Genomic DNA, 65,937 nt, shown 5'->3' with positions numbered 1-65,937 from the left:
GGGATTTGGGTGCTCAGTCAGCCAGCTTTTCTGCTTGAGGGGGAAGTCACTTCTCTTTGCCTTAAAGGGCAAGTTACGCCTCCTTGGCCTATGAAATAATAATGCAATAACCTATGACAATGCATCTGAAGGTTAGAGAGATTAGGAGAATATTTTTCGGTTTTTTCTTGGGCACCTAGTTGCCTCTGCCATATTCAACCACTCCTTGGTCCCAGTGTGCACTACTGCAGTTTGCTTCAGATCTGTCTGGCTGGAAGTGGCATCACTGATAAATCCCACTGCATTTCTTGAGACAAACAGCAGCTTTAAAAAAGGAGAATCTCTTTTTTGCTGTTTTTTTTAGGGTAATGACTTTGGGTACCCACATTAACAATATTCCTCTAAATCATCTTGACCGGTGAGTCTGTTTTAAAAAAACATCCCTTTTTGTTATATTGAGCCACATTGGTGCCATCTTTCCATGCTGCCATTGTCTTGGCACATAGGAGTGCTAGCACAATGGATTTGGTTAAGGAATGCTATGGACATGGCCCAAGGAAACCTGCTTACCAACTATCACTAGGGCGAGGTGGCCACCCCACATTAGTGCAATTTGATTATCCATATATGTTGACAAATTGTATAAATATCAGCCATAATAATTAGTTACTAAATCTGGAAAAAAGTTAATAAATATAGTTTGGTAGTTCCTTCCCGGGCGTCCCTCTCTCTTTCATCCTTCTCTCTTCCTTTCTAGCATGACCCCATTTCTGGGTTTCACTATTCCAGAAGTGCAGAATACAAGTGCGTATATGCCTTGCATTGTATACAGGACAGTGACCGGCTCCATGTTGTACTTCCTATCATTCCCAGCTCCAGTCAGGTGATCCCAATAGTGGCCAACTAAAGGGCAAGCATTTGGATGTTTTAACTTTGAAAGTAAACAAGTTTTATTGTGAATTTGTTGCCATTTATTGTGCCATACATCATCTAAATTTTTTTTGTGGTCCTTTTACTTCAAAGTTTTCATATTAAGTTTATGATTTGAGGTATTCGGGGTTATTTTAATGCATTTTAGCATGCGTGTTTTGTTTTGTTTTTTTGCTGTTTTTAATAAGGAACTATTTGTGCAGAAGTCATTAGGAGCTGTCATATGCAAACTGTAACAATCTTTATTTAATTCATGCTTTTAGAGGTTTTTCATGTTTTTTTTTCATTTGTAAAACAAAAACCACGAAAAAAAAAATTTAATTTTCGTTATGCATTTTAATTCTGTCATGCTTTTTCAATCGGAATCTTTTAACAAATGGCTAGACATGCTTTTTCAATTCAAATCTTTTAATAAATGGACATTTCTGGTTTAAGTGGAAATGAGTTTATTTGTGGTTACAAAAAAGCACTAAAATCAGAATGCTGACATTTACTAAAGGTTGGATTTTTTTCCTCGACTTGGATATTTTAGTGAAAAAAAGTTGCGACTTTTCCAAGATTTACTATGTGAAAAAAACTGACAGTTCTGAAATCTGAAAATACTTGTCGAGATCACTTAGATGTCAAAAGCAGATGTCTCTTCCCTTTCCTAGAATACATTTCTTTGCTTCAAATTATTAGAGGTTTTTGGATTTTTTATGCTTTTGTTCAACAATTTGAAAAAATCACAGTTATTGCGATTATTCAAAAAAAAAAATTTCTGCAACTTTTTCTGCACATGCTTTTTCAGTTCAGATTTTTTGCTGAATGTCAGGCATTGGTGGAAATGAGTTTTTTTTTTTTTTTTAAAAAAGAGAAAAAAATAAGGTTTAGTAAATCTGCCTCCAAGTGTATAGTTAAAAAATAAGAAATATACATTTACATTTTTGTTTGTTTAGTTTATGACGATTTGGTACGAATTATGAAAACTGTATAGCACTCTCACAGAGGAAAACAAGGGTGCTCCCATGTATTAGAGGTGATCGCTAATGTTTCATGGAAAAAGGCATTGAAAACACAAGTAATGAACAGAACATGCTTTAATGCACAAATTCATATTTTGATGAAAAAACATTTGGCTATTTAGACCCCGACTACCACTTAACACCCAGAACTGGATGCTAAGGTCAGTATTATTGCAAAGCTATTGTGGACTAAGCATCAGGACAATGATAAAGCCCAGGTAACATATCTGTCACATATCAATGCTGATTGTACTAACCTACCCCAGGCACCTTGGTTTCTCCCATTCATCCCAACCAATTCTGCACTGTTAGTCCCAGAAACTACGCATTTGCTCAATAACAACAATCTCCTACAGGTATGGGATCCCTTATCCGGAAAGCCGTTATTCAGAAAGCTCTGAATTACGGAATGCCAATGTCCCATAGACTCCATTTTAATCAAACAATTCAGAATTTTAAAACTGATTTTCTTTTTCTCTGTAGTAATAAAACAGTACCTTTAATTGATCCCAACTAAGATATAAATAATCCTTATTGGATGCAAAACAGTCTTATTGAGTTTAATGAATGTTTAATTGATTTTTTAGTAGACTGAAGGTATGGAGATCCAAATTACAGAAAGACCCCTTATCCGGAATACCCTTGGTCCCGAGCATTTGGATAACGGGTCCTATACCTGTATTTGGATTTAATTATACTAGTGCATAAAGATCTCACACATGAGGAAGTTCATTAAAGTAGTACTGAATATTCAAGTACCCAATTACAGTATATTGACTGTTTTGGTTTATAATCCAGTGTACAAAACCCTACCACCTGCTAAATGTTTCTTTGCCTTAGCCGCCACTGTTCAGATTGTAATTTTTTTATGTTCTCTTGGCAATACAAATTTCCAGTTGCTGTTTAGGACGTCTTTTCACCATGGCCATTTAAATCCTGTCTTTCACAACTCCTGGACAAACAGTGCGGATCATGTTATGCTTTATTTATCTTTCATTACCTTTCATTTTGTATTTTTGATAATGTCTCCCAACTGTTTATGAGCGTTGGGGTGGAGCATCCACTGCATCTATATGCAGTCTTTGCTGGGCTGCTGTTGTAGGGCTCAGGAGTTTAGAAACTCAGTGGAAACAAATATAATATAATAGAAATTATATTTAATAATTAGCAGAACAAGTACCGTATATACTCGAGTATAAGCCGAGTTTTCCAGCTCTCAAAATGTGCTAAAAAAGGAATCCTCGGCTTATACTCGAGTCAACTAGTAAGGGCACTGCAGGACTACTTGTCCTACCGGCGGATCCGGATCATGCATTTTTTTCCTAAAAAGAAAAAATTATAGGATTAAAAAAATGTAGCAATTAAATTGAGGTATTAACCTGTACAACCTTGCATGTGGTTGTCTTATGTTGGATGCGCCTCATTTACCAGCCCATACCTTGTGTTTATTAATGTAGTAGTCATGTAAGCACTTGTGAGTGTCCTTTTATTAAAGGAGAAGGAAAGGCTAATAAAGAGTTAATCTCAAGCTGCAGGCATACCTTCAGTTGTCTCAATAGTGCCCTTAAGTCTCCCCATATTTCACCTGTTCAGAAGATCTGAAGCCAAACCAGAAGAAAAAACGATGAGCTGGGTGGGTGCGAGGGGGGTGAGAGCGGTGGGGCGGTGTTGTTAGATCACGGGGGTGCGAGTGGGGAATCCAAGATGGCGGCCGTGACAGGTTGCAAATAAACTTAACTTACAAGCAAATTTTTTGGAGATGTGAGCATTATTTTAAAAAACAAATTTGGCGATTTACTTTGGGCAAGGGAGCTCTACACTATATTAAGGGCTACAGTCGTAGCCTTTCCTTGCTCTTTAATTAATTTGATTATTGAAACTTAGCAGTAGTGGCTGCATTTCCCACCTCGGCTTATATTTGGATTGGCTTAAACTCGAGTATATACGGTATTTGCTTAAAGGGCCACTAAACACTGTTTGCTGCAGACCTGCAGTTTATTAAGGGAGCTGGTAATACATGGGTTTACATGCTGTTTTTCTGTACAGGCTATGAGCCACCATAGTAGCTGTAGTATTGGCTGTTAAAAAATATTAACTATTTTCTGCTGGCCATAACCCTACTTATGTCAAACCGTATAATGAGTCTATGGCATATGATAAGAAGTGCAGTTGTTAGTACCATTGCCTTGATGTGTTGGGGTCCAGAAGTTGGACAATAACACTGTCCTTTTCCTGTGCTTTGTAAAACAGGAATACTTCATAATCAGAAGCACTTGTTGCACAGGATATTTCTATTATGTATGTATGTATGTATGTATAACTTTATTTATAAAGCGCTACTTATGTACGCAGCGCTGTACAGTAGAATACATTAATACAAACAGGGGGATTAAAATAGATAAATACAAAGTATTACAATAAGCACAAATAAATACAAGATACAGTTGTAATAAGTTAAGAGTCAAAGACACAAGAGGATGGAGGTCCCTGCCCCGTAGAGCTTACAATCTATATAGGTCCTGCCAGTAATAGGGATTCGACAAATTACCTAACTCATGATGAAAGATTCTGTATTTCAGATAATACAGATAAAAGGGGAACTCCACCCAAACACAACTTAAGATTTTTGAAAAGTAATCATAATTTCAGGCAACTTTGCCATATATCAGTTAAAAAATATGCAGCCTTTTAATGTAATAATATTGTTTAGAACAGTTACCTAAGCCTGCCCCCCCCCCCCCCCACCCCGTTCTCCTGCTCATTTGGCTGGGAAAAAAAAATGTAACAGTAGTCGGCTGTCCTCAGCCTGCCTTCAGCCTGCATCCTCCCAATCCCACAATCCCCTGCACACGTGATGTCAATAAGGAAAGGAACCTCACATTGCAATGCATTGAGGATTATGCACCTGCATACTGACTGTAATCTGTGGAGACGTTTTAACAATTTGTAACATCAATGTTTTAGTCCTTCCTCCCCTGCCAGGATTTAAAATGATGCAGAAAAGAGAAGAACTGTTTTGCATCTGGATTTCAGCATATAAATATGGTATTTATTCATACTTTTTAAAGGAACTGATTACAGTGATCGGTATATTAGGAGTTTCTGTATTGCGTGCGGCTCTTAAACAAATTTTGGTTTGGAAGCCGTAGTTCCCCTTTAAGGAAAAAAAAAATATATAGAAAGAATGCCACTTTAAAGAAATAAAATATAGAAAGAATATATTTAAAATGCATTTTTCTCACGTGCTGCTCTTATTTCTGAGCTGTAAGGCAAAGAGGATTTGATCGAGTGCCACACAGGAGGCTGTTCACTAATATCAGGAAATTCAATATAGGGAAAAACAGTTGCAAGTGAAATGAGAGTTAGTTGAAAGATATGGAGGGGCGAGATGTTGTATACAGAATGCTGCCAAATTCAATTAGGGCCAATAGAGTGGAGAGTATCAAGATTCACTTCTAAATCCAACTGCTTTTTATTAATGACCTTGAAGTGTTTTTGTAAAACGATTGTCCTTTTTTGGCATTTTTAATATTCTCTGTAAGGATGATGGCATGCAGAACGTTGTCTCATCAGGCCAAAAAGCACCTGAAATCACCCCCACACCTCCCGTTCATGTAAAAGAGAAATGCCTGACATTGCCGGAACTGGAGCACTCCAGCCAGAGGATGACTTAGTGAGCTTTTTTTTTTCTGTAAGGACAGGGCAGCATTATGTGCTTCTGTGCATGTCTGGGCCTCACTCACACACCAGAACAGTTCATCCTATTGGCTATTGGGCAGTTACGCAGGGATTCATTCATTTCAAAAATGAGCATCTACTTTGAGGCCACTGGGAGCAACATGTTGCCCCCGAGCCACTGGTTGGGGATCACTGTCGTACATGATCCCAATTAAGATATAATGAAACCTTATTGGGGGCAAAACAGTCCTATTTTGTGTAATAATTGTTTAAATGATTTTTAAGGTATGGAGATCCAAATTATGGAAAGACCCATTATCCAGAATCTCCATGCATCAAGCATTCTGTATAATAGATCCCATAACTGTACTAGGCTACTGGCCTAATCTAAGTAGTGAAATGTGAAACAATTCCTTAAAGGTTCAGCTCCCTTTCTGTGCTTTATGAAATTATGACGCTCTGAAAGCGTAAATGTATGTTGAATGTCTCTAAAATAAATACCTATAACTAGCAAATAATACCAACACCAGTGTGTATATATCTGGCCAGTGTAGCTACAACAAGCACAGACTGGCCAACAAATAAAGCCCAACAACCAATTATAATAAAGAAACAAATTGAACAAAAGAAAATAAATAAATAAATACCAAATGGTTGGTCTGACTCGGGTGTAAAAACCCCGAGTCAGTCTCTTGAGGTCTGCATGTAATAATAGGCAAATGGTTCCAAGGCAGAGAATCAACAAATGCTCACCAAAGTTCCTTGATGGTCCGGGTGCTTGCAGCCCCGAACCCGCAGCTGAAGGGAGTTATCTCGTAAATGTTGAAAATGGACGACAAGCAATCCGGACTCAAAGGGATCTGTTTAAAACTTGAACTTTATTCCAACATGTTTAAAAACAGCAGATGCCTGACGCGTTTCGTGCATAGGGAGCACTTAGTCATAGGCTAAGTCAGCCTATGACTAAGTGCTCCCTATGCACGAAACGTGGGTTTATTTAATATTTAAATTATTTTTAGCAGAAGTTATGGAGATCCAAATTACGGAAAGATCACTTATCCGGAAAACCACAGGTCCCAAGCATTCTGGATAACAGGTCCCATACCTGTATATGTAATAAAAATGTACTACTGAAAATGTTGTTACGTTAGTGCTGGAAACAGATGTGAACAGTGTCCTTACCCCCTTCTCTATGGCAGGGGAAGGGATGGCCTGTGCCCTTTGCTGTGCTCTGCACCTTGTGCCAGATTTACACCAGGCCTGGGTTGGGATGCAAAATAGGCCTTAGTATTTCAGGTACACTGAGGCCCAGTAAACCCCCTCACAGGCCCAATAAATAATGACAGGCCCTTCAGAAATTGCTGAATCCATTTTGAAATGCAGAGCTGAGGCCACCCCAGTTAACACAGTGCTGCCTGGGTTCAGCAACACTATATTTATGAGCGCAGTTTTAGAGAGGCCCCCTACCTGGAGCGTCAGAGCACCCAGGTCATAAGGAGGAAGCCAGTAAGGACAGGGCTGGCCGAACCCCCACCCCGATGCTGTGTTCTGCTTTTTGCACCCTGCACATTATGTAGGATTTTTATACTTGCAGTAAGGCGCAGAAGGCAGACAGTTGAGGGAGGTTATAAATTGAGGCAGAAGTGCTCTATATATGAGCAAGAAGTAGCATGCATTATACAGCAAATCGCCACACATATTTAGTACTGTTGACTTAATTGTAAAGAAAAATATTTGTGATCCATTATGTGAATGCTTTTCTGCATCGGACCGTTATGTTATTTTATAGGGAAATGGGGACCTCTGCTGGTTATTTCTACTAACTGGACTCAAGAAATGAGTATCTAGCTTTCTTATTAGTGAGCTGTGAGTATTTCCCCAAAATTCCAGTGTAATGACAGGCTTGTGTGCAATGTGTTTATACTGTGTTTCATTTGCAGGTTGCAGCACATGCAGTGTTGGACTGGGGTACCGTGGGCCAACCAGGTACCACAGTCAAGGGCCCACCACCTGCCTGGTACCTTATATACTGCTATATCACATCTCCTACCCCTGCCCCCTTCAGAGAATGTATCAACAGCCAGTAGCCCACCCTACCCAGCACACCAGTTGAAACACAGGTAGCCAGGCATCATACGCCCACCCAGATACACAGCCGCTCCCTCACTCGCCTCTTTCTGATTCTCCCAACCAGTGACATCATCAGGGGCATGCAGGGCTGCTGGAATATACATGGAGGGACTGGAGCAGTGTGGGACAGAAGGAACAGTGGGTGCTAGAGCAGCCAGAGGGAGTAGAGACAGTAGGGCCCAATAGGACCGGGAAGGGGGCCCATAGAGCTGTGTAAAATAAGTATGTATATGCACACCACTGGAGAGGTAGGTAGTGGGTGGGCTCGTGGCCACAGGGGCTCAAAAAAACTGGGGCCCATTGGGTTTTTTCCCGGTGTCCAAGTGGGCCACGAGCACACGTTCAGAGTGGGTATACCGTTATATTTAGTGTGCCAATGTGCATGGAGTCAATAATGGAATTCGTATCTTATTCTCATGGCACAATTTAGTTGTGCTGGGTTGATTATTGGGGGTGGAGTTAATTTCTTTGAGTTGCAGCAGGTCAGGTCACCTGGTGTTTTTTCCTTTCCCTTCCTCCAACTGACTCTTGCGCTTAAAGTAATACTTCAGTTTAAATAAATGAAACTGGGTAAAATAGATAGACTGCACAAAATAAAAAATGTTTTCAGTATAGTTAAATTATTATATTATATAATATATAATATTGTATTAGATAATATATATTGGTAATACCCGCTTCAGAGGAATGGCTTCCCAGTCCTCCTCCCAAGTTGAGTCCTCAGAGGGTACATCTGTTACACTTGGAATAATACTAACACTACTACTACTGCTACTACAGTGCAGCTCCTTGAATATAATAGGGCTGAAGTGATGAGAGGCAGCTGCAGTGGTAGGGATCTCTTCCCTGTTAGTTGGAATCTGGTTACACTCAATGGGTAGGTAATGGTATTTCTATACCGCTGTTCATAGGAGATACTACAAGACCACTGGCTCTTGTGCCTGAGACTTCTGTAGTTCCAGCATAGGTGCCCAGGGTGTAGCATCTCCCTTTATGTTTAACAGGTCAAATAACTTTGATCTTGCAAGAGATCGGTTACTCTGATCATCCAGAATTGTATACAGTCTTACAGCCTTTTCAGGTTGACCCTTGGGGTACACATGAACCAAGCATATTTTTGTCATGGAGTCCTTCTCCACAGACTAGAGTACATGTAGTTGATACTGGGTCAGGAGGTGCCGTTTTGTCCGTTTCCGCCCCGCCTTGCTTTGCTGCAGGAGGGTTATCTGTGGACATAGAGGGACTGCATTGAAATGGATGAAATGCTTTTATGTGGTCATTACTTAACGGTAGCCTTACAGTCTTTAGCAAGGTGCTCTGTGGAGACACAGCATTTGAAGCAGACCACAAATTTTCTTAAGAGTTCCTTGCACTCCTGCACGGGTTTTTTCCTGAAGCCAATACATTTCCTGAGCGGGTGTGGTTTGTTATGTAAGGGGCATTCACAATTTGGGTTTTCAATTTTGTTGCCTTGATCGGTCCTTTTAGGGACTGTAGTAGGTACAGTCCTTTTTACTGACACTGGATATCTGTGGTCTCTGTGTGTAATGCATGGGCTTGTGAGCTTTGGAGCAGGTGGACCAACAGGGTTTAATTCACCAGAGGCAAAACTCGGGTCATTCTTAGGGGCTGATTTACTAACCCACGAATCCGACCCGAATTGGAAAAGTTCCGACTTGAAAACGAACATTTTGCGACTTTTTCGTATGTTTTGCGATTTTTTCGGATTCTGTACGAATTTTTCGTTACCAATACGATTTTTGCGTAAAAACGCGAGTTTTTCGTATCCATTACGAAAGTTGCGTAAAAAGTTGCGCATTTTTCGTAGCGTTAAAACTTGCGCGAAAAGTTGCGCATTTTTCGTAGCGTTAAAACTTAACGCTGCGAAAAATGTGCAACTTTTCGCGTAAGTTTTAACGCTACGCAAAATGCGCAACTTTTTACGCAACTTTCGTAATGGATAGGAAAACTCGCGTTTTTATGCAAAAATCGTATTGGTAACGAAAAATTCGTAAAGAATCCGAAAAAATCGCAAAACATACGAAAAAATCGCAAAGTACCGATCATTACGAAAAAAACGCAATCGGACTCCATTCGACCCGTTCGTGGGTAAGTAAATCAGCCCCTTAGTGTCTGCAATTTTCCTGATAAACTTACAGAAGTAGGAAAAGGGAAGAAATGAAACCTGATTCTCTTCCTTGTACTTTGATCCAAGCGATACCCACCTTTCCTGAATACTGTTGACTCCACAGGCGGTGTCGAGGTAACTAAGGGCAGGGAGATGTATTTCAGCCTTGGCGAGTTGGAGCTCCAAAAGCTCTTGGAACTTTAAGTTGTCCTTGCCAGATATCTTTGGGAAATCTTGCAACCTTTTGAATAAGGCATCTTCAATTGCTTCTGGACTGCCAAAGCTAGGCTCAAGTCTGTTCCAAGCAGCGCTAAGTCCTGCAGCAGGGTTGTCAATATGCACTGCTTTGAGTCTCTTAATACATTCAGTGGACTGGGGACCTAGCCACCTGATAAGCAGGTCAAGTTCTTCTGTAGCTGTGATGTCTAGTTCACTCATTGTGGCCTTGAAGGTGGATTTCCAAACTCTATAATTTTCTGGTTTGTCATCAAACTTAGTGAGGCCTGTCTTGGTTAAGTTCTCTGTGGAGCATGTATTTAGCAAACGACAAATCTATGTTTTCAGACCTTGCATTTATGGCTTCGGGTGGAACAGAGTTGGAAACAAAGGCTGGTGCATAAGCATTTAACCTTGACACTGGTTTAGATTCCATAGATGTGTTGGGTTGCAGCTGTGAAGCAGTGGCTGGATGTACTGGAGCATAAATAGGTAGATTGTCTTGAGATGCAGCCATAGTCTTGATTGATGCAGCCATTGTGACTGGGAGCTGTAGTTTTGGAGAAGTATCTGAGCCAGTCGTGTCAGATGCAACTGAATGTCTGCTACTTTGGTTTAAGATGTAGTTGGTAATGTTTTACAGATAACCCTTTGTGTCTGTTAGACTGCCACGATCTCTTTCACTCTCATTAGCCTCTTGTTCTAAAACCTTCAGCCTTGCCAGAGCTGTGGCGTGCTCACACTGCTTTTCCAAAGTCTCCATTTTTGCTTTCTTGCGTGCCGCTTCTGCTTCCATTTCTGCTTCTGGCATGCATCTTCTACTTCCATTTCTGCTTTCTGGCATGCAGCTTCTACTTCCATTTCTGCTTTCTTGCGTGCCGCTTCTGCTTCCATTTCTGCTTTCTTGCGTGCCGCTTCTGCTTCCATTTCTACCTTCTTTTGGGCGAAAGCCGCCTGAACCGTAGCAGCTTCTGAGTCAGTGCGTGTCTTAGTAAGCTGTTGGCTGAGAATGGAAGATCTTGATTGTAGGGATTTGGAGGATCTCGTGGAGTGTCTCCCAGATACAGAACGCTGAGATCTGGACTCATGAAGTTGTGTGATTCTCACTTCTGCCTTTGTCTTTGTTTAAAATACTACGCGGTCTCTGTTTAGATTCAACTTATCAAATTCCTTTGCTACTTTCTGTGACTCTGAAGTGTTGTACCACTTTAAGAAGTGGGTATATTTAAAACACAATTGCTGGTAACTCTCATAGGTAGCAATTCATTGTTTAAGAGTGCCTTCAAGTTGCAGTGGATCAAAGGCAGGTTGGGAAACAGCAGACATACAGTTAACAGTCTTAGAAAGTACTAAGAAAGTACTAGAAAGCAAAGCTTCTTTATCAGTCTCAAACATTTGTTGAGCTTTCCAAGTCAATTTGGTTGTGCGCTTTGGTTTTGCACTGGGTTCAGGTTTTAATTCCTGATCTGAAAGGCCTGGCAGAGAAGGAGTTAATGCTAAATTCCTTAAGCAGCAGAGAAATGTATCAATTTAGCTGAGGTTTGCAGGGCCTGTGTGCAAGGCAATGCAGGCAGGTTTCACTGTCACTTACTTTACAGGACTGCAGGCAGGAGGCAATACCATGTGCTGATGCAAACAGCTATACTATGCATGTATGATGTGCAAGCAGATTTGTATGATAAAATTCCAATAAGCAGTCACTGCAGTGTTGATGGAAGCTGCCGTGTGCTGTGCTGGCATATACAGACTTGTGTGACAATGGCTGTGATGCTGCACTGTCTTTAAGTTGCTGTATTCCTAGTATCCTAGTATAACATCTCACATTATATTCCAGAGTTATCAATAGATCTTTTGACTGTTCTGCCTCTCCAATCTAAAGGTGGCCATACACGAGCAGATCCGCTCGCTTGGCGATGTCGGCAAGCGAGCGGATCTTCCCCCGATATCCCCACCTACGGGTGGGCGATATCGGGGAGCATTTAGGTAAAAAAAAAATAATCCGATCGTTTGGCCCTGGGGCCAAACGATCGGATTATGTGGGCAGCAATGGGGCAGTCTGCTCGGGGACCGCATCAACAAGCCGATGCGGTCCCCGATCCGACCGGATTTTCTAACCTGGCCGATCAATATCTGGCCAATTTCAGGCCAGATATCGGTCGGCCAGGCCGCTCTGCTCTCCCCATACACGGGCCGATTAGCTGCCGAATCGGTCCAAGGGACCGATATCGGCAGCTATAGTCGGCCCGTGTATGGGGACCTTAAGTATTGCAAGTGTAATCTCTATAACTTATCAAGTTGTCTTGAGATAGCAATAACTTACAACCTCAGTAGTGTTGGCAGACAGTTGACTCAATCAGAATGGCACCTTGGAGATCATTGAGAAGTTTATTCCAAACTGTCAAGATCTTGACAACAGTGAACACTCAAGATAGGTCAAAAGATCATAATATGTTCCACTACAGCAAATATATGTGTGTATATAAAATGGAGTCTCGAGATACTGCTGGGGGTGGAGTTTACCATACAGACAGAAAAATGTGGAATATATGGGGTGAGAGATGGGAACAAATGAATAGATAGGCAAAGCATGAAACAACAATGCATGTGTAACATGACATCACTCTTTTGTGCCCAGTTGTGATATCCCCTTCCGATTGCCAATCTTCTTACAGACCCCCTTGGGTTTACATGGCATCCAATTGGTTCGCTTGTAGCTCACGACTCTCTGCTTTCCACCTCTTAATTTCAGGCAGTATTAGGAACCACTTCACATAGGTACATTTCCAACTTAAGCAACTTTAGGTTAATTCCACGACTTTTCCGTTTCCCTTCTCCTTCTGTGCACTTAAAACAGAGTATAGAATGCGCTTATCAAGAGTCACTGGTATGGATCAGGTGGCTGCTCCTTTTTTTTCCCTGTTTGCTACCTGCAGTGTCTCTCCAGGGTTCAGCAGTCCTGCCCTGTATAGTGCTCCTCTCCACGTCCTCTCTCACCACTGACGCGTTTTGCCACTTCCGGCTTCCTCCTGAGTGGCTATCCTCCTTCTAAGCCATCCCAATCCGTCTGTCAATATACAAATTTAGAAACCATATAATATATATGATATATTAGTGGCTGGCCAGCCACTGGCTGTTATTAGTTTCAGCTTGGATAGACAAATAATTGACTGCTTAGGGTCAATTGTTTTCAAATAGATTTTTTTACCTATTTTATGTTATGTACAGTGTAGCACATTCTCATGATTTATACTCCTTACTTAAAAGTTTTGTGTGACTTTATGGGCTTTGCCAATAAATTAATTTCCTACAAACTTATTGTAGTGTCTCCGATGATGTTCTTTCAGATTGTGAGGTTTGTACTACTCACAGTAACACAGGAGACATTCTTGCTATAAGAGATCTGTATTAGTCAGCAAGTTTCACTTTACATGTATAGCATTATTCTGTTAAAAACAGGTTGTTTTTGATTGTTAACTTTGCCACCCCCATATTTAAAATTTTGACTTTTGTACAGCTAAGTTCCATTTTCCACCGGAGAACTGATATGCACTCTGGAAGGACTTTTGTTGATGAAAATAGTAAAGTAATTAATTACATCGTAATTCATTTTCCATCGCATTTTGACACCTAGGGGTTGCACCTAATTATACTTCATTATACCCACTCACTATTGTTACATTCCTGAGTCAGACAGGAGGATCTAGGAATAGCAGTAACGTTAAAGCATTCAACAGGCAGGTGCTTCTCTTTTTCTTTAGATTATATTTTCTATTCTCTGCATATTTCATGTTTCAGTTACATTGTTAGTGTTCTGATTGTTAGTTTATATATGCAAGGATGTTATGGTCTGTTCTTAATGGCTATTATAAGACCTATGATCTGGGGTTGTATTATGAAAAAAAGGGAAACCTGGTGACAACCTTAAAGCAGGGAAATTGGCAATTATAGATTAAAGGTTACTGAATATCCAAATAATATGAAAATTACAAAGAAAGAATGGAAAATGTTTGATTGTCAAATATCTAATGAACCAACTAGCACTGGACGATATATGGCTCTGAAACATAGCTTTTAAACTAAACAATATTTAGTGAATGGCATAGGATAATGAGAATAAAATTAAATATAAAGATAGAATTGCCCATAATGTGGAATGTTTAAAACAGTATTACATTTTGTATTGTAATCAGATCATGAAGAGGAACCAGTTTTTAGTGGCCTGTGTACAATCTAATGTAACTACAACATTTTGATCTGATTAATGGCATTTAACTGCCATTAGATAAGCCACAATAGTGCAAGCTAGAACACTATATTTTCCAAAAAAGCTTTACCTTACCCGAGTAAACAGCCCTAGAAGCTCCCTCTGTTTGTTTAAGATAGCAGCTGCCATATTAGCTTGGTCTCAGTAGCTTCTGTGCTGCAGCTCTAGCTGCTGGTAGCTAAGATTACACAGCACAGTTGGGAGGGGGATTGAATTCTGCTGGGAGGGGGAGCAAATTCTGATGTGAGGTGGAGTGGGGCAGGAGAAGGGAGGAGCAAACTGAGCAGACTCGTGTCCTGAAGGATTTTTCCAAGAGCAGGAAGTCTGATACCGAAGAACTTTAACAAAAAGAAGAAAATAAATTCTGTGTTTCTTTTGATTGTGGACTCAGTGCAGCGTTCATGTGAGTGCTTATGGCTGTAGTTTGGCTGTGCTTTTCTGATAAAGCTTACTTAGTTTTTACCTTTCCTTATCCTTTAATCTTTTTATCCTTTTATCAGAAAAAGATTGCCTGCTCTTTGTGTGCACTCAGTAGGGTGCTGCTATTGTTTCCCCCATCCAGAGTGCAGTCTGTGTTAGCTACACCCCTGGGGGGATAAAAAATCTAAAATCTGCTGGTTTAATTTCCTGCCGCTTGTTACTAACATTTGTCCAGCTGCTGTCTCTTCCACTTTCCAGCTAAGCCCACACTCCCCCTCTTTCCTCTGCAACTTCTGAAATTCTTTATATAGAACAAGGAAGTTTTCACTCATCTAATTTTCACTAGTTTACCTTTTACAATAAGCTGCATAGTTTATAAATATACACACTACTATACCAAAAAGAGGCTCCCAACCTATCTTAGGTTTATATATATATATACAGTATATAAATAAAGGAACTTGTTGGCTACCAGTTAAAATTTTAAACAATTTATAAATATGGAGACAAGCTCACCAGATTAAATAGAGGGCTTGGGTGCCCATGCCCCAAGCCTTTCACTAGAAATGTTTACTCCGTTCAATTAACCTCACAACTCAGAAAACCTATAAAAAATCTTTAAAAGAGTCAGGTCACTCACTGCTCCTTATGGGTGGTCCGGGTGCAATGCCCCAGACTCGCAGCACAGGGAGAAACGCCGAATCAAAGCACCATGTGGCACGCATTCAATTGAACACCAGGGCAGCGGATGTATTTATGAATAAGGCTGTTTAACCTCCACCACTGCCGTGGTGTTCGATTGAGTGTGTGCCACATGGTGCTTTGATTCGGTGTTTCTCCCTGTGCTGCGAGTCTGGGGCATTGCACCAGACTTGATTGAGTGTGTTCCACATGGTGCTTTGATAGTGTTTGGGGGAAGTGTAGCATATGAAAGGATGGTGCAGATGTGTAAAGCACATAAAAAGGGATTACAGTCGGATAAAGGACATCATTACTTGCTCCTGTATGTTACGTTCCCAATTAGATTGTAAGCTCTACAGGGAAGGGACCTCCTTCTTGTATCTCTTAAAATTTAGCACTTAATCTATAAGATTCTTACTTATGTTCTGTTATTACAGTGTACAGTGTACAGTGTTGCAGATAAGCACTATATTACCAAATTTTACAAGGTCCCTTCTAATTATTGGTATTGGCTATTTAAGCCACAGCCATTTTTGCCATTATAGATGACACTTGCAAAATTATCGGATATGTCCAACAAGTCACCACAAGGAGAAGAGAGGTTCAGGTGCACTGCCAGAGCCTTCAGCTAGGGGAGCAGATTTGACTGTTTTTTTGAAGAGCAGGCACTCATTGAGCAAATCTTCAGGCAGATTCAAAAGTAGCTTTATTGCAGTACCATAATCATTTTACATATTTTTTGTTCACAGACACTTAATTACAGGCCTTATAGATTATTGATGCCACTACATTTTACATTACAATCTTGACAATGCCATGCTGTGAGATACACTTCTTCAGTTGGAACATCAGTTTCCTTCCTCTTAGGTATGAATAGAAGAAGATAGACCAACATCTAAAGCGCAAAATGTTTGAAAACTGTCTGGCACCAAATTTCTGAAAGTGACCAAATTGGCTGGCAGTAAAAGGATTAAACCTCCACAGCACTTGTTATGTGGAATGTTAGAGTAGAACAGTGGTTCCCAAACTTTGGGGCTGCTGCTAGAGCACTGGCAGGAGTTTATCTTAAAGGCTAGTGTGTGAGATCTGGGTAGAATATCTGTTTGGTCACCTTTATACACCAGAAAGCCCAGCCCTGAGGTCAGTGTTTGGGGTAAATGCTTATATCTTTGTTTTGTTGTGTTTCAGATGTAATACATACTAAAAACAATACATTTTTTAATGATTAAAATAATGTTGTTGTCACATATTCTCAGGTTGGGAACATCAGAATACTGTGCGTTATGAAATGAGAACAACGAAACAAAACTAAAAGCAGAACAGGAATAAGCCCAACGATATACTCCAGTCGTTCGACTGTGATCTCTTTATAGAGAACTGGTGGGCAGCAGAACGTATTACTGAAAAGTGATATTCTGACTAAAGCAGCCGTATACTAACATTTTGTTCCTGCTTTTAGTTTAAGTAGTTAGAACAGCGAAGAGAGAGGTTGCAATCATTTCCGCCACTGAGCTCATCTTTCAAGGTAAGGAATCCTCAAGTGGGTTTTACAAGTTTCCGGATCATAACTGGTGTTAGAGGACTAAAAATGACCCATTCCGTATATATAGCAAAACAAAGTATTAGAGTCTTATTTGTGCTGCAGACAAGGCATTTATGTTTGAAATTGGTGTAATATATGATTTAAGCAATTTACAGGGCAGATCCCTCATTTTAGTGAAACAAGAGCAGCATTTCTTTTCATAAAAAGGTGATATAAGCCACTTAATAAAATGTAACTAATATAGCATGGCTGTATATAATGCTACATCCTGGATTCCGCTGCCATTAGTGGTTTAAAACCCTGTCGCCTTAATAGCCTCTGAATTATTCTTTGTGATACACTGTACTAGAGTACATGTAGACATTTATCTCTACAACTTACACAAGTGAGAAAGGCACTAGACCATCATATGTGTCCTTAGAAAGCCTCTTCCTGGATGTAGGTTCTTGTTACCCACCCTTGTCACTACATCCAAGTAAAGGAAGTCAATGCCAGGAGGCAATAAAAGCAGACTAATGCCTGGGTGGTATATTACCATTGTAGTAATGGCTGTCACTTCAGTTATTAGGAAGTCTGGGACCTGGGGTTTTCTGGATAAGGAATATTTTCATAATTGAAATGACCATACCTTAAATCTGCTAATAATCATTTAAACCCAAAAGGATTGTTTTGCCACCATTATGGATTCATGCAGGTTAGTTGCCATCAAATGAAAGGTATTGTTTTATTATTACAGGGACAATAGAAATAATTTTAGTACAATGTGTGTGGCAGGAGCCATACTTAGTTTATATTTATGCTCCCTAGCACTTCTTTGCATCATGTATATAGATATTTCCACAAATCATTCCAGAGATTATACATCATTCACATTAGCCCCTGCACTAGTGGAGCTTATAATCAAAGGTCCCTATCACACACTAGGGCTATTTTTATCAGGAGCCAATTAACTGTGGGCAAATTTGCTAATATTATGGTCATATTTTAGAAAACAGTCTATGGATCCCATGGGCAGGCATATGGATTTAAATATATCTTGGAGGGCCACAGTTGGACAGCACTGTCTTAGATAATAAATGGGGGGTTGTGATGTGGTTATCTAACACACAGAATATTGTCTATAAATGCAGGTTTGGATTGCATAGTATGCCAGTGGTAACCATTGCTAATTATGGGTTCATAGTTAAAACTCCATCCAGGGCTCAGTCAGCAAGAAGTTTGTATGTAGTGCTTGCATGGATTTCACCCCTCACTCCAAGATCATAAAGGCAGGATAACAGGCTCCTAATGACACTCACCATTGTGCTTGTATGATAGGGACACTAGATTGTAAGCATCACTGGGGCAGCGACTGATGTGAATGGTGAATAATGTTTGGAAAACAATGTGAAATATCTTGGTGATGTATATATTTAGGCTAATAATAATAATTATAATAATAAAGGCCATTTGCTCTATTTTCCTGCATACAAAGACTTACTTGTCTGCTTATATTTTCCAGATGGGCCAAAAGCCATAAAGGTTAATTCTGTGGGTACAAACCTTACTCTTGAAACATGTGCTGATCCAATAAAAATTATTTTGTTGACTGATCTTAAACCATGAACAATAAGGGCTATGGCACACACGCCATTTTTAACATTGTTATTTGAGGTGGCAAATCCATACATGCCTGATTGCCACAGGTCATCCAGAAGCAGTGTGTGTTTAAGCAACCCATGCCTCTTCCCTTTTAAGTGAATGAAAAAATATCAAGGGAAAGTACCAGCAATTTGATCACTGCCACAAGAAAACAATCATGAAAACTTGCATGTTCCATAGCCAAAAATCCATGTGTTAATAGAAGATTTGGCCATTTATTGTAACAGTTATTTTCCATTTACAGTGCATTCTTTATGATATTATCTTATTCTGATTTTAGGAAAATCGAGTGGACCATGGATTTGTGTTTCAAACGAAAGCATTGGAAGACCTGCTACTATTTAATTGGCTGCATTCTTTTATTCTTGCCATCCATTAGTTTTGGGTGGACTGTAAAAAAATGCAACGTTGCAGATAGATCTATGCTACTTCGTGATCCCATGTTTGCCACTCGCTGTTCTTTATATAAAAATGCAACTTCCCTGGCTTTGTGTGGCAATATTACAAATATAACTGCTGACATATCAGATGTTCCTTCTACAATTAATATCCTCTGTCTTTCTGGCAGCAACACATTCATTCCAGGAGGCACCTTTGCTAACTTCAAGAGGATCAAATATTTGTTCATGAAGATGCCTTTGGTGAGAATTTACCCAAATGCCTTCAAAGGACTGGAAAGTCTAGAATCTCTCGCAATCTCATTTCTCGGGCATTCAAAGTGCAATAATCTCTCTATACCCACAGATGCCTTTAGCAATTTATACTATTTGAGAGATCTCAGCATAGAAGGATTTAAACTGGTCAAAAGCATGCTCATACATCTTCCTTTCTCTACATCCCTCTATTCACTTTCACTTCCTACAAACTGCATCACTGACTTGTTTCATGTGTTTCATATCTTCCAAAACCTCATCTTTATACATAACTTAGATGTGGGTTCTAACAAAATAGAGCGTGTCAGTCTTCAGCACGATCTAAATATAAGTCTGCCAAACATAACAGAGCTTGTTTTGGAAAAAAATCCCTTAATTCTCATCCAGCAAAACGCCTTAGCGAGATTTGGTATACATCTTTTAAATCTTGGTTTTACAAAGTTAAATTTGGAAGACATATTGAACGCTGGAGTAGAGAACTTAAAAAGTTTGAGTCTTACATCTGCATGTAGACGTGCAATTAACAAAACACATACGTTGTGCTCGATAGCTCAAAGATTTCAGCTTAAATCACTCAGTGCACCAGTCAACCGATTCTCTGGAATCTACACAAAAGACTTTTTAGGTTGCTCTTCTCTTGAATTCCTTAACTTAAACCATAATCATATACATATTGTTGACCCTGACCTACTCTACACATTACCAAAGTTAAAAGAATTGCATTTGTCTTATAGCCTGCTTCATATGAATCTATGCCCTTTATCATATCAAGATAATTTTACATCAAGTGTAGAAGCACTGTATTTCATTGGCAATAGAATCACTGTTTTGAAAAACAAGCAATTCTTTTGTATGACTAAGCTTACAGATTTACTTCTCGCTAGGAATGGCATTGAACACATTGAAGAATCAGCATTTTGGGGGCTGAATGATTTGCGAGTGTTAGATCTAAGAAATAACAGACTTACCTCTTTACAAATTAGCTCTCTATCAGGGCTTTCTAATTTAATGGAACTCTATTTACAAAACAATGTGATGGAAAGTATGCAAAGATACTCTTTAAAATGGCAAACCAAACTCCGCCTAGTGAAAATTGGCTTTGTGTCCGTTTCTGTTAGTTTTGAATTGTTTCCAAACACAGAGACATTAGACATCCAAACAACTGGTAAATATATAACTGTGTTTATGAATGAAACTGCAGCTTCCTCTCTGAAATCACTGAGCGTGAATGGAAGTCATGTCGAATTAGATATTAAGTGCGGCCATCAATTTTTTTCCACTTTAAGAGAATTGAAAGTAATTAACAACAATGGATTAATTTCATGCTCACATTATGGTTACCAGCTGGAGCACTTTGAGAATCTGGAGAATATACAGTACCATTTTAGCGGTGCCCCTTTGACTAGAAATGTCAATTTTTCAAATATTGCTAATCTGAGAAGTCTAGAAGTAGAAAACCTTGCAACAGCCCTTGACCCGAATGTTCCCCCAAATGATCTTTTCCATAAGCTGCACAAACTGGAAGTTCTCAAGCTTTTCAACTGTGGATTTAAATACATGACCACCGCGCTTCTCAAGGACATGAGATCCCTGAGAGTTCTTGTAATGAAGAATCAAATGATTCTAGCAGTCGACCCAGGATTACAGAATACACTGAGTCCATTGGAATTCATCTATTTTATTGATGTTACGTTCCAATGCGATTGTGATAATTCTTGGTTTGTTACCTGGGCACTAGAAGACAAACACACATTTGTATCAGGGATCTGTTCTTTATTTTGCCTTCAGCTTAATAAGAAGTTTAACCTGGTGAATTTCAGTGAAAGTAGCTGCAGACAGGAAATAGATTTTATGCTGTTTGTAATAACATTTACTTCACTGCTCCTGTTTATTGTGCTAACTATGCTCTGCAATATTTTTAATTCAGATATCATCCAACTTTTTTACGTATTTCAGATATGGTTGAAGAAACTTCGGGGTAAAACAAACAATCCCATTGCATATGAATACGATGCCTTTGTGTCTTACTGCAGCAGGGATCAAGGCTGGGTGGTAAACTACCTTGTCCCTAATTTGGAAGAAAAAGGGAGAAATACTATAAAACTGTGTTTGCACAATAGGGATTTTCTGGTTGGAAAAGATATTGTGGATAACATAATGGATAGTATCTACAAGAGCAGGAAGACCATCTGCTTAATTAGTTACAATTATTTGCAGAGTGACTGGTGCTCTTTAGAAATGAGGATGGCCACCTATAAGTTACTTGCAGAGAAAAACGATGATCTGATTTTAGTTTTTTTGGAAAGCATTTCTGGTTACCATTTGTCAGCATATCACAGATTGGCAAGGATCGTGAGAAAGAAAACATACATAGATTGGCCTCAGGAAGAGAATGAGCAAGCTGAATTCTGGGAGAGGCTGAGAATGACAGTTCTGGAAACTAAGGAAGATTAAGTGAGCTGTATAGGGAATTGTAGTCATAGCACCGGAATGGACAACGGTTGTACATCTATGGCCCATATAGCTTTTTTTCTTATATTACAGGCCGAGCTAACTGCTCTATTGTAACCCATGTCCTGCTGAACAAGATAGTAATATATAATTAATACAGACCTGTACAATGATAAAGATTGATGTTTACCCTGTTCTGTTTGTTGTCTACTATTGTCAGAGTGGTCAGACAGCCAGGGTCCACAGATGTAAAGTCTCTTGTGCCCATAGGCTTAAAGGAACAGTAACACTAAAAAAATAAAAATGTTTTAAAATAATTAAAATATAATGTACTGTTGCCCTGCACTTGTAAAAATTGTGTGTTTGCTTCAGAAAGACTACTATAGTTAATAGAAATAGCTGTTGTGTAGCCATGGGGGCAGCCATTTAAATTGAAAAAAGGAGAAAAGGCACAGGTTACATAAGAAGATAACAGATAACTGTGAAGAATACAATGGGAATCTATGCTACTTATCTGTTATCTGCTTAGTAACCTGTGCCTTTTCTCCTTTTTTCAATTTAAATGTCTGCCCCCGTTGCTACACAGCAGGGTATTTATATAAACTGCAGTAGTGTTTATGAAGCAAACTCACAACTTTTACCAGTGCAGGGCAATAGTACATAATATATTAATTATTTTTATACACTTTCATTTTTTGGTGTTACTGTTCCTTTAAGAGCTGTGGCACACGGGGAGATTAGTCACCGTGCAACAAATCTCCCTTGTTGCGGACGACTAATCTCCCGAAATGCCATCCCACCAGCTAAAATGTAAATCGCCGGTGGGATGGCATACGCGGTGCGGCTATTTGCCGAGATCGCAGAGCTGCGTATGCCATCCTGACGGTGATTTACATTTTAGCTGGTTGGATGGCATTTCGGGGAGATTAGCCGCCCGCGACAAGGAAGATTTGTCGCGTGTTGACTAATCTCCCCGTGTGCCACAGCCCTAAGGGTTTTCTTTTCTGGAACCAGCAGGCTTTCACTAAAAAAAAAGATAGCAACCCTAACCAGTAGCAACCAAGTTATTTTTAAACAGCAGACCAGTAAATGCTTCCTGCTAATGTACATTATTACATTATCACCTTTTGTGCTTGACTAAAAAGAATATATATGCATATTGGTTGCCAAAATAATAAAGAATTATCAAGTGAATGCACAGCTTTTTTGAACTTTTTACATATGAAGGACAACTGTGGTGCAGCCCCAGGTAGTGCTTGGTACAGTATATACTGTATACTCCTATATTTACTTTTATGCTGCTGATATTGCTGTTTATTCTTTAAAAAAAAGTGTAATTATTTCCTTCCTAGGTACTAAGCGCTCCAAAGTGACCCTGGCCTGACAGTGCCAGTGTGTGCCATGACCAACGTCATTTCTAGTCATTTAAATGGAAATAGATAGTGGATAGGAAGGTGAAGTGACTGCCACATTTCTACATGAGACGTGATGAATCTAAAGGGGGATGTTAATACAAATTGCAAGCACTGTATAAAATGGCATTTTTGCAAATGTTTAGTGCTGTTTCAATGTAATACTGTTCACTAAACATTTATTAAATTGCAAATGTTTAACACTTGCTTGAAGACGATTGCAAGCCTTCTGTTTGTTAAACAAACTCAAAATTTGTCGCAAAGCACCATTTTGTCCCATTCCGACCGTTTTCCTGTTAGCGATACATATTACATTCCCCATTTAGGATTCTGCTTGACTGCATATATAAACAACCGCAAAAAATCCTCTGCACTCACCCATTATCAATATGTAGAAATAGGACATTAGGACATTTCTGTGCATTCAGCTACTAAGAAATGCCTTCCCTCCCCACCCCAAAAAGAGGGATTGTTTGTCCGTACATTGCAATATACTTCAAGATGGCCAACTACGTCAAAGTCATCCCTTCTGGCCAGTCCTACACTGACTGACCTATATAAGTAATTTAAGATTAGTACTGAGCAAAGGGACTAAGTTTTACCTGCAACATGCTTGCTTATAAGGTTAAAACTCCCATATGGTTGCCCTTTTATTGGCTCCATTGGGATCACCTGACTGTAGCTGGGAATAGTGGGGGCTACAACATGGAGCTGGCCACTGCTCCTGTATAAACAATAACACAAGAAAAAGGGAAAGTTGTGCTCAACCACTAAATTATAAACCATTAGGCGGGGGTGCAATGAGGCTGTGACCACAAAATACATATAAACAACAGCAAAAAAATCCTCTGCACTCACCCATCACTCTTTTTTGGGGTGGGGAGGGAAGGCATTTCTTAGTAGCTGAATGCACAGAAATGTCCTAATGTCCTATTTCTACATATTGATAATGGGTGAGTGCAGAGGATTTTTTTGCGGTTGTTTATATGTATTTTGTGGTCACAGCCTCATTGCACAACTTTCCCTTTTTCTTGACTGCATATATAGGCTGATGTTCCGTCAGTTTTGGCCACAATGTATTGTAGCTTGTGCCACCATTTTCACTATTTACTGAAGCAAATGTTAAAGAACTAAAGCTAAACTAAAGAAGTAGGGCAAAACTGTTGCATATGTTTTAGGCTTCTGTACCAGCCCAAAGCAACCACAGCCCTTTAGCAGGGAAGATCTGTGCCTCTAAAGATGCCCCAGTAGCTCCTCATCTTCTTTTCTGCTGACCTTAGGGACCAATGTACAATATACTTTATATTTAGAACATATAAATATATATATATATTGTATGAATAAATACATATGTATGCACTTTATATGGTGGGTGTGACTCTAAGCTCAGGTAAGTGACAGCAGCACAGAGCATGTACAGTGAATCAGCAGAACAGAAGATGGGGGGCTACTGATGGCCGACAACCTGGCCTTCACTGCTCGCGGCACTTAGAGAAATAAATAACGCAGAGAGATACTAGCCACACACCCTCTATCCCCGATTCTGAATGCAGCAGGAATGCAAACAAGGAGGGAGAACAAGACAGGCTGAAAATCCTCTGTAAAGCTGGAACTACTAACTTAAGTTTTTAAAAATCATGTCAGCTAGTTTGAGATTGGAGCGTGCATGTATAATATATAATAATAATATTATTAAAAACCAACTGCAAATTGTTTTAGAATATCATTTTCTGCATCATACTAAAAGTTCATTTAAAGGTGAACTACCACTCTAATATTTTTCATTGTCTCTTTTTTTTCTTAATTTTTTCTGCCTGTACCTTTTATGGGGCTTAAGTGATTACTGACTTTGTGACCTTGATGTAATGGGGGCCTCTTTTGCAACTGCAAGCCATACATAAGCTATTAGAGCAAATGCAGTGCAGAGAACAAATGACTAAGCTAGTGTTTAGGGATAGTGCTTAATAGGGGATGTTCAGCTCAGTAAATCTGCCTTATGTCAGAGTACCAGTGGAATTAGTAGTTAAGAGTACAAATGTTCTAGGAACCAACTACATACTATAAAGGAGCTGTTGAAGCAAATGAAGTGCAATCATAGCGCTGTCATGGAAACAGGGATAAAGGAATTAGAGGGTGCTTAGGAATTCTTGTTCCCTGACTTCTGTGTAGGGTGAGTATGCAGTAAAGCAATCCTGAAATGTAAATATGTAATGTAACCCCACTATTATTATTATTTTACAGATACCACATTTATACCACTGGTTCTTATATAACAATTAGCATTGAGCTGCTCTCAGTGACTCAGCAGTTGCTTCTCAGCACGTTTGTTCTGTGTATGATGATAGGGTAGGGTTCTGTGTATGATGATAGGGTGGGGTTCTGTGTATGATGATAGGGTGGGGTTCTGTGTATGATGATATGGTAGGGTTCTGTGTATGACGATATGGTAGGGTTCTGTGTATGACGATATGGTAGGGTTCTGTGTATGATGATAGGGTAGGGTTCTGTGTATGATGATAGGGAAGGGTTCTTTGTATGATGATTGGGTAGGGTTCTGTGTATGATGATAGGGTGGGGTTCTGTGTATGATGATATGGTAGGGTTCTGTGTATGACGATATGGTAGGGTTCTGTGTATGACGATATGGTAGGGTTCTGTGTATGATGATAGGGTAGGGTTCTGTGTATGATGATAGGGAAGGGTTCTTTGTATGATGATTGGGTAGGGTTCTGTGTATGATGATAGGGAAGGGTTCTGTGTATGATGATAGGGTAGGGTTCTGTGTATGATGATAGGGAAGGGTTCTGTGTATGATGATAGGGTAGGGTTCTGTGTATGATGATAGGGTAGGGTTCTTTGTATGATGATTGGGTAGGGTTCTGTGTATGATGATAGGGTAGGGTTCTGTGTATGATGATAGGGAAGGGTTCTGTGTATGATGATAGGGTAGGGTTCTTTGTATGATGATTGGGTAGGGTTCTGTGTATGATGATAGGGTAGGAGTCTGTTCTGTGTGTGATGATAGGGTAGGGTTCTGTTCTGTATGATGATTGGGTAGGGTTCTGTTCTGTGTATAATGATAGGGTAGGGTTCTGTTCTGTGTATAATGATAGGGTAGGGTTCTGTTCTGTGTATGATGACAGGAACCTTGTTCTTATATAAAGCTGTTGACTCCAGACCACATGGGGAGGTTATTGGTCCATGCATGGGGCCCAATGATGGTCCTACTAACCTGTTTGCCAAGCATCTGGCACCATAGATTCTATGTGGCCCCTATACCCTAATGATTTTAATAGATGAGAAGGGTGGCGGCGGTTAGACATCTCTAAATTGAGGCATGTTTTTTAAGGGGACTGAGCGATATGGCCAGCTGCTTCTCTCTGAAGACTTTCCCAAGGCAATGCCTGTCTGTGCAGATACTAGCTGTAGGTAAATAACATGATTCCTCTGGCAGAATTCAACTTTAGATAATCATATGATCCCACAGGCCTGCAGCTTTCAACTTTAGGTAATCATATGAGCCCTTCGGCTTGCAGCATTCAATTGTAGGTAATCATATGACCCCTATGGCTTGCAGCATTCACTTGTAGGTAATCATATGATCCCTATGGCTTGCAGCATTCACTTGTAGGTAATCATATGATCCTTATGGCTTGCAGCATTCACTTGTAGGTAATCATATGATCCTTATGGCTTGCAGCATACAAATGTAGATAATAAGAAGGTTCTCCTTCCAATATCTTCCTTAGCAGCTCAGAAAGATACTTATAAGGTAAGTGAGTATCAGGTAAGGCTTTCTATGCTAAACTGATGGTCTGTTGGAGAATGTAGGGCACTTGGTTCTTCAGCAGAGTGTTCTCAGACTTGCGTAACGTAACAACCAAATCTGATTGTGCAGATAAACAGCTAAACATTTCACTGGATCTAGTGCCAGGTAATGTAACATGCAAAAACATTTTGGTGTTGGCTAAGGCAACAACAAAAAGGAAAGGTTTGTTTTAAACATGCATGTATGTGGCGCACACTTCACTGATCTGAAGGCCCTGGGTCATGTTTAAGCAATGCTCAAATTAAAGGCATAGATTACTCATGGAACAGACTGTGTATTGTGCACTTGCTTAAATGCAACAGCCAAGCTATACATTTTACATTCGATTATGGGGGAGTGCCTAACATTTGACACCCATTTGGCATCCCAGTGAAACATTTATTGGCGTTTGTGCATTGACTAGTGGAAGTTTCCTTCTTGTTGGGATTTATATGGAAGGTGGTTGCATTATGTTATCCATACATCATTTTTAGGAACGTTTAACCTTCCCATTTTGAGCTGTTAGCTTTCTTCGTCCTAGTAAGTGTCGACATGGAGTTGGACAGGGAAAAAGGAACCTTGCATTATACTTGCCTTTCCTGTACCACTCCATGTCAGCAGATTCATATTCCCTTTTTGGTAGTTTGGTGACTAGACACCAGATTTGGGGTGGCTTTGGGCTTCTAAAGCTTTGGAGAGGGTCCTTCTGATTGGAGCAGTGGGTAGGGGCTAAGCCCAGTAGGTGCTGATCATGGAGCTGCACATGAAGGGAAAATCACAGTAAGTATGATACAATTTTTCTTAAAGGTAAACTCCCTATAGATCTACAGATGAAATTCAGCTTTGCTCTACTTTAGGATTAGTCAGCAAGTCCAGTTGCTTTAGACTACTAGGTACTGTATATAATGAACTGGAGGAAGAAAATCTTCACAGACACATGGAAAAAGCTCCATTATACATCTACAGTTAAGACTGGGATTCTTACTTTGGAGAGATGGTATTGGAGTTTTAAGTTTGGCTTATGTCCCTATAAATAGGATGGATACACTCTCGCTCAACCACTAAGCAAATGTTCATATACTCCAACATATTATAGTAACACCAATCAATAAATTATTTTTATTGCTCAATGCTTAAAGGCAAAGTTTAGATGGGAGCATCAATTTGTATTTTTAACTGAAGAGTACAAAATCTTTTTGCACCCCCCCTTGTGCTCTATATATAATTGTACAAACTGAAGTGGAGCTAATGTACCAGTCTTAAGACCTAGTCCGAACTCACGGACAATACATATAGAAAGAAAGAAACCAAAAGGTCCAGACTCATTTAAATCAAAAAAGAAAAAAATCTTTACTGCATTGAGCAGAACATGCGCAAGATACATCAAATTATCAATAAGGATTGGCCACTTTTACAAAGGGCATACCCTGATGTCGAGTAATTTAAGGTACCACCTTTGTTATCTTATAGGCGCCCCCGTAATCTGCGTGACAGATTGGTGAGAGCTGATCTGGGTACCAAATGTAATGCCCCTAAAGAATGGGATGTACCCTTGTGGTAGGTGTAACCAGTGCTCAAGTGTAATACGCACAGATTCTTTCACTCATCCCTACTCTGGTCGCATGTTTGCTATAGCGATGTAGCGAACCTCAAAAAAAAAGTTTGCGAACCCGTTCACGAACTTATGCCAAAAAGTGCGAATATTCGCGAACTTTGCGAACCCCATAGACTTCAATGGGAAGGCGTACTTAAAAACCTAGAAAAGCCATTTCTGGCCAGAAAACTGATTTTAAAGTTGTTTAAAGGGTGCCACGACCTGGACAGTGGCATGCAGGAGAGGGATCAAGGGCAAAAATTTCTCTGAAAAATACTTTGTTGACAATTAGCACCATGGAAACGAGATTTGCTGAAAAACGCCATGTGTGGCTTGTGCAGCGTTTTTAGGCCGAGAAAAAACGCAGCGGAAAAACGCCACGAACACCCGATGTTCGCGCGAATTAGTTCACCGGCGAACAGTTCGCTACATCTCTAGTTTGCTATTAAAGGTCACTATACATGTGACTCTGAATATGTAGTATATATGCTCAGGTGCCCATGCGGTCTGGCGTACGTAGGAGAGACGATCCAACCTGTTCGTGATCGGATCAGTCAGCACAAACCCACTATCACGAAGGAAGTGGTTAAGTGACATTTTTGCACAGCTCACCATACAGCGGCTGCACTGAGGTTTCTTGCGATAGAGTATGTTGCCCACGCATGTCGGAGGGGCAACAGACTCTTACAACTCCAGAAACGAGAGAAGTTATGGATTCACAATTTGCAGACATTACATCCACGGGGGCTTAATAGAGAATATGACCTGTATGCATTTATCTAAAAGGAAGCATTGTTTAAAGAAAGTATTTCCACTAGATCGATTCCAACACATCTCAGGTTATAAAATAAATCCAACAAAGTCACACGTACTCCCCCTAAAAATGTCTGGACTGAAAATGCATAATTGGGTGTTTATAGCACTAATTCCCAGGGAACTGTACACTAGGGGGCTGATTTACTAATCCACGAATCCGAATCCCGAATGGGAAAAAATCGGATTGGAAACGAACAGTTTGCGACTTTTTCGTATTTTTTCCTCACCGTCGCGACTTTTTCGTAGCCATTACGACTTTCGCGAATTGTTGCGACTTTTTCGTATTGAGCGCTCGAAAAATTAGCGACAATTCGCAAAAAAGTCGCAAAATACAGATCATTACGAAAAAACGCATTCGGACGCTTTTCGGACGTTCGTGGATTAGTAAATGTGCCCTTAGGACTCAATGACTTCGCACTTTACAGCAGCTGCTTCTCAGCATTACTTCTGCAGAGTTTTACAATGTAGTTTGCAATTAAACAATCCCAGTCATCACCACAGTCATAACACTAACACTTAGGGGCACATTTACTAACCCACGAACGGGCCGAATGCGTCCAATTGCGTTTTTTTCGTAATGATCGGTAATTTTGCGATTTTTTCGTATTTTTTGCGATTTTTTCGGTGTCTTTACGATTTTTGCGAAAACTTTCGTAATGGCTACGAAAAACTTGCGTTTTTTCGCAAAAATCGTACAGACGCCGGAAAAATCGCAAATAATACGAAAAAGTCGCAAAATGTTCGTTTCCAATCTGAATTTTTCCAATTCGGATTCGAAATCGTGTCTTAGTAAATCAGCCCCTTAGTGGATAACAGTATGTGAAGAACTATTCAAAGAGCTTCTCTCAGTGACACAGCACATTCTAGTTTCAGCCAGTGGCATAAATACAGCTGCACCCGCCATATAGAATTATAATGACTATAAAGGTTTTCATCCACCCAAGTCATTGTATATCTAGTAGAAGTAAATATAAAGCAACTGGACTTGCTGAGTAATTATTTAATTAAGATATTTTACTACTCATCCGAGCATCTTCTTCTGGTGAGGGAAAGTCCTCGGTACATAAACTAATCCAATCACAATGACATTGTAATTCTGCAGAGTGGTGACAACTGGAACTCCCAGAGGTGTGAATGCTGTGGGCTGTGATAGGAAAGACTGAGGAACGTACACTGCAATAACCAGTTAATCTCGATAGTGATACCGTTTTAAAGCTTACACATGGCAAGCATTTGCAGAAGCCAAACTTAAAAGGAAATTATACCCCAGAATGAAAACGTAACCAACAGATAGTAAATATTATAAGTGGCCTATTAAAGAATTTTACTAAAATGAAATATATATCTATCAGTAAATATTGTCCTTTTTTTAAACTTTGCCCTTGTGACACCATTTTTTGATGGCCTGTGTGCTCCCTCAGACAGGGGAGGAAATAATCACCATAGATGTGGGTCACCAGTTGGACAGCACCGCCCCAGGGGATTAAATGAGTATTTGCTCCATTACTGGTATCTAGATAATACAGTTGCTGTAAGTGCATATTCTACCTTTATTTTTATTTTGTAGGTATTAGATATGGCACATTTTCAAGTATAATCTTTGCATTCTGTATAAAACTTTATCACACGTTTTTCATGATTTTATGATATTTTTATATTTACATACTTGCTAAATTACTTTACTGGTTTTTAGATTGTCTTTAAGTGGGACCGCTGAGTGTCTACTTGAACTGACTTTAACACACTCTTGAAAAATGGGAGTGACTTGGTGGTGGATCACTGGAGGGTGAGTCTATAAAATGTTTTTACTATTCCTATTCTAGTATCTTGATAAAAGACTGAAACACTGATCTAGTAAAATAAAGTGTTTTTTTATAGTTCCAGGTATGCAAAAAATCAGAATTATTATTGTGTTTGCACCCAGGCTTTTGACTAAGTAACAGTGTGGCTAAGCCATCGACTACATATAAAACAAAGCCACATATATGAGCAGTTCTTTATTCTATGGTAAAGCTTCTATAAAAGCACATAAGGAAAGCAGTTTGCAAAATGTCGTTTAAGACTTGCTTTTTGAATATGCTTTAGTATAAGCTTTCCACAAAATAAAGGAATGCTGGTATGTTTGGTTATGTTTTACCAATAGCAATGATCTCTTGTGGAACCCACATGTTCTGTTGCTATGTATTTATTCAATAAGTGCCTGCCAAAACATTTTTTTCCATTCTTCAATAAAAATGAAGGGGTCACTGGCACACTTAAAACTTATTTCCTTGTGCTACAATAAGTTTTCTACTATAGATTACTCTCACTATTAGCTTCAGTTGTAACCAGAATCTAGACAGGCACGTTTTGGTTGAATAAAAAGTAAGTGCACTGCCAAACTGCCTACTGTAGGCTTCCAGCCCATATAGGGGCTATGAAATACCCAATCACAGCATGTTTTGGCTCCCTATTATCTTCATACCTGTACTGCTCCCCAAATCTTTTTATATTTGAATGTGGTTCATAATAAAGTTTGGGGATCTCTGGTCTCGGATTTAATGTATTGTGGGGAACACCTGCAGACAGTGATGCTCTGTAGAGTCCAAGGGGAAGCAGTGCTGTACCACATGGGTATCTATGGATTTCTGGGGAAGCAGTGCTGTACCACATGGGTATCTATGGATTTCTGGGGAAGCAGTGCTGTACCACATGGGTATCTATGGATTTCTGGGGAAGCAGTGCTGTACCACATGGGTATCTATGGATTTCTGTGTATATCAATGAAAAGGCATTACTATGGGAAACCACTAGTGGGACTGGTGTATATATCAATACACATCTCTGCTGGTTACCCCTGCTGATATTCCATGCAGTTAAGTAAATGTCTCACCAAACTGCACAATCATCCATGGCTTTGTGGCCTCCAAAAATAATTAACTAGGCCATTATACCATGTGTTTGCCTGGCTAGTAATACACACATATAGGCTACTCTTTAGAGTTCTAATGTAAAGGAAAATATTACATTACACAGTGGGTGGTGTAGGGTGGGAAAAGGCAGGGCAAACACACATAAGGGCTCCATAGGAGCTGCTCAGTCAATAAAGTCTTGTGCATTGCTGGAAGGTTGTTAGAGAGCTGGGTGGGCAGTGCATGCTTAATGCCAATCTAACCCCCATACTTCCCTTTCCCTGCAGGGTGATCTTACATCTAACTGCCTACACTGCCCATCAGTCTCCTATAATGGCCGGATCCACAAAGAGCTTGGCTAAAGGTAATTCATAACCCGCACTGCAAAGCGCTAGGTCATCAGAGATATTTGTTAGTGGGACATATGAACTAGATTCTCCAGCTGTGCAGGACTACAACTCTGAGAATTCTACCATTAGGTGATAAAGTGGAGAGATGTTGTAAATTTTTCCACAGCTGTTGTGCCATAAGTTGGTTATACAGGTATAGGATCCCTTATCCGGAAACCCGTTATCCCGAAAGTTCCAAATTACGGGAAGGCCATCTCCCATAGACTCCATTATAAGCAACTAATTATAATAATAAAAATGATTTCCTTTTTCTCTGTAATAATAAAACAGTACCTTGTACTTGATCCTAACTAAGATATAATTAATCCTTATTGAAGGCAAAACCCCTATTGGGTTTAAATGATGTTTAAATTATTTTTTAAGAGACTTAAGGTATGAAGATCCAAATTACGGAAAGGGGTTATTTAACTTTTAGTATGTCATAGAATGACCTTTTCTTTGCACCTTTTCAGTTGGTTTGATTTTTTTTATAGTTTTTGAATTATTTGCCTTCTTCTTTCTATTTCCAGCTTTCAAATGGGGGTCACCGACCCCAGCATCCAAAAAACGATTGCGCTGGGAGGCTACAATTTTATTGTTACTTCCTAAACTTTTGTTCAGAGCCTCTACTGTTCATCTTCCAGAATCTCATTCAAACCACTGTCTGGTTGCTAAGGTTAATAAGACCCTAGAATTCGGATAGCTGCTGAAATGTCACATTAGGGAGCTGTTGAACAAAAAAGCTAAATAATTAAAAAAACACAAAATATAAGAAAAGACCAATTGCAAATTGTGTCAGAATATCATTGTCTACATCATGCAAAAAAAGTTCAATAACAGGGCTGCTGTATAGAAGATTGAAAGGCAGATGTGCCATTATGCTTCTGTATAAACACTTGGAACATAAACATTTACATTTAATTTGATATTTTTAATGTTTAACCCCATTTTGTGTGGGGAGACACATTAACCCCCTTTTAGCCCAGCTGTAATATGGCAGAGCACTGTTACATTGCCATTGCCTTACTCAGCTGGAGACCTACACGGAGGTGTTGGAGGCAGTGTTTTTCAAGCTGAACTACAACACTCAGACTTGTTTCTTCATAAAAGGAAATGTAGACCTGAGTGGTTAAAGCTTTCTATGCCAAACTTGACCTTATCCATGGGGCCCCCAAATTCACCAAAGTAATTGATTACCTCAAAAGCTCAAAGCTTGATACTGGAGCCCCTGGTACTCCCTTTTCTCCCTCCAATTATATAAACTAAGGCCACAAACCAGTCCACTACCCCTGGGCAGCTGGGACAACTGCCCTCCCACAGGGCATAGGTTACACACCAGGGGCTTCCTGAGCTGCAGGGGAACTATTAACTCTTAGGATCCCCTACATGTACAATGGGAAGGGAAGATGCCATACTTTATATGCTACTTTTCTAATTTATCAGGGATGCCCACGTCACTATTTCTGTGCTTTAGTAACCTTAAAGCTTGTCCTGCTTGGATGAAGGATACAATTTGTTTGAATATAAATAAGGCAGAATTAGTCAGGCAGTTTGGTTGGTCTCAGTCATACTGCCTCATCATCTGGACATGTACAGTATGTCACTATGAGATGGATTTTACAGTCCATCCTGCAATCCCATTGGTTTGCAGTTGGTCTGCCCAAGCTGGCTAAAGCACTATCCACTCAGTACATGGGCTGATCATTCACATTCCTGGCCTGCCAGCACATAACGCCTTTAATACTAATAAAACAAAACCGTGAACTTATACAGACCCTCAGTTGTCTACATGAATTCTACTGAGAATCAGATCTGGCACCTCCTAAAGGCAGCTATTATTATTATTTAGTTGAAGACCAATGTGATTTCTTGAGTGTTACTGCATAAAAATATACAAACCTGCCTCTAACAACCTAATCTACTATTAATACAATGCCCAGGGAGGCCAATTATTACTATTTTTTGTTTACTAACTTATTTAATTTATTTTTTTAGGCAGCCCTGCTCCAGGCCCAGTGCCTGATGGATTAATTCGTGCCTACCTGATGAGGTTTTGCCCATTTGCACAGAGGGCACAACTTGTCTTAATTGCCAGAGAAATCAAGTAAGAGTGCAAAACCATGTAGCTAATTGTATTCGTAGGGAATTCTCCAGTATTATTGTAGTTAGGAGTATGAACAAGCCAGTGCAAGTGGGCTTATTGCATGCTATGGGGCATAATTATCAAAAGTGAAAAACCTTCATGTTATTGGGTAATGAATATGCTTCAAAGTTGAACGTAGAACATCAAGCACTCCGGACTCATGAAAACTGCTAAAATCCAAAGTTTATTCCTTCATGTTTAAAACAATGAACGCCTGACGCGTTTCGTGCCCTTTAGGGCACTTAATCATAGGCCAATGAATATGCTTGCTTCTTATTGGTTCAGTAATTTTACAGTAAAAATACAGTGTTGTTTCATAGAATTGATATTTTATTAGTTGTGTGAAAACGAGTATTCATGTTTTTGTGCTATAGAATATTTATACTTTTTTTCTTTTAAGCTATGAAGTGGTTTATGTCAATACACTGAACAAACCTGACTGGTTCTTTGAGAAAAGTCCATTCGGCCTGGTACCAGCTATTGAGACCAGCGAGGGGCAGCTGATCTACGAGTCTCTAATTGTATGTGATTATCTGGATGAGGTGTCTCCTGGGAAGAAACTGACTCCAGAGGACCCATTCCAAAAAGCCCAACAGAGGATGTTGCTGGAACATTTTTTCAAGGTGTGGAACACTTATATGTGCAAATATTGTTAAATATATTTACCAACAGGTTAACATTTCCTTTGGTTTTACTAAACAGTAATTGTAGCATTATGTTTACCTGGGACTGATATTGGTAGGAGACACTTGGAAACCAGGGCTAACCTACACAGGAGCAGGTCCAGACTGGGACTCAAAATGGGCCCTGGAGTTCCAAGTACTGTCAAAACAGCCCCCTTGCAGCCCACTAAATAGTCAGATTTTACCTGACCTACAAAATCTTTTCACGCAACAGCATGAGATTTTGCACAATACAGGTATGGGATCCCTTATACGGAAACCCGTTATCCAGAAAGCTCAGAATTACAGAAAGCCTGTCTTTTATAGACTCCATTTTATCCAAATAATTCAGAATTTGAAAACTGATTCCCCTTTTCTCTGTAGTAATAAATCAGTTCCTTGTAATTGATCCCAACTAAGATGTAAATAATCCTTATTGGATGCAAAACAACTCTATTTGGTTTAATTAAGGTTTTATTGATTTTTTAGTAGACTTATGGTATGGAGATCCAAATTACGGAAAAAACCCTTATCAGGAATACCCTTGGTCCCGAGCATTCTGGATAACGGGTCCCATACCTGTACTACAAAATCTGATCCCCACACCTGTTAATGTACCACTGATTATATCCCCTTTGTATTACAAATGGGTGTCTTTTTTTCTGGATTTTTTATGCAGTCATTTTAGGTCATTATGGGATATTGTTGCTTCCAGTCTTTGCCAAAAATTCACACTTCCAACCTACATATTAGTAATAAGAGCTCCCACTGCGGTTCTTGCCTAATCTCACTCTTCTTTTCAGGTTGAGAATCTGGTGTTTAAAATTCTGGGGGCATTAAAAAATAATGCAGATACATCAGCACTAAAGGCAGAGTTCCTGAAGAAACTGATTCTGTTTGATGAGGTAACTTTACTACCTTGTATCATTTTTAATATTAATATTTTCAGAATTTATCATTGTTAATATACCTTGGTATGCAAATGTCGTAACATTGGGAGCACGCACAGGGCTATGCCAGGGATGGCTGAAGAAGGCCAATCTTTTTGCCGGACTCATTTGCTAAATTACCACTCAATTAACCCCGTACTGCACTAAAAACAGAAGCAGATATTGGATAGAAGGAAGCACCCCAGGCCAATGCAGTTTTCTGCTAACAGGGTAAGCGATTCTAGTCCCTCAGGGGCGAATAGGACTTTTCTTCTTCTTTAAGAGGGACAAGGGCAGGTGTAAAATACAGGGTTCCCCTATGCCTGAGTTTTCTGCACTGTGACTTCTATTATCCTGCGCCAATATAGAGCAAGATATACAGTATAGACACAAGCGCTTTTATTATTCTGTTTTTGTCCTCCTTTCATTTTCTTTTATATCTCATGATTTTATTGGTGGACTACTTCACACCAATACACATGCTCCAAGGAAAAGGGAATATATGGCATTTAGAATGATATGAGGCAAAGGGAACACTTTGCTAGGCTGCTTATTTATGCACAGATTTATTTATCCACAACAAATGGGAGCTATTCCAGAAACCAGCCAAGCATCCCCCATGTAGAAATCATTATACAGAGTTCTGCTAGAACTTTATTTGCTGGACTGTTGATGAATGGCAAGCTACAATTAATGACTGCCTTGGTAAAATTATAATATAAATTTAATTTTTTCACCTTTTCTGTTTTAAAGAAATGAAATACTTGTAAAAGAACCTATACTATAGATCAGTGATCCCCAAAATGTTGCTCCCCAACCCCTTGGATGTTGCTCCCAGTTTGGGGATCCCTGCTGTATGCAGTGGTTACTTTACACAAAATAATGATGGGGGTCAGGATTATGGGGCAAGTGTTAGTACAGGTATGGGATCCCTTATCAGGAAACCCATTATCCAGAAAGTTCAGAATTACGGAAAGGCCATCTCCCATAGACTCCATTATAAGCAAATAATTCACATTTTTAAAAATGATTCCCTTTTTCTCTGTAATAATAAAACAGTACCTTGTACTTGATCCCAACTAAGATATAATTACTCCTTATTGGAGACAAAACAATCCTATTCGGTTTATTTAATATTTAAGTGATTTTTTGCAGACTTCAGTTATGGAGATCCAAATTACGGAAAGACCCCATAGCCGGAAAACCCCATGTCCCGAGCATTCTGGATAACAGGTCCCATACCTGTACTGATGATTATTTCCTTATCTATTCCTAGATTGTGTCTAAACTGAACACTCCTTACGTTGGCGGAAGCAGCGTCTCTATGGCTGACTACATGATGTGGCCCATTTTTGAGCGATTTAGCATATTTGGAGTGAAAGAGTAAGAGAAATAACATTAAAATTTTCTTTTGTATTATATAGTGTTTTTTTCGATTGCACTTAATGAATAAAATAATTTGTATAGTGGATACATAGAGAGTGCTGAATTAAGGCTCAATTTGGGCTCTGTGTTTCTCTTTGAGAATTTAGCCTTAGCACTGTCCTAAATAGAGATTTTCCAGGCACTATTTGGAATATGAGCAGTGCATCCAGTCGCCCTTTGATTTAAGTGCTCATATGAAACAATAGCAGAGTAGGGCATCCGGGTGTCAGGATATCTGAACTGCATTTATCTCATTTTCAATGCAGCAGCACTAGGATAAAGGTAAATACTATATATAGGAATTACCGTTATATATATATATATATATATATATATATATACACCTAAATAAAGGTATATATATATATAGAGAGAGAGAGACAATAATATTTGGATCCTTAGAGCAAAGACTTTTACTAAGGAGAAAATAGTGTTATCAGTTCCAAGTCACAATGCACTCATTTCTGCTTTCTGCTTGCCTCCCACAGCTGTTTGGAGAAAACCCCCCACCTCCACCAGTGGTACCAGCTCATGTTGCAGGACCCAGCAGTCAAGGCCACATTTACTAAGCCAGAGGTTCAAGAAGGTTTCTTTAAACTTTACCTCCAGGGAATTCCAGAAGCAGTTGACTATGGCATTTAATAATAGTGGCCTTCTAAACTGAATGCAAAGGTATTCACTGAATACAATTCCAATAATGTATTCTAATAAATACTTCTCGTATGACTTGTGCAATATTTTTCTGTCGTTATCATTCACCCTGAGATAAAATGAGCAAAGTCCAGAATGTAGACTTGCATCTTTACTACTATAGAGACACCTAGAGCAACTCATCAGTGGCTTCTTCTAGGCAGGGGCACAATAAATGGATTCTTTCATGGGAAGCACATATTGTAATTCATTAAGGTTCTTGCATCCAAACACACTCCTGCACTTTCAAGGTTGCCATTATGATCACCCGCCTCATCTGATAAAGCTAGGGGAACCCTGGAGCTACTGTAACCCTGGACCTGCAACTAAGTGCATGGAAGCAATTACGTTGGATTTATGGGGTAAATGCAGCAATATAGATTAAAGAACATTGTGGTTTGCATCCAAAATTGCACAATGCACTTGTGTTCGGAAGTATCCCTTTATGTTAGTTGTGTCAGTCTTTCAAACATAGTGCAATTACCTTGCAATTTTTGCTTACTAATACAATACTGTAACCAAACATGAAGAAGGAACTTAACACTTTAAGAAAAGCAGTGATTCATTCAAATATAGTTGGACTACAATTCACAATATTCTCTAACAATTTTTCAAGTCTTAAAGCCCACTGATGGCTGTAGTCCAGCAAGAGATGACTCCAAACGCACCAGACAACAAGGATAGCCACTTTAAAAATCGGTTTTATTAACCATTGAGAACAACATGCCTGACGCATTTCGTAGGCAGTGTATATCCTTGCTGTCCGGTACGTTTGGAGTCGTATTTTGATACATGGTTTATCTCCTCTAGCTACGGGTTTGGGGCTTCAAGCACCTGGACCACCTTTGGAAGACGTTGAGCTTTTTGACTCGAGCTAGCATTGACCTCGCTGGGGTTTACTGACCCTGTGCACTTGGTGATAGACCCGGGGTTTATACACCCGGGTCTCTTTTTCCACTTGGTACAAAACAAAACAATTAACCTAGCATTAGTAGCTGTCTCTGTTTATTCATTTTGTTTGATATAATTTTTGATTTATACTTATGTGTTTTTTCTTTTTCGAATTCTTTGTAGTCCAGCAAGACTATGCAACACGCTGTCTTCTTAAAGAATAAGACACTTTTCTAAAGTACTCCAGTGTCAGCAATGGCACCAGTTCAGTCACTGGTAACTAAAAGGCATGTATAAAAAAGGAAGAGTTCTCTATCCAAAAAAAACAAATAGTACATAGTGTGTTCAATCCATTGACAACTGACTTTCGATACACTCCTTACATATCATATATTACAACATATAATTTGTGTCAACATCCATATATTGCATTGAGGCATATAATCATTGCAATTCTTCAGTGACCATAAATATTCTGCCATTATAGCATATATAGAATACCTAAAATAATCTATCCTGTGAATTCTCTCTCCCTTACTTTCTCAGTCTCCTTACACACCCACTCCTGGAAACAAGAATCTCATATTGGATCCTAAGTTGCTTTAGGTTTCTATGCATCCTGACTTATGTCTTTGTGCATTTTACCTTTTAACTTTATAATTTGCAACTACCGTAATCTTAGCTTCTGAACAGCTGCCCAGAACACACAGCATGATTCCAGTATGGTGACCCCCCCCCCCATATATAAGAAACAACAGACTTACCTCTTTACAAATTAGCTCTATATCAGGGCTTTCTAATAAATTTAATGGAACTCTATTTACAAAACAATGTGATGGAAAGTATGCAATGATACGCAAGGATACTTCTGGCAAACCAAACTCTGCCTAGTGAAAATTGGCTATATAAAACTGTGTTTGCACAATAGGGATTTTCTGGTTGGAAAAGATATTGTGGATAACATAATGGATAGTATCTACAAGAGCAGGAAGACCATTCGCTTAGTTAGTTAAAATTATTTGCAGAGTGACTGGTGCTCTTTAGAAATGAGGATGGCCGCCTATAAGTTACTTGCAGAGAAAAACAATCATCTGATTTTAGTTTTTTTGGAAAGCATTTCTGGTTACCATTTGTCAGCATATCACAGATTGGCAAGGTTCATGAGAAAGAAAATACATAGATTGGCCTCAGGAAGAGAATGAGCAAGCTGAATTCTGGGAGAGGCTGAGAATGACAGTTCTGGAAACTAAGGAAGATTAAGTGATCTGTATAGGGAATTGTAGTCCTGGCACTGGCAAGGGCACTGGCAAAGTTGTACATCTATGGCCCATATAGCTTTTTTATTAAGTTACAGACATTTATATAATTAATATAGATCTGGGCAGAGATTAAAATTGATGTTTATCCTTTACTGTTTGTTGTCTACTAAAAGTTTAATTGTGCTGTCAGTGAACCTTACATGGGTTACTGTCAAGTGTAGGAAATGTCGTAGCCCTCTGGCATAAAGGAATTTGTTGATAGGTTTAGATTAATTAATCTGCTCATCGCAGATACTGGTAATATGAAGTGTGAGCTGCTTGGGACATTAACGTCAGTGTGGTCAGACAGCCAGGATCCACTGAGGTCAAAATGTCTCTTGTGACTTAGGCTTAAGAGTTTAGGCTTTTATCTATCTTGCTTATGGTGACAGCAGTCTTTCGTTAAAAACAGAGAAAGAGAAACCCTAACCCACAGCAACTAAGCTGTTTACAAACAACTGACCATGCTCCCTGCTGATTTGTAGCTATTGGTTACTAGAGTAAACTTAAAGGACATGTCAAACCCCCAAAATAACGTATTGCCTAATAAAGGAAAGCATAATTCCAAGCAACTTTCCAATGTGAATATATTGAAAATTTTTAGTGCTTTAAAAGTTATTTGTAAATGTAATTGCTATTGAAAGCAGCATTTGCTGAACTCCTGGTTGTTACTTTTTAAACAATGTTGCAAAGGTCAGTCTCCTCCAGCGAGTCAGGTCTGTCAGTCTGCTGGTTTGTGTTACATTGCTTCAAATGCCAGAGCCACCAGGGCAGGGAATAGAAAAGGACAGGCAAACACTACTTCTAATAGCTATTATATATACAAATAAGTCAGAAACCATTGCAAATTTTTAACAAATGTATATTGCAAAGTTGCTTAGAATTAGGTTTATATCTTAGTTAGGATGAAGTACAAGCTACTTTTATATTAATACAGGGAAAAATGAAAACATTTTTTACAATTTGAATTATGATTAAATTTATGTCTATGAGAGATAGACTAGTAATATACATAGAAAGATAGATAGATTACAGAAAGCATAGCACTCAGCATCCTGGAAGGGAAGAATCTAATATGCAGGGGGGCATATTGCCAATGTTTTGATAGAGGTTTTAGATTCTAACTGAAATGGTTGATTGCCAAAATCAAAAAATTATCAAATGAGTATGCACCTTTTTTCACTTCTGGTATATGAAGCACCCTGTAATACTTGGGAATGTTTTTGAAGGAAAGTGCGGACCTTCTAGACAAGATATATATTTATATCTATACAGTGTAGAAGCACATGTGTGTGTATATATACAGTGGCTTGCAAAATTATTCGGCCCCCTTGAACTTTTCCACATTTTGTCCCATTACAGCCACAAACATGAATCAATTTTATTGGAATTCCACGTGAAAGACCAATACAAAGTGGTGTACACGTGAGAAGTGGAATGAAAATCATACATGATTCCAAACATTTTTTTTACAAATAAATAACTGCAAAGTGGGGTGTGCGTAATTATTCAGCCCCCTGAGTCAATACTTTGTAGAACCACCTTTTGCTGCAATTACAGCTGCCAGTCTTTTAGGGTATGTTTCTACCAGCTTTGCACATCTAGAGACTGAAATCCTTGCCCATTCTTCTTTGCAAAACAGCTCCAGCTCAGTCAGATTAGATGGACAGCATTTGTGAACAGCAGTTTTCAGATCTTGCCACAGATTCTCCATTGGATTTAGATCTGGACTTTGACTGGGCCATTCTAACACATGGATATGTTTTGTTTTAAACCATTCCATTGTTGCCCTGGCTTTATGTTTAGGGTCGTTGTCCTGCTGGAAGGTGAACCTCCGCCCCAGTCTCAAGTCTTTTGCAGACTCCAAGAGGTTTTCTTCCAAGATTGCCCTGTATTTGGCTCCATCCATCTTCCTATCAACTCTGACCAGCTTCCCTGTCCCTGCTGAAGAGAAGCCCCCCCAGAGCATGATGCTGCCACCACCATATGTGACAGTGGGGATGGTGGGTTCAGAGTGATGTGCAGTGTTAGTTTTCCGCCACACATAGCGTTTTGCATTTTGGCCAAAAAGTTCCATTTTGGTCTCATCTGACCAGAGCACCTTCTTCCACATGTTTGCTGTGTCCCCCACATGGCTTGTGGCAAACTGCAAACGGGACTTCTTATGGTTTTCTGTTAACAATGGCTTTCTTCTTGCCACTCTTCCATAAAGGCCAACTTTGTGCAGTGGACACATGGTGTTGTTGCTCCCAATATTTTCTTAGACAACCTCTGAGGCCATCACAGAGCAGCTGTATTTGTACTGACATTAGATTGCACACAGGTGCACTCTATTTAGTCATTAGCACTCATCAGGCAATGTCTATGGGCAACTGACTGCACTCAGACCAAAGGGGGCTGAATAATTACGCACACCCCACTTTGCAGTTATTTATTTGTAAAAAATGTTTGGAATCATGTATGATTTTCGTTCCACTTCTCACATGTACACCACTTTGTATTGGTCTTTCACGTGGAATTCCAATAAAATTGATTCATGTTTGTGGCTGTAATGTGACAAAATGTGGAAAAGTTCAAGGGGGCCGAATACTTTTGCAAATTCATTAAACTGACCGTTCAATCCCAAAGTTTATAAAACAAAATGGAATAAGACTTCAAATTCAGTTTACTGTAGTTTCCCCTCAACTGATGGAGGCTACATGTGGCATTAGCCTTAGCCCTTTTTTGTTTTATGTACTAACTGTAGCCTAATATTGCTTCTAGAACTCTTTACAGATGTACCTTAAGTTTCTGGAGTTTCCCTGCTTTTTTCACTACTGCTCCTGATTAAAGTGTAAGTACAGCCTGGTCTTACAACTCAGTTACACTGTTTACTTTGGGTAATGATTTTTAAATGCACTATAGATTTAGTACACCAATAAGCCTGAGAGAGAGAGAGTGTCTGGATTTTAGTGCAAAAAGTTATTTTTCTGTTTTTATTACCTTTACATATTTTGCACGATCGTAAGTTTAAGTTTAAGCCCCCAGTTCTCAGATGCGGTTATTTGAAGATGCTTTTTCAACACCTGATTTAGCATTGAATAACTACTATTTTAATTTTGTTGTGTTGCTCTTTCAAAAAAAGAGTGGGTGCAATAAGGGTGATTCTTATGTAGAGGCAGAGGCATCTGTACACCAATAAGCCTGAGAGAGAGAGAGAGAGTCTGGATTCAGATGAAAAAGAGATACAATAGCAGATCTGTACTCTCGGGGAAAGGCCAGTTTAGACCTATGGAGTACAGAGTAGTGGTTTACAGCCCTACTATATCCCCACAGGGAGATTTTTCACCTGCACTTAAATCTGCCCTACCATTGGTGATAAATCTCCTGAAAATGCTTTCCAGCAATAATGTTAATTGCCACTGGGGAAACATACAAGTCACTTTGGCTTCCTGCAAGGAAAGTCTGGGTGGCTTCAAAAACATTGAGAATGTTTCTCACTGGTGATCTACATTATTGCCAGTGGGAAACCATTTTTGGAAGATTGGCCACCCCTGGTAGCACAGGTTTAAACACGGGCAATGCATCTCCCTATGTCCCATTACCCTTTTATACACATTTACAGTATATATGTAGTAGTTGTTGAGGAGCACTCACCATACAGATAAGCCGCCTGGCTGCTAGTAAAGGAGTATTAGTATTTTAGTGCAGAAAGTTATTTTTTTGTTTTTATTACCTTTACATATTTTGCACGATCGTATTTTATTTTCCCCCAGAAAATCAGTATTTCAGTCCTCACAAAATAATACATGCTAATATTTTTTCTATCATTTTATATATTTAGCTATACATTTACAGTGGCTTGCAAAAGTAATTGGCCGCCTTGAACTTTTCCACATTTTGTCACATTACAGCCACAAACATGAATCAATTTTATTGGAATTCCACGTGAAAGACCAATACAAAGTGGTGTACACGTGAGAAGTGGAACGAAAATCATACATGATTCCAAACATTTTTTACAAATAAATAACTGCAAAGTGGGGTGTGCGTAATTATTCAGCCCCCTGAGTCAATACTTTGTAGAACCACCTTTTGCTGCAATTACAGCTGCCAGGCTTTTAGGGTATGTCTCTACCAGCTTTGCACATCTAGAGACTGAAATCCTTGCCCATTCTTCTTTGCAAAACAGCTCCAGCTCAGTCAGATTAGATGGACAGCGTTTGTGAACAGCAGTTTTCCGATCTTGCCACAGATTCTCCATTGGATTTAGATCTGGACTTTGACTGGGCCATTCTAACACATGGATATGTTTTGTTTTAAACCATTCCATTGTTGCCCTGGCTTTATGTTTAGGGTCGTTGTCCTGCTGGAAGGTGAACCTCTGCCCCAGTCTCAAGTCTTTTGCAGACTCCAAGAGGTTTTCTTCCAAGATTGCCCTGTATTTGGCTCCATCCATCTTCCCATCAACTCTGACCAGCTTCCCTGTCCCTGCTGAAGAGAAGCACCCCCAGAGCATGATGCTGCCACCACCATATGTGACAGTGGGGATGGTGTGTTCAGAGTGATGTGCAGTGTTAGTTTTCCGCCACACATAGCGTTTTGCATTTTGGCCAAAAAGTTCCATTTTGGTCTCATCTGACCAGAGCACCTTCTTCCACATGTTTGCTGTGTCCCTCACATGGCTTGTGGCAAACTGCAAACGGGACTTCTTATGGTTTTCTGTTAACAATGGCTTTCTTCTTGCCACTCTTCCGTAAAGGCCAACTTTGTGCAGTGCACGACTAATAGTTGTCCTATGGACAGATTCCCCCACCTGAGCTGTAGATCTCTGCAGCTCCCCCAGAGTCACCATGGGCCTCTTGGCTGCATTTCTGATCAGCGCTCTCCTTGTTCGGCCTGTGAGTTTAGGTGGACGGCCTTGTCTTGGTAGGTTTACAGTTGTACCATACTACTTCCATTTCTGAATGATCGCTTGAACAGTGCTCCGTGGGATGTTCAAGGCTTTGGAAATCTTTTTGTAGCCTAAGCCTGCTTTAAATTTCTCAGTAACTTTATCCCTGACCTGTCTGGTGTGTTCTTTGGACTTCATGGTGTTGTTGCTCCCAATATTCTCTTAGACAACCTCTGAGGCCATCACAGAGCAGCTGTATTTGTACTGACATTAGATTACACACAGGAGCACTCTATTTAGTCATTAGCACTCATCAGGCAATGTCTATGGGCAACTGACTGCACTCTGACCAAAGGGGGCTGAATAATTACTCACACCCCACTTTGCAGTTATTTATTTGTAAAAAATGTTTGGAATCATGTATGATTTTCATTCCACTTCTCACGTGTACACCACTTTGTATTGGTCTTTCACGTGGAATTCCAATAAAATTGATTCGTGTTTGTGGCTGTAATGTGACAAAATGTGGAAAAGTTCAAGGGGGCCGAATACTTTTGCAAGCCAATGTAAATCCTTGGGCCAGTTTGTTAAAATTGGAGTTTGTGGTTTCTCTGTGGTTCAAGAAAATCATAGCATATTAATAAAATAAAAAAATCTCAGACACTCAACAGTGAATCTTCTGAGATTCTATAGCAGTCAATGCACGTGTATCTTCAGCATTGGTGATTTTTGGCTCCAAACTTAAGCACACCTCTTCCCAGACGTGCAATGGGGCATCCAGCTAATCGGGTTCCTCCCCAGTCTGTAGCTAGGCTGGATGATGTCACAAACTGAGAAACAGGGGACAGAATTCTCTGATCCCCTACAGTTCTATTTATTTATTTTAATGGAATAATGTTTTATAATTAATCCTTATTGAAGGCAAAACAATTATATTGGGTTAATTTAATGCAATCTTTTTTAGTAGACTTTACATATGATGATTCAAAGTACAGAAAGATCCTTTACCAGGTTCTGAGCTTTCTGGATAACAGATCCCATACCTTATATAATCTTAAATCTAAAGGGACAAAAAATTATAGTTAGAGAAAGGGGTAAGATTGCAAATGCAGAGATCACAGTGGCAGGCCCTTAATCTGCTGTGAACATTTATTTTCCCATTCTCTATTACCTATTTGAGTGCTTAGTCAACTGACTCACAGCCAACTAATTACAGTATTAAATGGAAATATCTCTAGTTAGATGCAGTTTAGTAATGGAAATTGTAGCTGCTGCATATGCCTAATAAAATAGCAGTTTCCAAGAATCTCTCGGAAAGGTAAATGGAACACTGGTACTGCCCTCAGAATGATTCATTACAATGACCAGTTGTTTGCTTTTTGCTGACTATCCATCATGCTCTCATCATGTGGTATCAGTGGTACCGCTACCTTTTAGTAGGAAAAATTATGGTTTAAAAATTAGAAACTTGATAAAAAGTGAGCTACGACAAACGTTCAAATTGGAATGCATTGAACCCCACAGTAAAAAACTGATATTAGCTGCCCACTAGGCCTCTCTTATCAGTTTGTTGGCAGGTGTATTTGGCCAAAATGAACTCCTGCATCACTGATATTGAATTTTATAGCTTTAAAACTACCTTTGGATAAAAACTGCATCTATTGCCCTATGTAGTCCATGCCTGACAGTTATGTCTAGGTCTGATCTTTGGCTGGGTTAGCCTGATTTGGTCAGCCACGTATGGTTAGCTTTACATTTTTATAATAGAAAATGTGGGATAATGTGAATTAATTATTGTTATATTATGGATTATCTGGGTACACTTTGCCAATAATCCAGTGCATAACAAAAGCTAGCAAGGTTTGTGGACTTTTACAGTCAGAGTAGGCTTGTACCCCTATAATCTACCTGACTGTTTAACATATATCAAACTAGTGAAATATGAGCTATTGGAGGGATCATTGGGAATTACTTGATGCCCCCACAATCTGAACCCTTCAGAGTACCAGATTTTTTTTTTCAAAAGAGGTAATTTATCCAGCAGCATAACAAAGACACATCAGGCCCCCCACAGAGTACCCGGTCCTCCCTCCATCCACCTGGCCACTCCTAAGTAAGTAAGAGAGCGGTTGGAGAGGGGGGTCCTTAGAGCTATAGAGGAAGCAGACCCCACTGTCTGGGCCCCCCATACCCCCCCATGACCACTTAAGGTGGCCACACACGTGGCGATCTGACGATCTTTTGTGCGACCATCGGTTGCATGACAGATTGTCAGATCCACCACTAACCTTCAGGCTGAAACAGGCAGATAAGGAGGTAGAAACAATAGGATTTCTACCTCCTTCTGCCGATTCAGCGCTGAAGGCAGATCTTGGTCAGGCGCCTTCTATGGCGCCCGATCAAAATCTTTTGACTGTTCCGATCGGCGAGTCAAGCGATATCAGCAGCTTCCTGCGATATCGGTCGACTCGCGACTTGCCATACACGCACCGAATATCGTACGAAACGAGGTTTCATACGATATTATCAGTGCGTGTATGGCCAGCTTTACTCTAGAGTTACACCACTAATGATATCACAATCAAACCAACTCATAAGTGTGTGCTGTCATGATATTGAATACCTCTTGCTAAAAAATCATGGATATGCTTTTACAAATTGTGATCCATTTTTTGGTATTAGGGACAAAGAAAGTAGAAAAAAACAATTATGCCAGTTCAATATATGTTATATGAATGTGTCAGCTCATATTGAGAATTGTATTCACATATTGTTGGGGTCATTTAATGAGACCTTAAAAGACAGAACAACAAGTTGCTCTTTTCTACTGGCTTATTGGATATTGCTGTATTTTTCATTATCAAGACTCCTGTTGTCTTCTGCTTCGTGGGACTGTAATAGGAGTTGAACACTACCCTTGCATATCCTAAATCATTTATTCTGTGGTTGGAGGAAGAGTTTAGGCACAATGACACCAGAGCGATGTTTGTACACTCAGTTCTACAATTATCTCTCATCTCTACAAATGAATAACTCCCATAGGGGACTTAGTTTAGGTAGGCAGCCAGTGTTCCTAAAGTCCATGTGTCTTGATCCGGTGCTGCTATGTGAATGGTAACGTCTTTGTCTACCCTGGCACTAGAGAAAACTAGGGGTCATTATACCTGCTTGTCTAGGTACAGGTATGGGATCCGTTATCTGGAAACCTGTTATCCAAAAAGTTCCAAGTTAAAGAAAGGCCAAAAAGTGATTTCCTTTTTCTCTGTAATAATAAAACAGTACCTTGTACTTGGTCCCGACTAAGATATAACTAATCTGTATAATCAGCTTTGGTTTATTTAATGTTTAAATGATTTTTCAGTAGACTTATAGTATGGATATCCAAATTGGAAAGGGCCCTTATCCAAAAAACCTAAGGTTTCAAGCATTCTGGATAACAGGTCCCATACATGTATATGCATCAGAGTAAAAATGTTACTAATTAAGGTATTATGCCTGAGAATAAAAACAAATCTTACGGGTTTAAATAAACAGACTTTTTATGAATACCTTTTGCTATTGGAAAAGGCAGGCGATCTCTATTGTAAATAATGACAAGCCAGACTTTGACATGGATCACTTATACATCATTTTCATGAGGTGTGTGCCATGGCTTGTGAACCTACAGGTGTCTGGAGATGGTCCATGGAAAGGAACCAGCTGTTCAGTTTGTGTTGATTTTCTGCCTATAAATGGGCTTCTCCTTCTAATGAACAGTCCTTTCAATCCAGTCAAGCTAGTGACTGACACCCTCAAAAATACCCACCATGATTCCCTTCTGGGCTATGATGTTCCTAGCAGTTGCAGGTAAAAAGCTGATGAAGACTTGCACTTGGCAGGTCCACTGGTCTGTGAATCTTACATATTGTATTGTAATAATAATGACATTATCAGAAAAAAAGAGTTCATGCAGTTTGTAATACAATGCAAGGCTTGATTATTGGTTATTTTGGAGTCTAGTGATTTCATTTCTAGATCTGAAGGATACAGTTTAATTCTGTCTGTGATAAAAATTCTACCTCTATTTAATGAATTCCTAGCTCTGTGGAAATCCCCTTCACCCGTAGATTCTTCGCTACCCACACCTTAAGGTCCCCATACACGGTAAGATCTGCTCGCTTGGCAAGATCACCTACGGGTGGGCAATATCGGGGAGCTTGAAGTTAAAAAAAAAATAATCTGATCGTTTGGCCCTGGGGGTAGTAGTAACAAAGACAAGAAAGCCTCTGCCCTCATTCATTATCAATATAATAAGGGATTTAAGACATAGGTAGTAGAGACTGCACAGAGGATGAAAGAAAGGCAATAAAAATATTGAGGTGTGTTGCGCACAGTGTGTGCACAGTTCTCTATCGGTCGGTTCATGTAAAAACATGCATGAAAAATGTATGTGCCGATTCTACATGTCCCCCTGTGCATGGAGCATAATTATCTGAGGAAGAGAATTATCTCTACTGTATGTTTTGCCATGTGATCTTGTACATGGGGGTCATGAAACCCTGTGGGCATGTCTAATCAGTGGTGGGTTCAGAGAGGGGCCCAGTAGCAACCTTTGTACATCTACCCAGCCACCCCCAGCAAATACATTGAGAACTTATGTGGGCAGGTTGGCCCATGGGTGTGGGTGCCATGGAATCCAACTGCACACAATGGCATATAATATCATGAAACACAAGCTACATCACTAACCACTGTTTAGAACTGAAGACATCACTAAGCAAAGTTGATTAGGAATGCTTTGCAAGTTCATGGGTATTGTTTTTTCTTAGGATATCAGTAGTAACCAAGGACTTCTATGATTAATATTATTGTTGTTATTGTTAGCCTTTAAATAGTACCCATACATATATATTCATATACACATAAATTATTCACATTATTCCCTGCCCCAGGGCAGCTTCTTAGCTAAGGCCCCTATCACATTGTTTATGCACCAACATAGTAGGGCCCTTGTCATTTAGAGTCCATGCAGTCTATGGAGCAAAGCAATATCCTTCAACAATTAATGTTGAGTATTTAAAATAATATAGTATGTGGGATATCCTCCCTGTATGTATTAGTCTCATTGTGTAAATATTAACCAATTTAGTTCCACAGCACAATTCTAGCAACCCCCTGCAGAGATATTAACCCATTCAGTTCGTCAACTAAACCTCTCTACCAGCAATATCACTTACTTTTACCCAACCCTGCCCAGCCCATTTTGAGCAGCCCCCACAGGTATTACTTACTCCAACACACAATTGGTCAATCACCTTAGTAGAATCAGGCATAGGAGCCCCTTCCCTCTCCTCAATATTTACCATAGTGATTTACAAAGACACAGAGACATGTTTATGGGAAAATCTGTTGGGGTAACAGGATTTATTAATAAGTCAAAAGGTGGTTGGGCTTTCCCTGAAACAAGCTGTGGCTCCTAAAACACCTTGCAGGCTCAAAAGCAGGGCAATTGGGAAGCACCCAAGAGTAACGAACCAGCTCCCTCTCCTTGCCCTTCTTTGTGCAAAAATGGACCTAGCCCTGCCCTAGGGGTGTGATGTTACCTTCTGGCTAGGTCTGCACGGAGCCAAACTGATCTCAGGGGCCACAGCTGGTTTCATGGATGCAGATGATGATCCAAAGAAAGGCAAAAAAACCCCCAATGCTCAGGCCAATCTGCACTGAGGGTAAAAATTCCTTCCTGACTCCTAGAAACGGCAGTCGGTTTTTACACCCTGGATCATGTACTCTGCTTACGACTGGGGTAACGGGTGATTTTGTAGGGTCGGGCGGGCGATTTTATGGGGGCGGGGAGGGCGGGCGATTTTATGGGGGCGGGGAGGGCGGGCGATTTTATGGGGGCGGGGAGGGCGGGCGATTTTATGGGGGCGGCGGGGCGGGCGATTTTATGGGGGCGGCGGGGCGGGCGATTTTTTGGGGGCGGGGGGGTGGGCGATTTTTTGGGGGCGGGGGGGCGGGCGATTTAAGGGGGGCGGGCGATTTAAGGGGGGCGGGCGATTTAAGGGGGCGGGGGGGCGGGCGATTTAAGGGGGGCGGGGGGGCGGGCGATTTAAGGGGGGCGGGGGGGCGGGCGATTTAAGGGGGCGGGGGGCGGGCGATTTAAGGGGGGCGGGGGGGCGGGCGATTTAATGGTGGCGGGCGATTTAATGGGGGCGGGCGATTTAATGGGGGCGGGCGGGGCGATTTAATGGGGCGGGCGGGCGATTTTGTAGGGGCGGGTGCTTTTGAAGGGAATCAGGGAGCTGGGGGAGGATGGAAACAGCAAGCCTGCCTCATGAATCTTCTGGTGAAAATCTGAAAAAAGAAGAAAAGGGATTATTGAATTAAAAATAATAATGTAATAATATTACAGATAAATGCTTGCTTTTAGAATATAAGAGGCTTAGACTATGCCTACCACATATCAGCTAACTGAAATAGCACCTTTAATTCTTATATTGATGACCAGCGCCAGTGGAAAAAACATTTTCAAAGGGGATATCTAAGTCCCTAGTGCAACCTAAAGGGGCCATAGACCCGCCAAGCAATTTTGGCCTCTGGCTTATTATCCTGCAGGCTGAAGGGGCATAGAGTGTATGAGGTTTATACTCACTATGGCTGCCTTTCTATTGCTCCAATTGATTGGAAAGACAGTCTAAATAACTGGAACATAAATCCTGCTGCAAGGATGCCACACCCTGGATAGAATTGACTGGTCTGCAGAGTTTTGTGTCATCTGCAAACACTGAAACATTGCTTGTAATACCCTCACCTAAGTCATTTATGAACAAATTAAACAAAAGTGGACCCAGTACAGAACCCTGAGGGACCCCACTGAGAACCTTATTCCAAGTAGAGAATGTGCCATTAACAACTGCGCTCTGTACCCGATCCTGTAGCCAGTTTTCTATCCATGTGCAAACGACTTCACTAAGACCAATAGACCTTAGTTTAGAAAGCAGTCGTTTGTGGGGAACGGTATCAAATGCTTTGGCAAAATCCAAATAGATTATATCTACTGCATCCCCACTGTCCAGCTTCTTACTTACCTCATCATAAAAAGCACTTAAATTGGTCTGACATGACCTGTCCTTCATAAAGCCATGCTGATTACTGCTCATAATGTCATTCTCCAGTACATAATTTTGTATGTGATCCCTTAACAAGCCTTCAAATAACTTGCCCAGCACAGATGTCAAACTTACAGGCCTATAATTGCCAGGCTGAGATCTTACTCCCTTTTTAAATATGGGAATGACATTCGCCTTCTTCCAATCCCTAGGTACCATACCTGATGATATCGAGTCTGACAATATCAGAAACAAGGGCCACTGCAATTCTGCCCCTAGCTCTCTCAGTACCCGAGGGTGCATTCCATCTGGCCCAGGTGCCTTGTTTACATTTATCGTGTGTAACCCTTTAAGCACCATATCCTGTGCCAACCACTGTGTAGTTGGAGCTGAGGCAACAGTGCAGCTATTGGGTGGGACTTGGCACTCTGGCTCCTCTACTGTATACACAGAAGAAAAGAACTGGTTAAGCACATCTGCCTTTTCTGTATCCGCTGTAACCATATTGTTACTATAACTAAATGGGGCCACACCCTCAACCTGCATCTTTTTACTATTAATATACTTAAAAAACTTTTTGGGGTTAGTCTTGGCCTTGGTTGCTGTGAAAAGCTTTGCATTCCATAATAGTAAAGTTCTATATAAATTTGTATTTTCTTGTTTCACTTTTTCAAATTCCCTTTGCATTTTTAAGTTCAGCTAATTATTACTAATGATGTGATTTGATATGGCTCTGCTTGTTCCTATCAGGGTTAGTGGAATTGTGCTGTCTATGGCAGCAGAAAGCAAAATCCATTTCTTATCACTGGCAATAATAAGTCAATTGATAGACATCCCTGTGATATTACTAGGGGAATTCATTTAGTTGAAAGATTCATTTCCTGTCAGTATGCCGGGCATGAGTGCTGAATGTTAGAGGATGTCAGTGAACATAGGAGGATGTTTCTTATATTATTCTGTATTTTTAAAGACAAGTTATCCCACAAGGTTCTCTGGTTGGGTCAAAAAAGAATGAACATTCATTTCTTACAGCCTGACCACCAGCTGTTCAAGTTTCTTCTGCTACTGATGTTTCTATTACAACTTTGCTTTCTACTTCATCTCCTTAGCTTTTCATTCAGGTCTTTCCACACACCTTTTTCTTGCTATCACCACTACTCAATATGTTTCTCCTCATTTTTATAACCAAAAAAAACTTTTCTTATTAATGTTTATAATTAACTAATGAACTAGTATTAACTCCTCCACTGGCTCCACTCAGATTTTTTTAAACATCGGGATGTAAACTCTCTGCTTTCAGTTACGCACTGTCCTCCTTCTGGAATTAGAGCGCTTACATTCCGTATCTCCTGACAGCATATAGATTCAATTTTTGTGGGCATGACAATGCATTTTCTGCATGTGCACCAGTTTGTGTTTCCTAATCTTGTAAACTGATCATTATCTTCATTCCGAATTTGACTTGCACTTTGTACTCTTCTAGGGTTGAAAGGAAACGAAGACCCATGGCTCTCAGAACCCGCTTTTGACTGCATTTCCTCAAATAGTCTTTCACGCTAGAATACAAATAATATATATTATTAACAACACACAGAGAAAGAAATCGGGCTTTCAGATGAACTTTTAGTATGTTTTAGCACAGCCTATTGTTATTGTTAAAATTAAATTTATCTGTTAGTGCATAAAGTGCAATTGCGCTCTCTACCCTAGTGATGTGGCCCCCTTTCAGCAGGAGAAAGCTATTGTGTGGATAAGGAAAAGGCTAATGGGAGAGCAAGCAGCCAAAGAAAGATTCCAGTTTGGGATTCGCCTCACATATTTTAAAAGTTTATTATTGCAATTCTGTTTTATTGACAAATTATAACACTCACCCTTGATCCACTTTCTGCTTGGTGCGAAGGTCCCGCAGAATCAAAATCAACTCTTTTAGTTGCCATCCTGAGAAGTATCCTAGAAAGGTGGTGTCTCAAAATTATTTTTAATCATTAACAGTATAGGATTAATTGAAATTAATCCAAAAAAATATATAATAAAATATTATTAGACATAATGTATGCTGATCTGAATTACTAAAAAAATTCTGGATAATAGATTGAATATCTGTACAAGATATGTACCAAAACTACTGAATAAATGATAAATTATTATGTTTACCAACTGTATTGATCCTTGTGCAGCATTCTGTGTAACAAGAGCACAAATAATCACTCACCCCAAATCCCCCCTAACTGGCCTTCAGGCTGGGCCCCCTTAACAAGGTTACAGATATATAGAAACATTGGGGTAACAGTCACCCTGCTATAGTTCCAGGGGTACCCAGGGCACAAATAAGCACTCACCCCAAATCCCCCCCTAACTGGCCTTCAGGCTGGGCCCCCTTAGCCCATAACAATTTTACAGATATATAGAAACATTGGGGTAACAGTCACCCTGCTACAGTTCCAGGGGTACCCAGCGCACAAATAAGCACTCACCCTAAATCTCCCCCTAATTGCCCTTCATGCTGTGTGCCCTGATACAGATATTAAAAAAACTTTGGTGTACCAGGCAAAGGGCAACCACAACTAGGAAACTGATTTGTCAGGTTTGCCTATAAAATGTTAAAAACACACATTTGTGTGTTTTCTGTACTAAATCAGCTATTTGTGCAGTGACAAATGAATTACAATATCATTGTGGAGAAACACTGCAGTTATTTTCCTAATAATATAAAGTGTACTATTAGCCCTGGGCTCATGCAGACTTATGCATCTGAAGGTGGCCATACAACTTTTGTTCGCTTTACTGACGCTCGGGGCTGAATCGTCAGATATGGAGGTAGAAACAATAGGAATTTTACCTCCTTCTGCCAATTCAGCCCTGGACGTAGATTTTGCTCAGGCGCCTTTAATGGTGCCCAATCAAAATCTTTTAACCTGGCTGATCTATGAGACAACCGAGATGTACGATACTAGGTTTGGGGCCAGCTTTAGGACCATATATTCATATGCATCTTAGATTAACATCCATTCTCATTGGTACAGGCACATTTTCAAAAATGTACATACTTATTTGCTACCCTGATTTTCCTGGGGACACTTGCAAGCGCATATGTACTAAAGTTTCTACGTGTCTGTTATATGCATATAACCTTGTTATGCGCTCTGGACATGGACACACAGAGGCATGTTCAGCATGAAAAGTGCCTGCAGTTGAAGCTCTAGTTTTCAGTTCAGGTACAAGTGGCAGCATAGACAAGGAGATCTGCTTCTCTCAGCCTGACTGAAAAACGCAGGGCTGAGAGAAACTGACAGACCCCACCTTGTGCCAATGGCCAGAGTGCAAAACATGGTTATATGTGTATTACAGACATATAGAAACTGATGTTCATTTTAGAAAATATGCCTGTACCAATGATAGTGGTGGTTAATCAAAGATGCATGCGTGTTAGTGATGTGCGGGCCGGCACCCGTAGGAACCATGGGTTAGGTGGCTTTTGGCGATCTCGGCACATGTTCTTCGGGTCATGGGTGGGTGCAGTTTGAACCCTTATGCTCACCCTACCCACCCGCAACCTAACACAGCATTTTTTTTGGTTCCAGCTTCTGAATTTATAGGCTCGCGGCTGACACGCCACGCGGGTTTAGGGTTGGGACTGGGCAGGTTAGGCTCGGGTGCGGGTTGTGTATTTCTCCACTAGCACATCACTAATGAGTATTGCATAAAGGGGTTGTTCACCTTTGAGTTAACTTTTAGTATGATGTAGTTAGTGAAATTCTGAGACAATTTGCAGTTGGTCTTCGTTTTGTATTAGTAGCTTTGTAATTTTTTTTTTTTTGTTACGCAGCTCTCCAGTTTGGAAATTTAGCAGTTATCTGGTTGCTAGGGTCCAATTTAACTTAGTAACTAGGGAGTGGCTTGAGAGAGTGGCTGAAATATGAATAGGAGAGAGGCTGAATAGAAAGATAAGTTAAAAAAAAATTTTACAATTACAATAAAAATGTAGCCCCATAGAACAATATTATTTTGGGCTGCCGGGGTCTACAAAGAGCCATTAGAAGATTGAAAATAAATCAAAAACTCTCAAAAATAAATAATGAAGACCAATAGAAAAGTTGCTTTGAATTGGCCATTCCATAACATGCTAAAAGGAACAACCCATTTAATTATACCTGTAAATTTTACTAAAAATGTACAATAAGTTTGCAGCTTAACAGTGCAATCAATTATTCCCAATATAATTTTTAATGTTATCACAAATTGGCAAATAAAAAAATACAACTCTGTTGATTGTTAATATAACAGCATTTATTGAAAAAGATTATTACATTATCATATCATTATGCTCAATGAGTATTACCGATTTTAAATATTACTCGCTGTCCACTGGTGCTTGCAGGTAGCAGGTAGGATGCAGAAGGAGCGCGCCTTGCTGTTTAAATGAAATCACGCGAGATCTTGCGCGTGATCTCAGGGACCCGGCGCGCACGTCCCTCCTTGCGCGCTCCTATTGATCAGTCGGCGCGCACGTCCCTGCAGGTGCACGCACGCGTTACAAAGGCGGCGCGCACCCGTGCAGACGCGAGCCGGCTTCTGGGAAGGGTGGGGGCTTCCGCTCCCCAGGAAGGCTTTTTGAAGATGGCGCTTGTCACTGTTAGACGCTACAGGTAAGCGCTGGAAACAGCGCATCATAGGAAACTGTTATTAAAACTTTATGGCTACCAAAATGTAGAGAATACTGGAGTAATGTGAAATATATGTTTTATTTTTTTAACGTTAACTTCTCCTTTAAGCATTTCAAGTACCCTAACCCTTAGTGACCAGACCTCTTAAGAAGACTGCATATGAAGTTTCCCCAAACAAGGTACACTTGCGATTGTATGCTTATGAGAAGATATAACCTTAAATCGGTCATCACACAAGCATAATGATATACTTCTCCCAAATACAGTCAATAAAACACAATATAGACTTTATATTCAGCACACAATTTATCATTATTAATGTATCCATCAATCCAACCAATAGATAAACCACCTCTTTAACGTTTGATGCAGATGAACTCTTTCCAACTTGATTGTAGAAGAGAAGCCATCCATTCCCATTACCTAAATGGACATTCTTAATATTACTATTAATCATTCATTGTACTGGAATCAGTGTATATGTATAGTTACTGTAGGTATGTGTATAGGCATCACAATGAATTGTTATTTACAGTATAGGGACAGTGTGTAGGGATCACTTACATTCTTGCTGACCGGATTCTCTGCTTCACACTGGTACTGCCCAGCATCTGATTGTTTGAACCTGGGAATAGTCATAGTTCTACTGTTTGCTCCATATATAACTCCAGAAGGAATGCTGCCATCAATTCTACTCCAAAAGACTTTTGCTATGTCTGAACTGAAAGAACATAGAAGGGTGAAATCTTTATATTCCTCTGGCTGCCCGTCGGCTATGCTGATCACTGGTTTAGTCAATTGCATTGTAGGTGAAACAACAACACAGAAACAGTTACAAGTTATTACACATAAACATTACAGACAGACAAATGAGTGGAATAAATAAAGTATCATACTGTATATTTAGTGGTCAGAATAATACAGAATAACTTTTAAAATATACACTTATCACTATGGCAGCTATAAGTAGCACTTTTTCACCTGATGCATTGAAATTTCTCATACAGGTATGGGATCCCTTATCCGGAAACCCACAGTTAGAATCGGCCCGTGTATGGGGACCTTAAGAGGTTAGAAAGCTGAAAGCAGAAAGTAGTGTTCTGGCTATCATGTTATACATCTGCTCACTCCAGCCTTTATAGATGACATTTTTGCCTAACTATATTACAAATATCTTTTTATTTTGCGCAGTCTATTTTACCCAGTTTCATTTTTACACTGAACTGTTCCTTTAAAGCTTCTTCCAGGAGTTTGGGAGTCCCAAGACTCCAAAAACAACTAATTTCCTTATATAGTTCTCTCTCTTAATAAATATAATTCTAAGGGGCCCATTTATCAATATAAAAATGGTTACAATTACTAAAAAAAACATATTTTTCGAATTTATTGAACTGCGCGTATTTTCTGCAATTTTTTCATTAATTTCCGCAACTTTTTTGTGCTTTTCGACAATTTGCATGACAAAATCGTATTTGTCGCAACGAGTACGAAAGTTTCGGAATTCATTCAAGCTTCAGTATCGTGACTTTCTTTTGGCCAGGTTGGAGCTGCACAGTTGAGTCCTATGGAAATCATGCGTTGAAGTGTCAACGTCAGAAAGGGTTCTGCGCCGTTTACGGTCGTCGGGATACGAAAATTTCATGACTATCGGATTGCCATACGCAAACGATCATTTCAATACGAGAATTTTGAAACTTTTGGATCGTAAGTACGAAATTTTCGTATTGAAACGAAAAGAATTTTTGTGACCTTTTCGATCATTGTATTTCGTAATTCGGGTTCTTATATTGATAAATGGGCCCCAAAGTCTCTGTCTGCCACATGGACCCCCATCAGCACCACAGTTTGGGACCATGTTCTGCAGACAAAAAGAAAAATGGATTTACCTGCAGCTGTGATCACGGTCGTGTGAGTGCTTTTAAGCAGAGCCGCTGCAGGCTGTTAATAACATTGCCCTTTTTTGCAGCCACCATATGCCGTGACATTGTTTTCCATGAGGGGGCAGTACAGAACCCCAAGCAAATTCTGTACCTCTGGAGGTGAAACCTTAAATTACCACTGCAATGTTTTCAACATCTCTAGGGATTATTATTACTAATGGTTTGAATCAAACAAAATAATATTCTGCATAGGCAATTCAGTTCACATTTCATAGAGATAATACAAATTCTAGAAAATGCCTCCGGTTGCTTATTCCTGCAAGTCACTGGGGCTGCAGAGAACCAAATACTTACCAAATACAGGTAGATAAATACTTCCCTTGGTTGGGAAACTTTCTACTTGTATTCCCACTGTGAAAATTCCTCTATATGCAGTAGAAAGTTCTGAGATCTTTAATGATCCATCTGGATGGCCCCTGGAATATGCAGTGGCCCTAGTTTCTCCACAGGGTAAGTGTCATGGTCGGCACCCTAAACCAGAACAAATGCCAAGTTCCTTGGTCTCGGCTCGGCTTCACCAGTAATGTGACCGCCTTTGGCTTCGGGAGGAGCCCTCAGCTACTCAGATGCCACCTGGACTTAACGAGAGGAACAAGGAAGGAGTTCTGGCAAGCAAAGGGGCACGACTGTAGATAAAGTCAGTTAGGCCGAAGATCACGGTACAAATAGGATTAACAAGTTCGTCGTCAGGCAGGCTGGGTCGAGGCAGGCGGAAAACAGGGATCGTCAGACAGGCAATGGTCAACCAGATAATCAAGCAGCGGGTTTAGGCAAAATCGGAAGCAAAAGTACAAGCCGAGGTCAGGTTACGGATTTCAGGAAAGTCAGGAGCAGGCCGGGTCAAAACAGGAGAAATACTATCAGAAATACAGGACGTCATCACGCCAGCGCGCATGCGCCTTTAAATGCGGGAGCGCGCGCGCCCACTATGAGGCAGCCGGCGCATGAAGAGGACGGCGCGGCGGGCATCCCCGCTGACGGCGGCGCGGCGGGCGTCCCCGCCGTGCCGGTAAGGCACTTTTTGTTACATTACCCCCCTCTCTAGGGGGGGCCACTGGACCCCCAGGTCTCTCAGGAAACCTAGAATGAAATTGCTTCCTGAGGCGATCAGCTTTGATGTCATCAACTGAGACCCAAGAGTTCTCTTCAGGACCAAAGCCTTTCCACCTGGTAAGATATTGTAGCTTACCTCTCACCAGGCGGGAGTCGAGGAACTCCTGGATCTCGTACTCAGGCTGATCTTCAACCAACACCGGGGGAGGAGCAGACAGACAACGAGAATTAGAAGCAGGTTTTAGAAGAGAAACATGAAAAGTATTAGCAATTTTGAAATTAGGAGGTAACTGAAGACGGACAGAAGATGGGTTCACTATAGCAATGATGGGATATGGACCGATGAACCTAGGACCCAGTTTGGGAGAGGGAACCTTCAACCTAATATTCTTGGTTGATAACCACACTATCCCCCACCTTGTACTGGGGAGCCTCCCTACGGGCTTTGTCAGCAGCTTTTTTCTGGGCTAGGGAAGCTGCAGACAATGAATCATGAACTGAAGACCAAATTTCCGAAAATTTCAAAACACTAGAATTGGCAGAGGGTACAGAGGAGTTAGATCCAGAAAAAGAAAATGCTTTGGGGTGTAAACCATAAACAATAAAGAAAGGAGACCTCCCTGAAGAGGAGTGGGTAGCATTATTATATGCGAATTCCGCCTAGGGAAGCAATTCAGACCAAGTGGACTGATTATCGGATACATAGCATGTGAGATACTGTTCAAGGGACTGATTAACCCTTTCAGTTTGACTGTTAGTTTGGGGGTGATAGGCAGAGGAAAAGGACAATTCCGTACCAACCAGGGAACAGAAAGCACGCCAAAATCTTGACACAAACTGGACCCCCCTGTCAGAAACTATATTCACAGGAAACCCATGAGACTTAAAAATATGAGTAATGAATAGATCAGCCAAGGTCTTAGCAGAAGGGAGGTGTGGGAGAGGAATAAAATGAGCCATTTTACTGAATCTATCAACCACCACCCAAATCACTGTCTTACCCTGAGAAGGGGGTAACTCCACAATAAAATCCATAGAGATGTGGGACCATGGCTTCATTGGAATAGGTAAGGGATTTAACAGACCCTGGGGCCGCTGATGAGATGACTTAGACCTTTGACAAATTGGACAGGAATTGACAAAAGTTTTAGCATCCTGCTTGAAGGATGGCCACCAAATATGGCGGGACAACAAAGAAATGGTTTTTGCAACACCTGGATGACCTGCCATTTTAGAATCATGAACCTCTCTTAATGTTCCCTAAGCTCCTCAGGAACAAACCATTTACCAGATGGGGTTTCAATAGGAGCAGAAGTTTGTAACTGGGACAATAAGGAAGAGAGGTCAGACTCCAAGGTTGCAACAATTAACTCCCTGGGAATGATGGGAGTGCACTCACCAGAGTCGGAGGAAACAGAATTGAAACTCCTAGAAAGTGCATCTGCCTTAGTATTCTTTGAACCAGGTCTAAAAGTTAGAGAAAAATTGAACCTTGAAAAAAATAAAGCCCACCTGGCTTGTCTTGGATTCAGGCGCTTAGCTAATTCGATATAAAGTAAATTTTTATGGTCCGTATAGACCGTCACCAGATGCTTAGCACCCTCTAGAAGATGGCGCCATTCCTCAAAAGCTAATTTGACAGCCAACAATTCCCTGTTCCCTATATTGTAATTAACCTCTGCGGGTAAAAACTTTTTAGAAAAAAAAGCACAGGGATGTATTTTGTTGGTTATCGGGTGCCTTTGAGAAAGGATTGCCCCAGCTCCCACCTCAGATGCATCTACCTCTACAATGAAAGGGAGTGCAGAATCGGGGTATTTAAGGATTGGGGCAGAACTGAATTCTTTTTTGAGGGTTTCAAAGGCTTGTTCCGCCTCAGGAGACCACAAGCTGGGATCAGCGCCCTTCTTAGTTAAATCTGTGATGGGGGCTACAATAAGAGAAAAATTCTTAATAAATTGACGATAATAATTGGCAAATCCAAGAAACCTTTGTACAGCACGTAATGAAAGGGGTTGTGCCCAATCCAGGACAGCTTTCACTTTGCCTGGATCCATTTCTAGACCCTTGCTGGTAATAATAAACCCCAAAAACTGAACAGAAGAGACTTCAAAGGTACATTTCTCTAGTTTTGCATACAGATTATTCTCCCTTAGTCTCTTTAAGACCTCACAAACATGATTACGATGTTCCGTTAAATTAGAAGAGAAAATAAGAATATCGTCAAGATAGACCACTACGAATACCCCCAGCAAGTCACGAAAAATGTCATTGACAAATTCTTGAAAAACTGCAGGGGCGTTACAGAGCCCAAAGGGCATTACTAAATATTCGTAGTGGCCGTCCCTGGTGTTAAAGGCAGTTTTCCATTCATCCCCCTCTCTAATACGGATGAGGTTGTAAGCACCCCTAAGATCGAGCTTGGTATAGATTTTGGCGCCTTTAACCTGATCAAATAGCTCGGAAATCAGAGGAAGGGGGTAGCGGTTTTTAATAGTGACCTTGTTTAAACCTCTGTAGTCTATACAAGGACGGAGACCACCATCCTTCTTACCCACAAAGAAAAACCCCGCACCTGCAGGAGAACTAGAGGGCCGGATAAAACCTCTTTCAAGGTTTTCCTGGATTTATTCCTTCATAGACTGAGATTCAGGTAGGGAAAGTGGATATGTACGACCACGAGGGGGAGAGGAACCTGGAATCAGATCAATGGGGCAGTCATACTGTCTGTGTGGAGGTAAGGTTTCGGCAGCCTTTTTGGAAAAAACGTCAGCATAAGCTGAATAGGCTGCAGGTAAACCCTCAAGTGAAGTGGCTGCTAAAACTGGGGCAATACAGACATTTCTACAACTAGGACCACACTGAGAAACCTCCCCTGTAACCCAATTAATCTGAGGGTTATGAACCTGGAGCCAGGGTAACCCCAAAATGAGTGGAGAAGAGGCTCCTTCAATAAGGAAAAAGGTTATCTCTTCAACATGAAAATCATTCACACATAAGGATAAAGAGACAGTTCTCTTATTTACCACCCCTGTCCCTAAGGGTCTTTTGTCCACTGTTAATATCCTCATGGGGACACTCAGAGGAACCACCGGAATGCCATTTTTGGCAGCAAACGTGGCCTCAATAAAATTACCCTCTGCCCCAGAGTCCACGAAAGCGGACAAGTTAATGGAGCCCATAGGCCAGGACAATTTAACTGGTAGCTGAACCTTGGAGGCAAATTGGGGAGAGGAAACGCCTGCACCCAAATGAAGCTCCCCTTCTTCATTTAGGCTGGGGCGTTTCCCGGCCTCTTAGTGCATTGCTTCAGAAAATGACCCTTGTCCCTGCAATATATACATAACCCAAGGGTCCGCCTGCGTGTCTTTTCCTCAGGAGAGAGATGAAATAGGCCTAGTTGCATAGGCTCCTCCTGAGGTAGAGACACAGGGGAAACCAAAGACTTGACATTGGGCACCACGTCAGGTCCCCTATAAGTAACCCCAGAAAAATTAGCATGACCCCTCTCACTCCTTCTCTCCGTCTGTCTCCTATCAATCTGGATGACTAGGGACATAAGATCATCTAGACTGGACGACAAGGGGTAATTCACCAAGCTATCTTTAATAGAGTCAGATAGCCCGACACAGAACTGACTGCGCAGGGCCGCATCGTTCCACTCAGTCTCTCCTGCCCACTGGCGGAACTCTGTGCAATATATCTCTACCTCCCGTCTCCCTTGGCGCAGTTTACGAATCGCTGAATCGGCTGATGATGCACGATCTGGGTCATCGTAAAGAACTGCCATAGTATCAAAGAATACATCCAGGGAAAAACGGGCAGGATCAGAGGAAGACAGTCTAAGGGCCCAAACTTGGGGATCCCCCACCAGAAGGGTCATAACAAATTTTACTTTTTCCACACCAGAAGGGAAAGAATGAGGGAAAAAGCTAAGATACAGTTTACATGCCTCTTTGAAGACGAAAAATTTGGACCTGTCCCCAGAGAATTTCTCATGAAATGCAATTTTGGGCTCTTGGGGCCTGAAAGTGTTACCCCCCAAAACGAATGAACCCACAGGAGGGGAAGAACTAGGAACAGGTTGCTGCTGCGGAGATTGCGTAGTCTCCAGCTGGCGGGTTAGATTGTGAAAACCCTGCAGGAGATAATTCTGCTTTTGCTCCTGATCCTCCAAGCGCTGTAGCAGGGCAGTAAGAAGCGCTGCAGTAGATAATGTCACGGTCGGCACCCTAAACCAGAACAAATGCCAAGTTCCTTGGTCTCGGCTCGGCTTCACCAGTAATGTGACCGCCTTTGGCTTCGGGAGGAGCCCTCAGCTACTCAGATGCCACCTGGACTTAACGAGAGGAACAAGGAAGGAGTTCTGGCAAGCAAAGGGGCACGACTGTAGATAAAGTCAGTTAGGCCGAAGATCACGGTACAAATAGGATTAACAAGTTCGTCGTCAGGCAGGCTGGGTCGAGGCAGGCGGAAAACAGGGATAGTGAGGCAATGGTCAACCAGATAATCAAGCAGCGGGTTTAGGCAAAATCAGAGTCAAAAGTACAAGCCGAGGTCAGGTTACGGATTTCAGGAAAGTCAGGAGCAGGCCGGGTCAAAACAGGAGAAATACTATCAGAAATACAGGAACAAGAATGCACAAGGCTCAGGAAGGCACCAGGAATCGAATCCTATCACGGGCAACAAAATGTAAACAAATGTCCCTTTAAATATCTTTGAAATTTGCGCCATTGTGCGCTGACGTCATCACGCCAGCGCGCATGCGCCTTTAAATGCGGGAGCGCGCGCGCGCCCACTATGAGGAAGCCGGCGCATGAAGAGGACGGCGCGGCGGGTGTCCCCGCTGACGGCGGCGCGGCGGGCGTCCCCGCCGTGCCGGTAAGGCACTTTTTGTTACAGTAAGAAGGTAAATTGGAAGATATCGTCTTCATCTGATAAACCTCCATACCAGGAGAAAGAGCGAATTGCCCCGCTGACTCCACTGACTCCGAGGATGACAGGCTGATTAACCACTGGATATTTAGGAATCGTCTGAATACTGATTCCATAGATCAGATTTATCCAGACACTGAAGAGAGCTGAAAGGGAGAAAAGAATGGTATTAATTCAGGAGACTCCAGCACAAGGTGGGACACATATTACTCAGTAAATCATGACTAATGTATCTCTTATTGTAAAATAATCAGTGGTGTAACTATAGAGAAAGCAGAGCAACTGCAGGTAGCTTTGTGCCAGCGCGTGGTTTCATAAGGTCACAGAACTCCTCTTATAAATGACAGTTGGGGTTTCATTGCCCCTATATATTGTACAGAGAGCACATAGAGGAGTAATGTAAGTGCCTGTACCTGTGAGCAGATATCCCCTCATGCAAAGGGCCCAGGTGGCCGTGACTTTCTCTCTGGGAGACATAAGAGTCTAACAGGTTTAATGGCTCAAAATTTAGTGAAATTGCTTAGACAAAATATAGGGGTACATTGCAAATAGCGAGCTTCAGACATGGCTTTAACCATGTTAGCTGCATTATCACGAACAATAATATGACATTTTGTTGTGAGAATGTCCCATGTTCTCATGGTTTCTAGTACAGAATCTCCAATTTGCTTGCCAGTGTGTCTGGTATTAAAAGCTTTACATTGCAAAACTGCACTTC

At 40.5% G+C, this 65,937-nt stretch overlaps 2 protein-coding genes across 3 annotated transcripts; both read left to right on the top strand.

The window, feature by feature from the left end:
• Nucleotides 1-16,821: 16,821 nt before the first annotated feature.
• Nucleotides 16,822-21,994, top strand: LOC100498493 (toll-like receptor12). The gene is made up of 2 exons (XM_002941824.5): nucleotides 16,822-16,955; nucleotides 18,895-21,994. Exon 2 carries the CDS (start codon nucleotides 18,911-18,913, stop codon nucleotides 21,719-21,721), a length of 2,811 nt encoding a protein of 936 aa, XP_002941870.2. The 5' UTR covers nucleotides 16,822-16,955; nucleotides 18,895-18,910; the 3' UTR covers nucleotides 21,722-21,994.
• Nucleotides 21,995-25,164: 3,170 nt separating this feature from the next.
• On the top strand, nucleotides 25,165-38,524 carry LOC100498331 (glutathione S-transferase omega-1). Of its 2 annotated transcripts, none has more exons than XM_031905380.1 (8): nucleotides 25,165-25,300; nucleotides 31,042-31,134; nucleotides 32,527-32,603; nucleotides 34,624-34,732; nucleotides 35,172-35,394; nucleotides 36,237-36,338; nucleotides 37,639-37,745; nucleotides 38,276-38,524. In XM_031905380.1, exons 2-8 carry the CDS (start codon nucleotides 31,103-31,105, stop codon nucleotides 38,427-38,429), a joined length of 804 nt encoding a protein of 267 aa, XP_031761240.1. In that variant the 5' UTR covers nucleotides 25,165-25,300; nucleotides 31,042-31,102; the 3' UTR covers nucleotides 38,430-38,524. The 2 variants fall into 2 exon arrangements, with proteins under 2 accessions (XP_031761240.1, XP_017951203.2); XM_018095714.2 differs by lacking the exon at nucleotides 25,165-25,300 and adding an exon at nucleotides 26,805-26,902.
• Nucleotides 38,525-65,937: the final 27,413 nt, after the last annotated feature.

The sequence above is a fragment of the Xenopus tropicalis genome, chromosome 7 (genome assembly GCF_000004195.4).
Source record: "Xenopus tropicalis strain Nigerian chromosome 7, UCB_Xtro_10.0, whole genome shotgun sequence".
In the NCBI taxonomy this organism is placed as follows: domain Eukaryota; kingdom Metazoa; phylum Chordata; class Amphibia; order Anura; family Pipidae; genus Xenopus; species Xenopus tropicalis.
This window is presented reverse-complemented; position numbering and strand designations above follow the sequence as displayed.

Bases quoted from the DNA above. Each gene is read 5' to 3' on its own strand.
- LOC100498493 (XM_002941824.5), top strand. From the start codon at position 18,911: ATGGATTTGTGTTTCAAACGAAAGCATTGGAAGACCTGCTACTATTTA.
- LOC100498331 (XM_031905380.1), top strand. From the start codon at position 31,103: ATGGGAGTGACTTGGTGGTGGATCACTGGAGG. The intron at 34,733-35,171 runs GTAAGAGTGCAA...TTTTCTTTTAAG, and splicing joins TTAATTGCCAGAGAAATCAA to CTATGAAGTGGTTTATGTCA. The intron at 37,746-38,275 runs GTAAGAGAAATA...TGCCTCCCACAG, and splicing joins AGCATATTTGGAGTGAAAGA to CTGTTTGGAGAAAACCCCCC.